General features: G+C 46.1%; 1 protein-coding gene across 3 annotated transcripts; it reads right to left on the reverse strand.

Annotated features, from left to right (window-relative positions):
* Positions 1 to 2,084: 2,084 nt before the first annotated feature.
* Positions 2,085 to 58,961, reverse strand: LOC149433892 (uncharacterized). Of its 3 annotated transcripts, none has more exons than XM_089664326.1 (10): positions 58,881 to 58,961; positions 53,713 to 53,796; positions 52,700 to 52,732; positions 49,306 to 49,389; positions 47,058 to 47,131; positions 44,475 to 44,550; positions 42,327 to 42,369; positions 37,669 to 37,782; positions 3,716 to 3,781; positions 2,085 to 2,551 (listed from the first exon to the last, which is right to left on the reverse strand). In XM_089664326.1, exons 1-9 carry the CDS (start codon positions 58,941 to 58,943, stop codon positions 3,750 to 3,752), a joined length of 603 nt encoding a protein of 200 aa, XP_089520452.1. In that variant the 5' UTR covers positions 58,944 to 58,961; the 3' UTR covers positions 2,085 to 2,551; positions 3,716 to 3,749. The 3 variants fall into 3 exon arrangements, with proteins under 3 accessions (XP_089520452.1, XP_089520451.1, XP_089520453.1); XM_089664325.1 differs by lacking the exon at positions 58,881 to 58,961 and adding an exon at positions 58,134 to 58,320; XM_089664327.1 differs by lacking the exons at positions 49,306 to 49,389; positions 58,881 to 58,961 and adding an exon at positions 58,134 to 58,320.
* Positions 58,962 to 71,806: the final 12,845 nt, after the last annotated feature.

Raw genomic sequence — 71,806 nt, forward strand, 5'->3', positions numbered from 1 at the left:
GAGAGAGAGAGAAAGAAAGAAAGAAAGAAAGAAAGAAAAGGAGAGAGAAAGAAAGAAAGAAAGAAAAAGAAAGAAAGAGAGTTTCTGGGGGAAAAGAGTGAAAAGTAGTGATAATATCAGTGTGTGAAAGAAAGAGAGAAAAAAAGAGAGAGGGGAAGAAAGAGAGAGGGAGAAAGAAAGAGAGAAAAAAGAGAGAGAAGGAGAAAGAAAGAGAGAGAAGGAGAAAGAAAGAGAGATTGAGAAGGAAGGGAGAAAAAGAGAGAGAGAGAGAAAGAAAAAGAAAGAAAGAAAGAAAGAAAGAGAAAGAAAGAAAGAAAGAAAGAAAGAAAGAAAGAGAAAGAAAGAAAAAGAATGGAAGGAAGGGAGAAAGAAAGGGGGAAAAGTAGTGATAATATCAGTGTGTGAGAGAAAGAGAGAAAAAAAGAGAGAGAGAGAGAGAAAGAAAGAGACAGGGAAAGAGAGAGAAAGAAAGAGGGAGAAAGAAAGTAAGAGAGAGGGAGAAAGAAAGAAAGAAAGAAAGAAAGAAAGAAGGAAAGTTCATGGGGAAAAAGGGGGGAAAGTAGTGATAATATCAGTATGTGAAAGAAAGAGAAAGAGAGAAAAAAAGAGAGAGAGAAAGTAAGAAAAAAAAAGAAAAAGAAGAAGGAAGAAGGGAAAGGTAAATAATAAGAATGGGGGGACAGGCAGGAATTTTGATACATAAGAGTCATGCTTTGTTTCCTCTGCATTAAAGTTACTTACCTGCCTGTCCACCACTGTACAGTGAGCTGCACATGCGCAGTGACAGCGGCCAGCAATCAAAGCCCGGAGTCTGGCAGCTCGAAGATGTCAGCGGCAGGGTGGGGAGCAGAGGGACACCACATTGCTGGAACTGAGGTGGGTATAGTTCCGCTTCAAGGTAAGTATTTCATAATGTGCTAGTATGTGCTCCTTGTAGGAGGAACTTTTTTTGTTGTTGAAGATTTACTACTGCTGTAGCCTCCCTGGAGGTATTCCTGAGTGTAGCTCGGGGTAAAGTTTCAGTACCAAAAGTGGTAACCCCGAGCTACGCTCGGGAATACACTGCAGCGCTGCTCCGGCATCTGTTCTTCACTTTCCTTGTCCTGCGCTCCCGCGATGTCCCTCCTGCAGTGTCCCCGGCAATGTAATCCGGCAGATGCCGGAATCTGTCATCTAGGTTCCGTCCCCTGCAAGCGTCGGGACGTACGGGGGACAGAACGGCAGGAAATTTGAAAATGACAAAAAGTGACATTCACTCAATACACTAAAATCACATAGTATAACATTCCTGTATCAAACCATTTCACATACATTTTATCCCGAGTGCTTTGTCCGGCGCCCTGCCTGCATTTTTACTGTTCTTTCTGCCTGGAAACTGAGAAACGTCCATGGCGTCCAAAAAGCGTCCCTTTAGGTCAAAATTGGTTTTAGACCGGCTAGAGAACAGCGATAGTAAATCAGAACCACTTGCAGAATTGAGTGATAATGATTCGTGGGGGAAATTCCTCATCAGACACTGAAAATGATTTTGAGACTTTGCTCAGCGATGTGCGAACTTGGCGCTATATTTCAAATTTCAGTGTTTTTGGTTTGATTATATTATTGAATTAAATTTATTATTATTTTATTATTATTTTTTAAATTATAATTTATGATTTCGTGTTTCAAATTTTATCCTACCCGGGATGTTTACTAGACTCTTGTTCGGACAGATTTCAGTGAGTGATTCCTAAAAATTACAGGCCTACAATAAAAAAACTATATATTTCCATTCAAAAAAATGTACCGCTTTGAGCACAGAAATATGGACATAATCAGACCGCTAGGGAGGTTAATATTTCCCCTCTCCCCTAATTAACATAATAGGGTCAAGTCACAAAGCTTTACCCAAAGATGGGGATTTTTTTAAGGCGCATTATTGTCATTGAAAGTCATTGGACATTGCAATTTTTCTTGTAAAATGGATATTTGTAAATTAAACCTATTTTGTCTAATACAACCACTTTTACACAAAAGCAGTCTTACATTAATCATCACTAACAAGAACAGAACAGCTGTCTGAACAACACACCAGCACACTAATGGTAAAGCAAAGAATTTATTGGAGAAAGTCAAGTACATGTAACGTTTTATAACTTAATAACAGGAAGAGATCTAGAAAGTACAATGCTAAAAATAGTTCATAAAAAGGCACTCAAGAAGGACATTTTCTTTTACTTCCTTGGTAACAAGGTATCTTTAAAAATATATAATCCCCTCAACCTCCTAAGTTATTTTATATTTTCAGACATCAATAGATACACAGGACCACCTGCTTGGGTTCTTGTTGCTAACCTACAAAGATACCCCTCCATGGCAACTCATTTACCAGATACAGCTTTTAATGGAAATACATCATAAAAAAAATACCCTGACTATGGAATTGTAAAGAAAACTTCCCCAATGTTTGGCCATTCTGGAAAGTGTACACAATGAGACCAATGGGGTTGTCATAAAGCTGGACTGTCTTCAGGTGATGAATCTTCACTACACTGGTCAATATGACAGGTACCTGAAAAAAGGATATTATGATTAGCATCACTGCAACGTTGTTGTTTTTTTTTTTTTTCAATAATTATTAACATAATATTGTATAGCCATAGACAGAAGGAAAGAAGGGTGAGAGGAAGGAGGAGGAGAGGAAGGAAGAAAAAAAGAGAAAATGGCAAAGAAACAAAAGAAAGAAAAAGGGAGAGAATGAAGAAAAGAAACCTGAGAGAATGAAGAAGGATGTATGGGGGGGGGAAAAGAGAACAGAAGAAGGCAGAGAAGGAAAGAAGGAAGGAAGGAAGGAAGGGAGGGAGGGAAAGAGAGAAAGAAGAAAGAAAGAAAGAAAGAAAAAAGAAAGAAAGAAAAAAGAAAGTTCATGGGGAAAAGGGGGGAAAAGTAGTGATAATATCAGTGTGTGCAAGAAAGAGAGAGAAAAAAGAGGGAGAAAGAAAGAGGGAGAAATAAAGAAGGAAAGAAAGAGAGAAAGGAAGGAAGGAAGGAATGGAGGGAGGAAGGGAGGGAGGGAGGGAGGAAGGAAGGAAGGAAGGAAGGAAGGAAGGAAGGAAAGAAGGAAGGAAGGAAGGAAGGAAGGAAGGAAGGAAGGAAGGAAGGAAGGAAGGAAGGAAGGAAGGAAAGAAAGAAAGAAAGAAAGAAAGAAAGAAAGAAAGAAAGAAAGAAAGAAAGAAAGAAAGAAAGAAAGAAAGAAAGAAAGAAAGGAGGGAAGGAAGGGAGGGAGGAAAGAAAGAAAGAATATGGTGGATAGTAATGATCAAGAACAAGCAGGAAAGGTAGAGAAAGCACAGTTCCACAGCATCAGGAAGAAGAAGAAGCAGGGAGATCCATGCATTGCAGATTCCCAGGTACAGCTTCCTCTCCCACAAGGAAAACAGGTCCACTTTAAATTCCGCTGGTTGGTTGGTCGGGTGGGTGGTTACAGTCATGGGTGGGAAAGTAGAGAGAAGAAGGCAGGAGTAGGCAGAGAGACCATGAGAAGAAGTAATTTGGAGAGAGAACGGAGGAGACAGTAATGGAGATATAGATGAGAATGAGAAAAATAAAAGAAAGGTGAGCAAGTGAGAAGGGAAAATGAGATGGAAGATAAACAGAAGGGAGAGGGAAAAAGAAGTGGTGATCTTAGGAAACACAGAAAGACTTACACATAGAGAGGTAGATTGTTACAACTCACCATATGGTACTCTTCTGTCTCAGAAATGCGCTGTTTAATTCTCATGTATTATTCCCACCTTTTGAACTGACATGAAGCAGCAATTTACTATTAAAGCTCAATAAAGAAAAAGTTTTGAAATAGCTGTGCCAAGAAATGCAATGTGCTGCTTAAAGGAATGTTTTAACAGTTCAACAAAATGGCGACCATCTGCACACCAACACCGACTCCCTGTTACATGTATGTGAATGAAATTGGTGGAAGATGGCTTCAGACCCTAGACTTTCCTTATCCAGCTGTTCTGGGTGAATTCCTGAGCAGGGGATCCGGTGTCTGCCACATAGATAGTGAAACAGTCCTGGGTGGCAGGCTAATCCAGCTTCCCATTAGAGTGCCTCCTTCCCCTATTTGACCCAGGGGGTGCAGATCAACTCTCGCAGTCCTTCTCCTGTGCTGCTAGTGGGTCGGTGGCTGCTACCAGGCCTTTTAGCTGGGCCGCTCCTTCCCTGCTACACAGGTGGTCCTCGCTCCGGGGACGGTGAAGGTCTGAGCTTTCCTCCTTCCAAGCTCCACTGCCTGTAGGTGAGCCCCTCTCCATCTGGGCCCCCTCCCAGGCTCCTCTCTTCAGCCTCACTTTTTTATCTTCAACTTCCATCCTAACTCTCCTGCTGCTGAGCAGGCTGTTATTCTTAAAGGTTGTCCTGGCCCCTTGCCAAGCCTCCTGTTGGGGATTGACCAGGAACCTCCAAGAGTACAGACTAGCCACTCCTCAAAACCACCCAGGGGCATATTTACCACAAGGCAAACAAGGCACTTGCCTAGGGTGGCATTTTTCAGGGATGCAGCACCTCCCCCCAGAAGAAGGGATGAAAGAAGGGACAAGCACACCATGGGAACCAGGTGGGATCCGAGAGAGGCTGCGGGATGCTTGATGTTGTATGTAGAGCCTGACTCTCATTCCCAGGGATGTCCAGAGCTGTGAAGATGAGTGCCTTTCTCTCTATTGGGGGGGTTTAGTGGATGGCTCTCCCACGTGGGGGGTAGGGGTGTTGTTGGTCAATGTCAGGCTCTCTCCGTGGGAGGGGGAAGGGAGGGTGGTGTTGGTTCGTGTCCGTGGGGGCAGACGATCTTTGTGTTGTCTAGGGCAGCACATAACCTAAATACACCACTGGATCCACCCAGTGCTTCTAGACCTTTCTCCAAAGTTCTGGAGCAGAGGGAAATTCCAGAAGGCTGGTCTGCAGAGCCTCTCATCTCTGACCATAATTTGTCCCCTGCTAGCTATCACAGCCAGGCTTCTGCTCAGCCCTCTTTGCTAACAATTAAAGTCTAGCTCTCCCTAGCTGACTAGGAGGGTACTACAATAGCATGACTGTTAAACAGGAAGCAGTGGCTGTGTTTGTCCCAACTGACAAAAATGGGACTCCCTGCATAGGGATGCTGGCAAACATGGCGCTCACACTGTTGTATTACACCAGTGTGAAGGAGGCCTCATGCCCAAAAAGCAGTGTTGAGCCTAGATTATTTATTTATTATAGGTACTTATATAGCGCCGTCAATTTATGCAGCACTTTACATATTTATTGTACATTCACATCAGTCCCTAACCCTCAAGGGGTGTACAATCTAAGGTCCCTAACTTACAATCATACATACACATACTAGGGACAATTTAGACAGGATCCAATTCACCTACCAGCAGGTCTTTGGTGTGTGGGAGGAAACTGGAGTACCCAGAGGAAACCCACACGGGCACAGGGAGAACATGCAAACTCCAGGCAGGTGGTGCTGTGGCTGGGATTTGAACCAACGACCCAAGTACTGCCAGGTGGAAATGCTAACCATTTAGCCACTGTGCTGCCCCATTATAAAACATGAATGTAATATATAGTTATGGATACAACTTCTGCCAATTTTCTATACCTTTCCTGTCCCATTGACAGGTAGTAGAAGGAAATGGAGATATGAATAGCAATTAAGAAAAAAAAAAAAAAAAAAAACCTGACAGAGGTTCTAACCCTTCTGCACTGTTTCTAGTTGCTATCTAAATTGTGTTAATTTCATATGGATCAAGGAGAGTTCATACAGAACCATCGGTGAGGAAAGTGATTACAGCCTGGAGGTAGACGCAGAGCATAAACTGCATCTAGCACATTATAAATTGAAGACATAAATATTATCCTTGCTCCTGTCAGCCCACGTGCACAATTGACAGTTTTACTTCAGTCTGGGCATTAAGCCAACATCTCTAAAAAATGTTTATAACTCTTTTCCCTTTCAGACGGGTGACCGTGGACCTTCAATTAGTGACGGACGGACCACTAGTAGCCTACGAATCTGATCAACAATAACTGCCACTTATCCTACGGAATACAAAACAGATTGATGCCACCAGATGAGAAAGTCCATAAGGGCAAAACGCGTCATTTTATTTATTTCAGGTACTTATATAGTGCTGTCAATTTACACAGCACTTTACATATATATTGTACATTCACATCAGTCCCTGACCCTCAAGGGGTGTACAATCTAAGGTCCCTAACTCACATTCATACATACACATACTAGGGACAATTTAGACAGGAGCCAATTCACCTACCAGCATGTCTTTGGAGAGTGGGAGGAAACCAGAGTACCCGAAGGAAACCCATGCAGGCACAGGGAGAACATGCAAACTCCAGGCAGGTGGTGCCATGGTTGGGATTCAAACCAACCACCCGAGTACTGCCAGGTGGAAGTGCTAACCATTTAGCCGCCGTGCTTCCCTAATTTGTATGTTGTGGATAAGTGCAAGTATTGTTTGCATGTTGCATGGATTGTTTTTAATGTTTTAAATGCTTTTTAAACCTTCCTACCTGCGCCTTGTGTTTTTCACCTGCATAAGATATACATTGATCATATAGTATCATTTTATTGGTTGCCCTGTATGCAGATACTACAGTAGAGTAAATCACATTCTGGTGGAAGAAGTTTCTGTTCAACCTGAAGTATGTGGCCTGGCATGGCACTGCACAGGTTAATGCATGGCCTCTGTCTGTAGTGTTAGGCCTGAAACTTCCTGTGAAGAAACTACATATCCCACAATCCCTGGGTCTCTCAGCAGTGCCGTCCCTAGGCAGGTGCGGGGGGTGCGCACCGCACGGGGTGACACCTATCGCATGGGATGACACCGGACTCACTCCAAGAAAAGGTAAGTTTTAAAGCAATCAGGCGATCCCCGCAGGATGGATTGGATCTGTGAATTGAGCCTAATGGATTGGACTCCGATCCATTATGCTCCCCAATCCACAGATCCGATCCATCCTGTGGGGATCATTGGCTTGCAACCTATACGGGGTAAACTGATCGCTGCACGAAAAAAGTAAGTTTTAAAGCAAGCCGACGATCCCCGCAGAATGGATCGGATCTGTGGATTGAGCCTAATGGATTGGACTCCGATCCATTATGCTCCCTAATCTGCTGATCCGATCCTTCTTGAGGGGATTGTTGGCTTGCTTTAAAACTTACCTTTTCGTGGAGCTTGTGAAGAGATCAGTTGACCCCGTATAGGTTGCATGCTGACGATCCCCACAGAATGGATCGGATCTGTGGATTGAGCATAATGGATAGGAGTCCGATCCATTATGCTCCCCAATCCACAGATCCGATCCATCTTGCGGGGATCATCGGCTTGCAACCTATACAGGATTAACTGATCTCTCCACGAGCTCCACGAAAAGGTAAGTTTTAAAGCAAGCCGACAATCCCCGCAGGATGGATCGGATCTGTGGATTGGGGAGCATAATGGATCGGACTCCTATCCATTATGCTCAATCCACAGATCCGATCCATCCTGCGGGGATAATTGCTTGCAACCTATACGGGGTTAACTGATCTCTCCACGAGCTCCACGAAAAGGTAAGTTTTAAAGCAAGCCGACGATCCCCGCAGGATGGATCGGATCTGTGGATTGGGGAGCATAATGGATTGGACTCCTATCCATTATGCTCAATCCACAGATCCGATCCATCCTGCGGGGATAATCGGCTTGCAACCTATACGGGGTTAACTGATCTCTCCACAAGCTCCACTAAAAGGTAAGTTTTAAAGCAAGCCAACAATCCCCTCAAGAAGGATCGGAACTGCGGATTGGGGGGCGTAATGGATCGGACTCCGATCCATTATGCTCAGTCCGCAGATCCGATCCATCCTGCGGGGATCGTCGGAGGGGGTGACACCAAGTTTTACCACACCGGATGACACCAACCCTAGGGACGCCCCTGTCTCTCAGTCTAGTGCTGGTGCAGGTAAAAGTTAAACAGTAATTAGGTCTGACACAGACACAAAGAAGTGGAGCATCACTGAGAGATTGCCATGCTGGAAGAGATTTGTTTTCATCGTCATAGGACCTTCATAATGTAACACAGAGGGAATGTCAAGGCATGGATTGGATGCTGCACAAACCGAAACAAGAAGCTGCCTGTCTGTGGGGTAGTGCAGTGTGGTGCAGCAGTAGTGACCACATAGAGGCCCAAAGTGCAGTAACGGATGTATGGAAAAACTTGCACACAGTACAACAGTCCAGCAGGGAGCTCACCCGGTCAGTGTAGAGGAGAGTCAGCAGTAGTAGGTAGTAGAAGACAGCACTTGTCAAAGGAGATGGAATGTGGCTTGGCTGGTACAACCCAAGAGGGAGCTTCCAGTAGTGCAGATGTAGGCCCTAAGCTTTCCCTACTCCTCAAGAACCTATAATGCCATCCCTGACAGGCGGGTACACCCTCCCTTCACTAGCCACTTCACAAATGCACTCCAAAACCCAGGGAGCAGGAACTTAAAAAGACTCTAAGTGACCCAAGATAGCATCCAGGGTCACCTAAATGCAGAGTAGCAAAGCAGAAAGCTGCACCGAGGGGAATATGCTGAAACCAAGTTTCTCTTGACTTCCCCTCCAGTTGCAGTATTGCTCCATTCCAGCGCCACCTACAGTGGAGAAAACAGACTGCCCCTACCTACATGTCCCTTTAGTGAATAGGGACAAACTCGGTAAATGAATACATGGACATAGAGGAATCAACCAGCCATGACTTTACAAACTGCAACCACAACATGTGAGCCCACCAATACAAGGAAGGACAAACAAACAACACAGGGAATAGATCTAAACTAATACTTATTAACAACAACAAAAACATTTGAAAATGTACAGTGCCTTTAATTAACAGTCAGACAGGCTGGTACTAGATTTTTGTTGCATGCATCCACGCTTCAACTGTTATCCCGTGGCACATATTCTGGGCTCTCCATCAAACATCCAAAAAAAAAAGACGCTGTGTATCTCTGCACATTAGTGACTTGCCAGGAGCTCATTTTGACCTCTATTTATACACAATGAGGTCTAATTATCAAGTAAGTCTGAATTGTTATATAAGGTGGAGGACATGGCTTGCAGTCACACAAGGATGCAGTTACATTGTGACATAAGTGCTGCAAGATTTCACAAGATTCATGAATGGATGCATAGATAAATGTATTCTGCAAGCTACTGTGTTTTAAATCCGAGAGCTGGTGGAGCACAAAGTTCTTTCTCTTGATTTACCAGTAGCCTATGGGCTATTTGCTCAACACCAGTGCACACAACTGGTAGGGACAATATAATCAGAGAGAGAGATAATGGCAAGCATGGGTCCCTGTCCAGCTATCCAATGGGTTGTGTAGTTGGGCTTCAGATTCAGATGCAAGTTGAATACAGCATGCTTTTGCTTCTTAGGTGCCCTGACGTGCAATTGATTTGCTCTTAGGGTCTTCATGCTGCTTTGAGTTGCTTTTCCCTTCGGGTTGTCTTGTCTAAAGCAGCTCAGACACAGACGAAAGTCCTTGTTCATGAACCCTAATCAATGAAAACACATGTGTAGCACCTCATCCCATCCCTGAAGGCAACTAGGGATCTCCAAGTGGTCCAGCAGGTCAATATTTCATCTCAAAGTTTGGATTGTTGACTGTTAGTAAGGTGTGAAGAATTGGGGACCAGTCACTTTCGATATGGTTAACACATTTTATCAGAGCTGGAAAAAAAAACTCTAGGGAGGGAGGGCTTAGGGGACAGAATAACCGAAAAGAACAGACATAGACTCTGGACCTTTAAGACGGACCGGTACTCTATATTCTTCTGCCTGCATACAAACCCCCTGGATGAGCAACCAGATTTCCTGCAGTGTTCAAACACTAAGCTGAACACTCAGCTGACAAAGTTCCCCCCTGGTGCTCCTATTCAGGTTTTAGCTTCATTCCTCCCAGATAAATCCTCCACAGGGGCTGACTGACAACTCATGGGGCCCCCGGGCAATAAGGGATCATGGGGCCCCTGTGTCCTTGGCCAAACTCAAAAAAGCCTATGAAAAAGGTACCAGGGGCATCTCATGGGGCCCCCTACTGACCCCGGGCCCTCGGGCAGAGCCCGAGTTTTCAAATGGTCAGTCCGCCCCTGATCCTCCATCTAGGTAGTGCCAGCATTCAGGCCTCAAATCCAGACCATGCTTCTTCAAGTCCATGTGTTCTCCCCAGGGAGCAAGTCTGGAAGGTCCGAGAACAACCACACACACATCCTACCCAGGCAGAGCCTGGTAGGCTTCCAAATGGTCCCCCCTACGCATTTATATCCCTCCCCAGCATGCACCACTGACAAAAATCCCCCAACTAGTAGGCCAGAGATACAAAAATATTCATAACCCAGGTCATTGGATCCTCTTATATTATTGCCAGAGACAGCAAGCAGAAGTAATCAGTGACCTCAGCTTAGGAGAAAACCTACAGAAAGCAGAACTATCAATTCAGGGATAAGCTGACTACAGTCCAGCAGCACTAACTTTAGGGTAGGGACACTCCTGCTTAGGGCAGAGTCCCTACACATGATTTATGGGTCATGTGCCCTGGCTGTTCTTTGTGTCTGAGATGCTTTTGTCCCTCATACAAGTCATTGGTCATACATAAACTGTTCAAAGCAGAATGTTGTGCCTCTAGCAATCTGTCCCTCCATCCTTTATCTATCTATCTATCTATCTATCTATCTATCTATCTATCTATCTATCTATCTATCTATCTATCTGTCTGTCTGTCTATCTATCTATCTATCTTTCTCCATATCCATCCAATACTTTGAATATTTTTAAATCTTTGAATATATATATCAATCTCTCCCTCCATTCTTTAACTATCTATCTATCTATCTATCTATCTCCCTTGGCATCAGAGACACCGCTCTCTCCTGGTTCTCCTCTTACCTATCCCAACGCTCCTTCAGCGTTTCCTACAATGGTGCCACCTCCCCTTCCCTCCCCCTCTCTGTTGGGGTCCCCCAGGGCTCTGTCCTTGGACCCCTTCTCTTCTCCATCTACACCTCCTCCCTTGGCAAACTCATACACTCCCACGGCTTCAACTACCATCTCTATGCTGATGACACTCAAATTTACCTCTCCACCCCTCACCTCACCTCCACTTTCTCCGCCCGCATCACTCACCTCCTAAACGACATCTCTGACTGGATGTCGCTCCATTTCCTCAAACTCAACCTCTCCAAAACCGAGCTTCTCGTCTTCCCTCCTGCCCGCGCCCGCCCCCCCATCCTATCCATCACTACTAACATCACCACCATCAATCCCGCCCCGCAAGCCAAAGTCCTTGGGGTCATTCTGGACTCTAACCTCTCCTTCCAACCTCATGTCAAATCACTGACAAACACATGCAGGCTCCACCTCCGCAATATCGCCAAAATACGCACCTTCCTTACCCCAGACACCGCTAAACTACTTGTGCACTCCCTGATTATCTCACGCCTTGACTACTGCAACTCCCTCCTCACCGGCCTACCCCAGTGCAAACTCTCCCCGCTTCAGACCATCCTGAACTCAGCTGCCAGACTCATCCACCTCACCAGCCGCTCCACCTCTGCCACCCCCCTCTGCCTCTCCCTCTACTGGCTCCCTATTGCCCAACGCATCAAATTCAAACTACTCACTCTGACCTACAAAGCCATTCACAACACTGCCCCTAACTACCTCACCGACCTGATTCCCAAGTACCACCCTACCCGTACCCTTCGCTCTTCACAGGACCTCCTTCTATCTTGCTCCCTGGTCTCCTCCTCACACGCACGTCTGCAAGACTTCTCCAGGTCCTCCCCCATCCTCTGGAACTCACTACCCCAATCCATCAGACTGTCACCTTCCCTCCTCACCTTCAGGCGCTCCCTGAAAACCCACCTCTTCAGGGAAGCCTACCCCACCCTCACCTAACTGCTGCTCTCCTTCATTCCTCCTACCACTCCATCCCCCACAGCCACTTCCTCCTGTACCACTACCCCCTCCCTCCCAGATTGTACGCTCGAAAGAGTAGGGCCCTCTTACCCCTCGTGTGCTGTTCGTAGCTGCTGTAATGTTTCATGTATTGTCCCCCCCTCTATTGTACAGCGCTGAGCAAACCCTTTGGCGCTATATAAACTCAATGTAATGTAATGTAATGTAATATCTATTGAATATATTTAAAGCTTTTAATATCTATCTATCTGTCCCTCCATAATCTATCTATCTATCTATCTATCTATCTATCTATCTATCTCCATATCCATCCAATATTTTTAATATCTTTAAATCTCTATTAATCTGCCCCTCCATTCTTTATCTATCTATATATACATATCTATCTATCTGTAGCACTGCCCCTTGGGACAAGCTGGAATATATTATGGGTCCTGCGCTCAATAGATCCAACCCTAAGCAAACCCAATCCCTCTGGCACAACTGGTAATGAATAGCAAATACCCCGCCAAGAAATTTGCTGACACAGGGTTAAATGAAACAAGAACAATTTTATGGAGAATGAAATGCAGTGTAGAGGGGTGGGGTTCCCCTTTCAACTTCAAAACTTACTTTTCTTCTGTTATGCAATGCAGTAAATTTGGTCTGCCACTAGAGGGCTTCACAGCCAAGAGTCTCCGGATGGCAGAGCCGCACTTTAAGCAGAATACAACTGATATCAATCAAATAAACTTACTTATGCTCCCCAAGCACCCCAAGACCAGGGGCAGTCGCAGGATGCAATCTCCCACTATGTGTCAGTCCCCGGGGCAGACAGTCTCAATTACACTGGTGGTGAGGGGCAAAGCAGGTAGGGGATCTGTGGCTTGCACAGGGCCCCGGATGGGTGAGATCCCAGCAGTGGGGTGCGGATGTCCCAGTCTATATGCAAAGTGTAAATGGTGTGTCTTACTCTCTCCAGTGGGACAGCTCACCAGACTCTGAACACACAGCAGGGTCCCTCTATCCGCGCTGAGTGCTGTAGTGCCTCCTCCTCTGCTTGGACGGGCTCCACATGTCCCTGTCTTTTTTTCCAGCCTCGTGTCTCTCCGTTCTCCCCTTCACTTCCTGCTTCCCTCCCTTTCCCAGCGTTCTTTGCTGTGTAGTGGATGAGTCATGAACTTGGCAGAATGCCCAGGTTTTACAAATAGGGGAGAGAGAGGAAGGACTGACTTCTGAATCCTCTTGTACAAGGAGCCTGCTACACACTCCCCCCACCAGAGAAGCTTTGGTCCTCCAAAGACAGCAGTAAAAGCAACCTGTTACATGCTTTTTATATACACGCGGAGAAAAAGCAAAGTTAGTACACACAGGAAATTTAATTATTCACACTTGCATAAGAATCTGGCAGAGGAACCTCCCACCATGTAGCAGAGTGAGGGTTGTCCTGCCCATAGGCCACACTAATGGGAATGGCCCAACCAGATGTGCCAGGGGGTGAGTTGGGGCTGTTCTCTACCGAAACTGCTGTAGGAGAACCAGGCGTCACGAGATTCCTTTGAGAAGCATGTACTACTTCCTCAGAGTTTTCACCCAACACATCATATGTCAGTCTCTTTGGGGGTTGAATAACTCTATGCTCTCTCTGTTCTCTGGGCTCTAGCAATGGTTCTGGCGTTGCTTCCGATGTTGGTTCTGACACTACTGACTCATCAACCCTCGCTTCTTGCTCGACGCACTCTGTCTCTCCCAGTTCAGCTTCCTCCACATCTTTTCCCTTGGTCTGAGTGGATACGTTGTGGTAGTCCGTAATGCACAAAGAACCTTTCTACTAAAATCTTTGCCACAGTTGATGCTAACTGATCTCTAGCAGGAAAAGCCTGGGCATACCTGTTAAAATGGTCAGTCACTACCAGGATATTTCCCTGTCCACTCTGATCCGACTCCAGGCACAGGAATTCAAGCTTGTGGGTGGGCTAGTTCTTCTCAGCGGACGCCAAACCCCGGCTCACATAGGCGACAGGTCGCAAGCATCCATTCTGTTCTTGATAGAGGACTCCCCCTAACCCATCTCTACTTGCATCCACATGTAATTCGTATGGCTTGGCTGGGTCTGCATAGGCCAGGATTGGGACGGTGGTTAAACTCTTTTTCAGCCGTTCAAAGGCCTCTTCACACTGGGTTGTCCATTGTCCTTGAATAGATTCCCTAGGCCTCCTGGGTCCCACTGCTGGCTTCGCAGGTCTAGAAAGATCTGCATCATCATTGTCTTCTTCGTTTCTGAGCAGTTCATTGAGTGGGCGGGCTATCTGAGCAAAGCCCTGGACGAATCTGCGATAATAGGAGCAAAACCCCAGGAAAGATCTGAGCTCTGTGACATTTGTGGGCCTCGGCCATGAGGTGACAGCTTCCAGCTTCTTGGGGTCAGTGGCCACTCCATCGGCAGATACGATATGACCCAGGTAATTGACCGAGGGTTGGTAAAACTGGTACTTCTCCAAAGACAACTTCAGTCCCTCATCATGAAGTCTCTTGAACACCTTCTCCAATCTCTCCTCGTGTTCCTCTAGGGCAGTGGTGGGCAACCTTTTTTTTCAACTGAGCCAAATCTCGCCAAAACCACGATTGAAATTTATTTTGAGAGCCACATTTTTAAAACTGAAAATACATCTCCCATATAGTAATTCATCCCCCATAGTAATTCATCCCCCATAGAGTAATTCATCCCCCATAGAGTAATTCATCCCCCATATAGTAATTCATCCCCCATATAGTAATTCATCCCCCATAGTAATTCATCCCCCATATAGCAATTCATCCCCCATATAGCAATTCATCCCCCATAGCAATTCATCCCCCATATAGTAATTCATCCCCATAGTAATTCATCCCCCATATAGTAATTCATCCCCCATATTAATTCATCCCCCATATTAATTCATCCCCCATAGTAATTCATCCCCCATATAGTAATTCATCCCCCCATAGTAATTCATCCCCCATAGTAATTCATCCCCCATATAGTAATTCATCCCCCCCATAGTAATTCATCCCCCATATAGTAATTCATCCCCCATAGTAATTCATCCCCCATATAGTAATTCATCCCCCATAGTAATTCATCCTCCATATAGTAATTCATCCCCCATATAGTAATTCATCCCCCATAGTAATTCATCCCCCATATAGTAATTCATCTCCCATATAGTAATTCATCCCCCATATAGTAAGTCCCCCCCATATAGTAAGTCCCCCCCCATATAGTAAGTCCCCCATATAGTAATTCATCCCCCATATAGTAAGTCCCCCCCCCATATAGTAAGTCCCCCCCATATAGTAAGTCCCCCATATAGTAATTCATCCCCCATATAGTAAGTCCCCCCTGTGTCAATTCACTTACCTTTGCTCCGCGCGTTCCTCTCGCCTTGCTTCCCGCGCCGTTCTGGTCTTCAGGGCGGACTGTGAGAGGAGAGGAGTTCGTCGCGCTGCCCCGCCTACATCCTGGCTGCCCCGCCTACATCCTGACAGCTGCAGAGTCCTGACTTTTGGGGCGGCCGCCCGAGAGGAGGGAGGGGAGGGGAGGTGAGGGGGCGGCCGCCCGGCACACGCCTGTCCGAGAGGAGGGAGGGGAGGGAGAGGAGGGAGGGGAGCGGGCGCCCGGCACACAGAAGAGCCGCATTTAAGCTTGTAAAGAGCCGCATGTGGCTCGCGAGCCGCGGCTTGCCGACCACTGCTCTAGGGTCTTCCCGAACACAATGATGTCGTTCAAGTATACCAGTACTTCAATTAAATTCATGTCACCCACCGTCTTCTCCATCAGCCTTTGAAAGGTGGCTGGAGAGTTGCACAAACCTTGAGGCACCGGTCAAATTCAAAGAACCCTATTGGGGTTATGAACGCGGTCTTTTCTCGGTCTTCCGGGTGCATGGGGATCTGGTAATACCCATTCTTCAGGTCCAGCACACTGAACCACTTTGCCCCTGATAGGCTTTGCAAAGCATCCTCTATCCTGGGGGTGGTATACTGATCAGGAACAGTTCTTCGGTTTAGCGTCCGGTAGTCGATGCACAATCTTAAAGATCCGTTCTTCTTCCGGACCACCATTATCGGAGAGGCGTATGGGCTTCGGGACTCTCTGATGATGCCTGTCCTCTTCAACTCTGCCAATTGCTCACGCAGGTCTTCCAAATCTCCCAATGGAACTCGTCGAACCCTTTCCCTGAATGGGGCGTCTTCTCGAAGCCGAATCCGATGATGGGCACTCTCTGCACACCCCACATCGAACTCACTTCTGGAGAATGCAGCCCGCCACCTTAGGAGTTGATTCTTCGCTCTCTCTCTCCATTCCGGGGAAAGGGGGGTGTTCCTTGGGTAAAACGCATCGACAGGGATTTCTTTCTCTCTTCCGTCCCCTAGCTCAGTGGGCAAGATTGGGGTTGCAGGATCCACATGTCCTAACAGCACCCGAGCTGGGATTTTCACTGGGGCAGCAGTTGGGTTATGAACACTGACCGAAACCTTTCCGTGGCTCCTCCGTAGCACTTTTGTTGACACTACCTCCGGCAGAATCTCCACTCCTGTGTTCTCTTCACAGCCACCAGCCTCAAGGACAATGAAGGGGCCTGGCTGCTTCCAGGTCAATTTGACTGATGCTTGTAAACACGCCACCTCTCCGGGTTGTAGCACCTTCTCATGTTGATCCAGGCACCATATCTTCCCTATTCTTTCCGCTGGGGCTCTCCTCTCTTGTACCAGGCGCTGATATGCTTGCCTCAGCATGGGATGTACAGAAGTGGGTTGATCATTGGGCTCTTCGACCAATGGTGCCAACAGCCTTCTGACAAGATTGGTGTTGGTCCCTATGATTAGGGGACTCCTATTGGCCCCAGGCGGCCGGGGACAGATGACAGCTAAGGCTTCGAAAGTCTCAGCCTTCCCTGTCATGGAAGGATCAAAAGTTAGTCTGACCGATAGGTAACCATCATAGGGAAACTTCTGGGTTCCTATGCCCCATATTTCCAGATCTTCCAGCTTCTGCAAGGGCAAATGCTTCAGATGCTTGTCATAGAAGTCTCGGTACAGAAGGGTTACTTGGGCTCCAATGTCCAGAAGAGCCCTGGTATAAATCCCTTCTACCTGAATCGGGATGACAGGGGAGGGTCCCGCTAAATTCTCAGGGAGTGGTGAACAGGTAGTCGTCTTCTTCTGTTCTGCAGTTCTTATCCTTACTCCCCTTCTGGGGGAGTTTTGGCTCGGCCTAAGCCGTGGTTGACTCCCAGGTTTGAGGTGTGCACTGACTCCCTGAGGTGAAGTGGCATTTTCCCTAGGCTGTTTGTAAGGGATGGTGGGGTCCTTCTGGATAGGACCAGATTTTCTCCTCGCCCCCCTTTTACTTGGTTGAGTGGAGCTAGCTGCGGTGGTGGGGTCCCTGGGTTGCTCCTTCACCAGGGCCCTCTGAAGTTTTCCGCCGGTTTTTGGCGCTTAGCTTCAGGCTTCCTGGGGCTCGGACAGACTCTCCTGACATGTCCGGTCCCTCCACAATTAAAGCAGGTCATTTGAATGGTGGGACTAGTTGCTTGCGTTGGGGCAACTCCTGACAGGTTTTCAGAAACTGCTCTCGTCTCTCTCGCTAAACCCGACGGTCCCGCCATTAGTATGGTCACCATCTCCATTAGTTGGGACACCTGAGTCTTAAGGAGTTCAACTTCAGGGGTGTCACCTCCCACATTGACTACCCGGACCCCTACAACAGAGTCTGACTGTCTCTATTTGTCATCCAACATGGCTTCCTCCTCTCTCACAGTCCGGATCAAGTCTGGATAGTTCAGGAGGCCACCATCTCGCCGAGTTTGTAATAGAATAGCAATGGGGTCTAGGGGCCTGGCTCCCCGTAGGACTTGTTGAGCCCGAACCTCATCTACTCTTTCAGGGCCTATTCCCCTTTTTAGCAGAATTTGGTATATTATCTTGTCTAGACGTCCCATGTAACTGGAGAGTTTCTCCCCTTCATTTTGGTAGGTATGCTCTAGCTGATAGATGAGGTCTGAAGCCTTTTCAGTATGCCCAAATACATCTTGTAAAATATCTAGATAGTCCTGAGCAGTGCAATCCTGTTTGCTAAGTTTTAGGTTGCGAATGGCCTCCAATGCAGGGCCCCTTAGGCTCTCCGTAATCCTCTGTTTCTTGTGGGCCTCAGGAATGTCCCATTCACTTAGTGCTTGCATGGCTTGGTCTAGCCACTCTTCAAAGCCATCCTCCCCGGTAGGTATTGGTTGCCTACCCGAGAAGAATCGGAGCTTCCGATACATCCCTGTGTATGGAGAGGGGTCTTTGCGGCATTTTAACATGAAGTCCCCCAATGCAGTGAGGAATTCCGGGCCTATGGTGGCTAGAGGTGTCTGGGACAGGGGTTCTTCCCTCTCAGGTTTTGCACAACTAGGCCCGGGGGTGTTCAACTGAAGTAACTGGAGCCTTGTCCCATCCTCTATTTGGATATTGGCTCCTTGGAAACTGTCAGGGATCCCCTTCTTCCACTCTAGCAAGGCATATGCCAGGGTGGTGTCTGAGGCGGGTATCACATCTATCACCCACGTTTTCTTTCCCTCTGTGGGTAGTGCATTCACTATCTTGGTAATCTGTTCTTCGGTCCCCATTTCTCTGGGGAACTCGACCACTACACTCTGTTCTGGGCAAGCATTTTCCCTGCTGCACCACTTGGTCGCGGCTGCGACGTCCATCTTAGGAGTTGGTATAGGGCACTGCTTGAGTGGTTGTTGGGTAATTGAGCAGCAAGAATCCCAGACGAGCCCCCACGTGTAGCACTGCCCCTTGGGACAAGCTGGAATATATTATGGGTCCTGCGCTCAATAGATCCAACCCTAAGCAAACCCAATCCCTCTGGCACAACTGGTAATGAATAGCAAATACCCCGCCAAGAAATTTGCTGACACAGGGCTAAACGAAACAAGAACAATTTTATGGAGAATGAAATGCAGTGTAGAGGGGTGGGGTTCCCCTTTCAACTTCCAAACTTACTTTTCTTCTTTTATGCAATGCAGTAAATTTGGTCTGCCACTAGAGGGCTTCACAGCCAAAAATCTCCGGATGGCAGAGCCGCACTTTAAGCAGAATACAACTGATATCAAACAAATAAACTTACTTATGCTCTATCAATGAAATGTATTACCCACACCGGTGTATGATTCTGCTTCTGAGGGGCGTTAGCCAAAAATCACCTCAGAGTCAGAACAGAATGCAATAAAGAGGTACCTCTAATAAGGCTACTAAGCCAGATTCCCCCACTTCAGTCCTTGTAACGGTGGAGCTCTAGTTGGTGCACGTTTAGTCCTTACAATGAAGTAAATAGCAGCTGAAGGCTTCTTTGGAGTTTCAGCTGGTGTGGGTTACATCAGATTTCACTAGGTTTCTGGGCTGAGAGGGTCCAACCTCAGTGTCTAAATGCAACACAAAGCACCCCAAAACCAGGGGCAGTCGCAGGATGCAATCTCCCAGTATGTGTCAGTCCCCGGGGCAGACAGTCTCAATTACACTGGTGGTGAGGGGCAAAGCAGGCAGAGGGATCTGTGGCTTGCACAGGGCCCCGGATGGGTGGGATCCCAGCAGTGGGGTGCGGATGTCCCAGTCTATATGCAAAGTGTAAATGGTGTGTCTTACTCTCTCCAGGGGGACAGCTCACCAGACTCTGAACACACAGCAGGGTCCCTCTATCGCGCTGGGTGCTGTAGTGCCTCCTCCTCTGCTTGGACGGGCTCCACGTGTCCCTGTCTTTTCTCCAGCCTCATGTCTCTCCGTTCTCCCCTTCACTTTCTGCTTCCCTCCCTTTCCCAGCGTTCTTTGCTGTGTAGTGGATGATCCATGAACTTGGCAGAATGCCCAGGTTTTACAAATAGGGGAGAGAGAGGAAGGACTGACTTCTGAATCCTCTTGTACAAGGAGCCTGCTACATATCTATATATTCATATCTATCTATCTATCTATCTATCTATCTATCTATCTATCTATCTATCTATCTATTCATATCTATCTATCTATCTATCTATCTATCTATCTATCTATCTATCTATCTATCTATCTATCTATTCATATCTTTCTATCTATATATCTATTGTCTGTCTGTCTGTCTGTCTGTCTGTCTGTCTGTCTGTCTGTCTGTCTGTCTGTCTGTCTGTCTGTCTGTCTGTCTGTCTGTCTGTCTGTCTGTCTGTCTGTCTGTCTGTCTGTCTGTCTATATCTATCTATCTATCTATCTATCTATCTAATTAAACATCCATCCCTCCCTCCATCTCTTCATAATGACTCTGAGTCTATATTTTTTTTATTGCAGACATATTGAATTGGGTTTGGTTGCAGCTCATGTTCTATAGAGCCCAGTGAGTTGCGGAGAGGCTGCTTCAGGTGCTCCTGAGGGTGAGCGAATTTTTGTCGATCGCTGTGGGAAGGGAGCAGGAGCTGTTATAAATGTACATTCCTCAATAATGAGCAGGAGTTCTGAGACACCCTGAGCTGCCCAGCTCCTTCATATTGAATAATAATAAAGTCACATTTTCGGCACCATCACATCCATGTTAATGTTTGTCTCCTCACTAGTGTGAAAGAACTGCTACCAAAACTGTGCTTTACTGCAGAAGGAAGGCTCGGCTACAACACTGGGGTGTCTTCCAGTCTGATAAGATCATAGTAGTGCCCAACCTTTAGAAGATAGTCCCATTTTTTTCATTCTTGCACATACGTAATAATGACTGTGAGAGGCATGGTGGAACCGATTTTTCGCCCTTTTGCGCATGCTGTCCTGCATCGTGCTCGGCAGTAAAGAGCGATTTGTGATCCGTTATGTCTAAGAGAGTTACTAAGTTCCAAATGTTCCTATATTTGAGACATCACACAACACTTTTGTTTAGATTTTCATAATTTCTCAGCTGATTATACCCTAATTATATGGGCTTTGCTATATTATTTTGCACTTATTATTGCAAACAGTCTGTGATGATGTCGTTCATTTCATTTGTCTTTATCAATTTGATAACTTGCCAAATGTCTATGTAATACTGTACATTCCTTCTGTGCAGGGGCGGACTGACAACTCATGGGGCCCCCGGGCAATAGGGGATCATGGGGCCCCTGTGTCCTTGCCCAAACTCAAAAAAGCCTATGAAAAAGGTACCAGGGGCATCTCATGGGGCCCCCTACTGACCCCAGGCCCTCGGGCAGTGCCCGAGTTTCCAAATGGTCAGTCCGCCCCTGCTTCTGTGTATGGAATACTGCAGAGATCCGTTCCTTGGCTGATTATGTACACTATAGATGCATGTCCTTGTTGTCACTGTGGGGTTGATTTACTAAAATTGGAGGATGAAAAATCTGGTGCAGCTGTGCATGGCAGCCAATCAGCTTCTAACTTCAGCTTGTTCAATTAAGCTTTGACAAAAAAAACCTGGAAGCTGATTGGTTTCTATGCAGAGCTGCATCAGATTTTGCACTCTCCAGTTTTAGTAAATCAACCCCTTTATGTCCATTTCAGTGCTAATAAATACTCTGTTAGATAACAAAAAGAGAGTCCCATACTGAGGTTTTGAGTAGTTCTCAGCAGTATTTATGACATGAGTTTTTAAATAATTGCTGCAACAATGGTAATCATTGGAGGCTCCAAACTATGGCCTGCAGGCCACATCGAGTCCGCAACAGGATTTACCCAGCACACAGCAACTCTGATGTGTTGAAGCCTTCTGATGGTAAAGGGGGACTCTGATGGAAAGGGAGGAGGGCTCTTATGTGATGAGGGATGGGGGGGGGGGGCTTCTGCTGATGTGATATGGGGACTGTGATATGAATGGGGGCACTGATGTGATGTCATAGGGGAATCTAATGGCAGTATGGGGGTCTTCTGATGTGAAAGGGGAATTCTGATGCTAAAAGGGGATTCTGATGTGGAAGGGGGATGTTGATGTGAAAAGGAGACTTCAATGTGAAGGGGAGCTCTGATGTAAAGGGGGGGGGGGCTCTGATGTGAAGGAGACTCCGATGTGAAGGGGAGCTCTGATGTGAAGGGGGGCACTGATGTGAAGTCATGAGAGGATCTAATGGGAGAATGGGGGTCTTCTGATTTGAAAGGGGGACGTTGATGTGAAAAAGAGACTCCTATGTGAAGGGGGGCTCTGATGTGAAGGTGGGGGGGCTCTGATGTGAAAGGGGAATGTTGATGTGAAAAGGAGACTCTGATGTGAAGGGGGGCACTGCTGTGATGTCATAAGGGGATCTAATGGGAGGATGGGGGTCTTCTGATGTGAGAGGGATGTAGATGTGAAAAAGAGACTCCTATGTGAAGGGAGGCTCTGGGGGGCTCTGATGTGAAGGGGGCTCTAATGTAAAGCGGGGGTCTCTGATGTGAAAGGGGGATGTTGATGTGAAAAGGAGACTCTGATGTGAAGGGTGGCTCTGATGGGAATTGGAGGCTCTGATGTGAGAGGGGGTTCTGATGTGTTGGAGGGAGACTTCTGATGTGAAAGGGGGTAATGATTTGATGTGATGGGGGGGAGATGTAATGGGAGGATGGGGGACTTCTGATGGGAAAAGGAGATTGTGATGTGACGAGGGGCTTTTGATGTTAAAGGGGGACATTTGATGTGAAAAGGAGACTCTGATGTGAAGGGGCACTGATGTGATGTCATAGGGGGATCTAATTAGAGGATGGGGGTCTTCTGATGTGAAAAAGAAACTCCTTTGTGAAGGGGGGCTCTGATGTGAAGGGGGGCTCTGATGTGAAGGGGGGCTCTAATGTGATGGGGGTATGTTGATATGAAAAGGAGGCTCTTATGTGAAGGGAGCACAGATGTGAAGGGGGGTGGGCTCTGATGTGAAGGGGAAGGCTCTGATGTGAAGGGGGTGCTCTGATGTGAAGAGGGGGCTCTGACGTGAAGGGGGGGCTCTGATATGAAAGGGGAATGTTGATGTGAAAAGGAGACTCCGATGTGAAGGGGGGCTCTGATGGGAATTGGAGGCTCTGATGTGATAAGGTGTTCTGATGTGTTGGAGGGAGACATCTGATGTGAAAGGGGGGCAGTGATTTGATGTGATGGGGGGATCTAATGGGAGGATGGGGGACATCTGATGGGAAAAGGAGATTTTGATGTGATGGGGGCTTTTGATGTTAAAGGGGGACATTTGATGTGAAAAGGAGACTCTGATGTGAAAGGGGGCTCTTATGTGAACTGGGGGCTCTGATGGGGGGGGGGGACTCTCATGTGATGGAGAGATTCCTGATGTGAAAGGGGGGACTCTGATATGATGTGAAAGTGCAACGCTAATGTTAACGGGGGGGGGGGGACTCTAAGGTGATGTGGGGGTTTGTGATGAAAAAAGGGGACTCTGATGAAGGGGGAGACTCTGATGTAATGGGGGGCTCCTGCTGTGAAAGGGGGAACTTCTGACGCTATTTATTCATTCATTTAAATTTGAATCATTTATTTATAAAACTGATTTTTTTTCCCCCGCGTGGGAATATCTGTACAGAATAGAGTGTGGCCCCTGCACTGAACAGGCTGGGGACCCCTGTCCTGGAGTAAAGAACAGAAGAGAGCGCTCAGATCTGGCTCAGCATCAAATATACTCTGTATTCTGGTAAACGTAACACGCTGCACCAGGGGCGGACTGACAACTCATGGGGCCCCCGGGCAATAGGGGATCATGGGGCCCCTGCGTCCTTGCCCAACTCAAAAACGCCTATGAAAAAAGGTACCAGGGGCATCTCATGGGGCCCCCTACTGACCCCGGGCCCTCAGGCAGTGCCCGAGTTTCCAAATGGTCAGTCCGCCCCTGCGCAGCACTTACATTTAGCAGCTAGAAAACAACCTGCGACTTTTCTATGAACACGTCCAATATGGCGGCAGATGAGCGCTCTGACTTCCATCCAGGATCACTCGGCATCCCTGCGCTGTCACTGAGAGCGCTGCCACTGAGAGCGCTGCCACTGAGAGCGCTGCCACTGAGAGCGCTGCAAGACGTGTTGGCTCTCGATGAGAAGCCTTTCAATTCTATTCTTGTTAGAGTGCGGAACTGACGAGTCTTTACCATTGGCCACATTCACTGAACACAGTGCTGACACCTGAATGTATCACCCAGCGCCCACGTTGGCGGTCACGGACAGCGAATGTACTTTATAACCGCGCCAAATCCATCACTTGCTGCTTTACAAGTACGACACTCATTTTTAAAAGCAATTTTTCCAGATATGTCCTAGAAATATTGATAGTTTTATGTAAGCAGTGCTTAGCAGAGTCCTCAATCAAAATCTGTATAAAGCGTTTGTTTCTTTTTTAACCCCTCGCCTATCGAGCACTTCTACCGCCTTCCTGCCCAGGAAAATGTTCAGCTTTCAGCGCTGTCGCACTTTGAATGACAATTGCGCGGTCATGCAACATTGCAGCCATATGACATTTTTATCATTTTTTTTTTCCACACAAATAGAGCTTTCTTTTGGTGGTATTTAATCACAACTGGGTGTTTTATTTTTTGCACTATAAACAAAAAAAAAGCAAAAAAAATCTGAAAAATAAAAGTTTCTGTTTCCATTATAACATTTTGCAAACAGATAATTTTTCTGCTTCACTGATGTGCGTTGATGAGGCTGCACTGATAGGCTGCACTGATGAGGAGGCACTGATGGGCGGCACTACTGCTCTGTGACAGCTGCTGGTTATGAGCATTCTTTATTGAATGACAATTGTGCGGTCATGCAACACTGTACCCATTTGAAATGTTTATCATTTTTTTCACACAAATAGAGCGTTCTTTTGGTGGTATATAATCACTGCTGGGGTTTTTATTTTTTGCACTATAAACAAAAAAAGAGCAAAAATTCTGAAAAAAAAAAAAAAGGTTTTCTTTGTTTCTATTATAAAATTGTGCAAACAGGTACTTTTTCTCCTTCACTGATGTGCGTTGATGAGGCTGCACTGATAGGCAGCACTAATGAGGCTGCACTGATAGGCAGCACTGATGAGGTGGCACTGGTAGAAATTGATGATGAGGCACTGATGATGCTGTACAGATATGCGGCACTGATAGGCTGCACTGATAGGCAGCACTGATGAAGTGGCACTGGTGGGTATTGATGAGGAGGCACTGATGATGCTGTACAGATATGCGGCACTGATAGGCTGCACTGATAGGCAACACTGATGAGGTGGCACTGGTGGAAATTGATGAGGAGGCACTGATGATGCTGCATAGATATGCGGCACTGATGGGCACTGATAGGCTGCACTGATGGGCACTAATAGGTAGCACTGAAGGGCACTAATGGGCAACACTGTTGAGCACTGATGGGCAGCACTGTTGGGCACTGATGAGCACTTTTGGGACTGCAATGATAATCAGTGCCCTGACAGCACTGACTGACAGCACTGACAGGTGGCACTGACTGGCACCACTGACAGGCACTGATGGGCAGCACTGCTGGGCACTGATGAGCAACACTGTTGGGCACTGATGGGCACTTTTGGGACTGCAATGATCAGTGCCCTGATTATAGGTGCAAATGTCTCCTTTGACAGTTGCCGGATATTGGCAGTACTTTCCTTACACTGTGACAGCCTAACGAAAGTATTGCCAATAACCAGCAAGTGTATTTACATGGTGATCAGTTGTGATGGGACACAGGTGATCATGTGGTAAAAAGGCCGCTGTAATTGGACACAGCTGATCACGTGGTAAAAAGGCCGCTGTAATTGGACACAGCTGATCACGTGGTAAAAAGGCCGCTGTGATTGGACACAGCTGATCACGTGGTAAAAAGGCCGCTGTGAAGGGACACAGCTGATCACGTGGTAAAAAGGCCGCTGTGATTGGACACAGCTGATGACGTGGTAAAAAGGCTGCTGTGATTGGACACAGCTGATCATGTGGTAAAAAGGCCGCTGTGATGGGACACAGTTGATCACGTGGTAAAAGCTGCTATGAAGGGACACAGCTGATCACGTGGTAAAAAGGTCGCTGTGATGGGACACAGCTGATCATGTGGTAAAAGCCTCTGTGATTGGACTTTTACTATGTCTCCAAAGGACACAACGATCACAGACAGCGCCGGGTTGCACGCCGCTGGGGGTGCGCAGGGGGAGCGTTCTGGGAGGACATTATATGATGTCTCCCAGAACTGGATGACCGCACTGTAGTCGTCATTCGGCTATAGCGCGGTAAGGAAGTGGTTAGAGGTGGGTTAAACCCAACATTAGATTAGTTTTTATTTTCATTCTGTGTCCGATTGGGGAGATTTCCCTTCATTTCCTGCCCTCTAGACACGCTAGGAAATAAAAGGAAATCTCTACAAGGTGGGGAAGATGCCCTCGTCACTGGAACAGGTGTCCCCATTGGACGATTTCCAATCTATTTCTTTTCCGGTGGCAACTCAAAATTAAAGTTCAACTCCAGGGGCGGACTGATAACTCATGGGGTCCCCGGGCAACAGGGGATCATGGGGCCCCTGTGTCCTCACCCACACTCAAACCACACCTAAAAAAGCCTATGAAAGGTACTAGGGGCATCTCATGGGGCCCCCTACTGACCCCGGGCCCTCGGGCATTGCCCGAGTACCCATATGGTCAGTCCGCCCCTGTTCAACTCATAACTTAAGGCATTGATAAAAATATACAAATAAAAGTGATTGCAAAGGCAAAAAAGTTATTTATTAAAAAATAACAAACATGTCATACCTCCCCCCCTCTTTCCTCACTGGCTGTGATTAACAGCAGCACAAGCCATTGTCTTTCTGCCCAATACGAAAAGAATAAAAAGAGAGAGAGAGCCGAGAGCTGCTGCTCTCATGCACATTACTGGATCGAGATCAGGCTCAGGTAAGTATAAAGGAGGCTGGGGGGCTGCATACAAGTAGTGTAAGTACCAGAATTTGACCTGGTATCAGCCTCTTGCAGGCCCTGTACAGCAGGGCTGGCGTGTGAGAGGAAAAAGGAGCAAAAAAGAAGCCAATCAGTTCATGCACTGACAAGAAGCATGCTGATAGGAGAAGAGAGCAGAGTGACAGAGAAATTATGTCATCAATGCACTGCTTCTTCTTTCACTGTCCAAGCCCAGGCTGAGGCAGGTTCAATACAGATTAGCACTTCCGCCTGGCAGCACTAGGGTCATTGGTTCAAATCCCACCCACGGCACTACCTGTGCCTGCGTGGGTCTCCTCCGGGTACTTCGGTTTCCTCCCACACTCCAAAGACATGCTGGTAGGTGAATTGTCTCCTGTCTAAATTGTCCCTAGTATGTGTATGTATGAATGTGAGTTAGGGACCTTAGATTGTACACCCCTTGAGGGTTAGGGACCTTAGATTGTACACCCCTTGAGGGTTAGGGACCTTAGATTGTACGCCCCTTGAGGGTTAGGGACCTTAGATTGTACGCCCCTTGAGGGCAGGTCTCTAACTCACATTCATACATACACATACATGCTGCAGCTATTTTTGGGGTATTCCGAACTCTTCCCAGACGTACAATATATTTTCCGGCGTATAAGACGACTTTTTACCCCTTGAAAATCTTCTCAAAAGTCGGGGGTCGTCTTATACGCCGGTAACGGCATGCTGAAACTTTTTAGGGGGGCGTCGCGGTGCTGCCGCCCCCCCCCCTTCCAACAGAAGGGAAACTAAGTACAGGGGTGGGCAGGGGCTGCTGTCTCTTACCTGGCTCCGGTCCCACGACGATCCGGTCCAGGAAGCGCGGCTGCTCCTTCCTTCGGTTCGTCCACTGGATGTTCGCACGGCTGCTCGGCTCCACCTCCTCACCGGTGATTGGCCGCCAGAACTGTAGCTCAGGAAAGGCACACAGGCGGCCAATCACCGGCGAGGAGGCGGAGCTGAGCGGCCCCGCGAAAATCGAGTGGAGATGCAGGTAAGTGTGCCGTGCTTAGGTGCTGCTGCAACCACATATGCTGGCTGCAGCAGCACCGTACTGGAGCAGGGGTCAGCAAGTGTCAGTGGGAGGAATAGTGCCCCATCGTTGGTGTCACTGATATCAATGATGGGGCATTATTCCTCCCACTGACACCAACGATGGGGCACTTTTCCTCCCCCCCACTGACACCAACGATGGGGCACTATTCCCCCCCCCCACTGACACCAATGATGGGGCACTATTCCACCCCCCACTGACACCAATGATGGGGCACTATTCCACCCCCCACTGACACCAATGATGGGGCACTATTCCACCCCCCACTGACACCAATGATGGGATACTATTACTCCCCCCCCACTGACACCAACGATGGGGCACTATTCCCCCCCCCCCACTGACACCAAAGATGGGGCACTATTCCACTGACACCAATGATGGGGTGCTATTCCCCCCAATGATACTAATAATGGGGCACTATTCCTTCCACTGACACCAATGATGGGGCGCTATTCCTGCCACTGACACTAATGATGGGGTGCTATTCCTCCCACTGACACCAATGATGGGGCACTATTCCTCCCACTGATACCAATGATGGGGCACTATTCCTTCCACTGACACCAATGATGGGGCGCTATTCCTGCCACTGACACTAATGATGGGGTGCTATTCCTCCCACTGACACCAATGATGGGGCACTATTCCTCCCACTGACACCAATGATGGGGCACTATTCCTGCCACTGATACCAATGATGGGGAACTATTCCTCCCACTGATACCAATGATGGGGCACTATTCCTCCCACTAATACCAATGATGGGGCACTATTCCTCCCACTGACACCAATGATGGGGCACTATTCCTCCCACTGACACCAATGATGGGGCACTATTCCTCCCACTGACACCAATGATGGGGCACTATTCCTCCCACTGACACAAATGATGGGGCACTATTCCTGCCACTGATACTAATGATGGGGCACTATTCCTCCCACTGATACCAATGATGGGGCACTATTCCTGCCACTGATACCAATGATGGGACACTATTCCTCCCACTGATACCAATGATGGGACACTATTCCTCCCACTGACACCAATGATGGGGCACTATTCCTACCACTGACACCAATGAATGGGCACTATTCCTCCCACTGACACCAATGATGGGGCACGATTCTTCCCACTGGTGTGCACTGGAAGAGGGGTAGTCTTATACGGCGAGTATAGCCCAAACACTACATTTTAAACAGGAAAAGTAGGGGGTCGTCTTATACGCCGGAAAATACGGTATATGTGTAAAGCACTGCGTGAATTGATGGCGCTATAAAAGTACCTGAAATAAATAATAATAATAAATAAATATGACCTGGGCTCAGAGAAAGTAGATCAAATGATGCCGGCCATTAGATTGAGGACATCTATTGGCAAAAAAAAATTACTGCGTGTAAAAAGTTCTCAATTGAAAGATGAAAATTACAGCAGGAGCTGGTTTCATTCCATTTTCCAACACAGAGAGAGTGACGCTCCTTAATAGGGACAGAGCTGGAAATACAAGCCTGGCAGATGTTCTCACCCCTCTTCACTCCAAAATAAAAAAATGTTGCGTTAGATATACTTAAAGCGCTGTTTGTTGTGATTGCGGCGGTTCCTGCGTGGAAGGTGTGCGTGCGTGTTGCGCGGCACTGATTGAAGTAGGAGAGAAGGCCTGCAGGGGAGCTCACAACGGCTGCCAACACTCCGATTCATCAAACGCCAGACAGGATGGTCTGCAGGAAGCATCGCAGGCGAAACGCACACGCTACACAGGAAAAAGACGGCGGTGTCTCTCTCCGTTCTATGTGTATCTATTGCACTTCTATCACTATAGTATTCCTGTCTTTGCTTTGTTCTCTATGTATAATTCTGAATCCCAAGAGAACACTTTTGTCATTTATTATCATGTTATTCATTTCTGTGGGAATAGTACATAGGGGTCACATACTGAGCGATCAGTCCGCACGTCCCGTCCCCCAACACATGCTGAATATAGTTCTTGGGTATTCCGAACTCTTCCCAGACCATCCAGAGATATACACTGTATGTAGGACCAGGGGCAGACTGACAACTCATGGGGCCCCCGGGCAATAGGGGATCATGGGGCCCCTGTGTCCTTGCCCAAACTCAAAAAAGCCTATGAAAAAGGTACCAGGGGCATATCATGGGGCCCCCTACTGACACTGGGCCCTCGGGCAGTGCCCGAGTTTCCAAATGGTCAGTCCACCCCTGTGTAGGACTCACCCCTGAAGGGGCCCACTGATTGGTCCCAAGGTTCCTTCCCCCAAATAGGTGCACTGGCGGCAGGGGCGTCCCTAGGGTTTGTGTCACCCGGTGCGGTAACACTTGGTGACACCCCCTCCGACGATCCCCGCAGAATGGATCGGATCTGTGGATTGAGCATCATGGATCTGCTCCCCAATCTGCAGATCCTATCCATCCTGCGGGGATCGTCGGCATGCAACCTATACGGGGTGACACCGGACATTTCCACGAAAAGGTAAGTTGTAAAGAAAGCCGACGATCCCCGCAGGATGGATCCGATCCATTATGCTCCCAATCCGCAGATCCCATCCATTCTGCCGGGATTGTCTGCTTGCTTCACAACTTACCTTTTTGTGGAGCGGGTCCAGTGCTACCCCATGCGGTCGGTGTCACCCGGTGCGGCGCGCACCCCCCCGCACCTGCCTCAGGAAGCCACTGACTGGCAGCCAAGCACACACTCTTCTGGCTCAATGAGTTGTCAAGGGCAGGGGCTGACTGACCATTTGGAAACTCGGGCACTGCCCAAGGGCCTGGGGTCAGTAGGGGGCCCCATAAGATGCCCCTGGTACCTTTTTCATAGGCTTTTTTGAGTTTAGGCAAGGACACAGGGGCCCCATGATCCCCTATTGCCCGGGGGCCCCATGAGTTGTCAGTCCGCCCCTGGTCAAGGGGTATCCTTTTCTGATGCTTTATTGGAAACCTGGCCTTGTATGGGTACAGGGAATCCTTGGGACACTCCAGCAATATTAAAGAAGCGGTTTGCGTTACGTCCAGGGGCGAACTGACAACTCATGGGGCCCCCGGGCAATCGGGGATCATGGGGCCCGTGTCCTCACCCACACTCAAACCACACCCAATAAAGCCTATGAAAAGGTACCAGGGGCATCTCATGGGGCCCCCTACTGACCCTGGACCCTCGGGCAGTGCCTGATTGGTCAGTCCGCCCCCTGGTTACGGCACTGCGTTACCTTAACTGACAATTGCGCGGTCATGCAACTCTGCACCCAAATGAAATTTACTTCCTTTTTTCCCCATGAATAGAGCTTTCTTTTGGTGGTATTTGATCACCTGTGCGTTTTTGTTATTTTTTGCGCTATAAAAAAAAAAAAAGACTGACAATTTTGAGAAAAAAAAACAATATTTTGGACTTTTTGCTATTAAATATATCCAGTAAAAAAATTTCAAAAATGTCAAATTTCGTCATAAATTTCAGCCAAAATGTATTCTGCTCCGTGTCTTTGTTAAAAAAAAATCCCAATACGTGTAAATTAATTGGTTTACATGAAAGTTATAGCATTTACATATGGCGTTATAGATACTGGACATTTTTTTTTGTTAATACTAGTAATGGCGTCGATCAGCGACTTATAGCGGGACTGCGGCGGGCATTCTGACACTGGGGGGGACTGACTGTGTCACTGACATCCCCAGTGACACCAATACGATGATCAATGCTAACATAAGCGCTGACACTGTACTAATGCAACTGGGCAGGAAGGGGTTAATATGTGGGGTGATCAAAGGGTTAACTGTGTGATGGGAGTGTTTTACTAGGGGCGGGGGGGGGGTGCTTCACTGTAAGCACACTGATCAGTATGGCTCTGCTCAGCCATCCCAAGCAGTGTGCCCAAACTGACAGGGAGGAGGGCTGTAGGAAAACAATGCAGCCCTTCTCCATGTCGGTGGTCACCGGTAATCACCAGGCACCAGCTGGTAATCATTGGCCGGGACCCGGTGATTTACACCCGGGGCCACAACCAACAGCGCAGGTAGGGCAGTTGTGCGCCTCGTGCGCGCCCCCTACCCGGAAATGCAGAATCATGTGTATATATATATATATATATGTGATTTTGTGCACAGGGGCCACCCTGCAGCAGTAAATCCACTGTGGGCGGTCCTTATGCGATTAAATTGATTCTAAAGGCTTATTTTTTTTTTTAAGAAAAAATAACAAACATGCCTATACTTATCTGCTGTGCGGTGGTTTTGCAGAGAGCAACCCGGATCCTCCTCTTCTCGGGTCCCCCGCAGGCTCTCCTGGCCCCTCCCTCCTGTTGAGTTCCCACACAGCAAGCAGCTTGCTATGGGGGCACCAGCTGCTCTGTGTGTCCATTCACACGTGGAGCCGCGACTCGGCCCCACCCCATTTTTCTTCTCATTGGCTCACTGGCTGTGATTGACAGATGTGAGAGCCAATGGCACCCGCTTCTGTCCCAGACAATGAGAAGAGGGAGTCCCGGGAAAGCCGAGTCTCCAGTGCACATGGCTGGATCAAGAGGGGCTTAGGTGAGTATTGGGAAGGTTTTTTATCTTCATACATAGAACCTGGGAGCCAGGGTTTTCAGTAGACTCTGCCTGACCCAAGATGGACACCAGATTCACATGGGGGGGAAGCATCCAACTGGATAGCTTCCCCAGTGACCCAGGAAACCATAGAGCAGCAGTCACTAAATGGCGGACCGCGGTTCACAAACGGCCCCAGCAGCGCTGCCGCCTGGACCGCCAGCCCGCAATGACAGATCCGCCGCTGAGCAGGGCAGTTGTCATGGCAACATGACATCACGTGTGCACCTCACCTCTTTCAGCCCACTGTTTCTCCGACTCCCACTCCCTGCCTGTACATAAGCATCCAGCAAGGATCCCGGCACAGCTCCTGTATGCCCTCAAGGTAGGGTGTAGTCTTAATATAAATGAGCCCATCAGAGTGCCCCTTAACATAGAATGTGGCCCTCAGAGTGCCCCTTAATATAAATGTATCCATCAGAGTGCCCCTTAATATAAATCTGCCCATCAGAGTGCCCCTTAATATAAATCTGCCCATCAGAGTGCCCCTTAATATAACATGTATCCATCAGAGTGCCCCTTAATATAACATGTATCCATCAGACTGCCCCTTAATATAACATGTATCCATCAGAGTGCCCCTTAATATAAATGTATCCATCAGAGTGCCCCTTAATATAACATGTATCCATCAGAGTGCCCCTTAATATAAATGTGCCCATCAGAGTGCCCCTTAATATAAATGTATCCATCAGAGTGCCCCTTAATATAACATGATTCCATCAGAGTGCCCCTTAATATAACATGATTCCATCAGAGTGCCCCTTAATATAAATGTATCCATCAGAGTGCCCCTTATTTTATGTTAAGGGGGCACAAATGGGCACATACTGTGGAATGGGGCATTCTGATGAGCACATGTGATGGAAAGGGGTACTCTGATGGGGAATATGATGTAAAGAGGCACTCTGATGGGGAAATATGATAGAAAGGGGTACTTTGAGTGTAAGGGGGCACTCTGACGGGAATACCTGATGTAAGGTAGCAATGTGATGGGGATACCTGATGTGATGGGGATACCTGATGCAAAGGGGCACTCTGATGGGGACATCTGATGTAAAGGGGCACTCTGATGGGGACAACTGATGTAAAGGATCTCTCTGATGGACACACCTGATGTGATAGGAATACATGATGTAAAGTTTCACTCTGATGGCGACACCTAATGTAAGGGGGCACACTGATCGGCACACCCTTGGCCATAAGAAAATGTTAGTGACCTGACCCCCTTGAATTTTAATTCAATACCCCTGCCATAGAGGAACCATGTTCATTCTGACTTCCTCTCTCTCTGCAATGACACTGTGGTTGAGCGCCACCTGCAGTGGAGAAAGTAGACTGCACCAGGCAACAATTTGGTACATTGTCCACGCACCTGCAGTCTCTGACCCAATCTGCCGTCTTTTCTCCATCACTTGGGTCTCTAAACCCCTTTTTAATCAGAGTCTCCCCATGTCCCTCAATCATTCCAAGGAGACCATCACAAATACACAACTCTTGATCTTTATTTCTGCGCTCAGCAGAGAACTGATGGGCTTGGTCATGACTGGTAACACCTCTATTTTTCTTTTCTGTTAGCTTGTGAAAATAAGTTTCTAATATTTACGAGCTGAAATAAAATTGCAAATACAAGGTAATTATTGAGAGTGATGTGCAGGGGCGGACTGACAACTCATGGGGCCGCCGGGCAATAGGGGATCATGGGGCCCCTGTATCCTTGCCCAAACTCAAAAAAGCCTATGAAAAAGGTACCAGGGGCATCTCATGGGGCCCCCTACTGACCCCGGGCCCTCGGGCAGTGCCTGAGTTTCCAAATGCTCAGTCCGCCCCTGGTGATGTGTTTATGGGTGTCTAATCAGTGTTTATCTTAGAGCGTGAACACCCTATAAATTGCCTTTATAAAGCAATATTACACCGGGTGACATCTGTTGAAGATGGGAAAAGATTGGAAGGGGATCAGGTCTGCTCTCTGTTAATAGGTTAATAAGTGTCAGGCCTTCAATGAGTTCAATAAGAAATGCACCGGACAAGCCATCTATTAAAGTGAAAGTGGAGCGCTTCTAATTTTTTTTTTTTTTTTTGCAGCATGGTCTGCAGCCTCCTTGGGTCTCTTTACATCTTACTTTACTTTTGGAAGCTACTTGGAGACAATATACTCATTCATCCCAATTCAGTGCCCTTAACCCAACCTCCAACAGTACCCTCTAATGGAGGCTTCCTCCACTAATGACCATATCTCCATAAGGCAGGTCACTGAAACAGGAATTAATGGTCTAGTTACACTCAACCATGGCCTCCTTGGAGGTACAATTAGCAGCCAAGAGCTCACAACCCAGTAAATCAGGGATATGTAGAAGAGGGATTTGTTTGCTCCCCATAGAAACCTAGAATTCAAGCTTGGATTTTCAAACATTTTTATTATTGGTTATATATTAAAGTATAACTAAAAGCAAAACCTTTTTTAGTGGAAAGGGATCAGAATGCTTGTCAATTGTTATTGCTGTCTGTGCCCCCCTTTAGGGAGATTCACCCTCTCTATTAGTCCTGCTTACCATTATCATTGAATGAGAAAGTAAAAGAAAAGCCCAAATTTTGGATGGTCCCCAGAAATTTAATAGATGGGAAATCTTCCAACGGCGACACTATTTCTTGAATCTAGTAATCCACTAACAGTCTCTGCCCCTGCAATTTGATGACAATTCTCATCTTCAGGCATTTAATTCTGACAACTAAACAAGGTAGCATAGTGGCTAAGTAGTTAGCACTTCTACCTAGCAGCACTAGGGTCATGGGTTCGGATCTCAACCAAGGTACCACCTGCCTGTAGTTTGCATGCTCTCCCTGTGCCTGCATGGGTTTAATCTGGGTGCTCTGGTTCCTCCTACACTCCAAAGACATGCTGGTAGGTAGATTGGCCCTAGTATGTGTATGAATGTGAGTTAGGGACCTTAGATTGTACACCCCTTGAGGGCTAGGGACTGATATCAGTCTTAGACTTCATGACACCATGGGATGGGACTGTGTAAAACGCATAGGGTGATGTTGCAATTTCTCCACCTCCCATCATGTTCTTGGACAGTCAACATTTGCCTTGACACCTTACATGTGATAGAGTGAGTGGATTAGGATGAATGATTTGCAAGTCCAGATGCCTGTAGCCATCAACTGCTACATATTGTTCAAGAAAGGCCACAAACCAAACCAACAGTCCCCCACCATAATTTTGTGGTGAGGAGGCAGTAAACACGCAGAGTCCAGTTGCAGTAACAGAACTGTATTGAAGTTAAAGTTCAAACAGGCAGATCTATCCAGTGGAGAGACAACCCGATCGGGTGCACTCACAAAATGTTGTAACAAAGCATAAAATAGAAGGCATTGGGAGCACCTCTATCTCAAAGGGTGGAATGTGTCCTGGCCAGTCCATACCAAATCGGGAAGGCTTCCAGGAAGCATGGTGTGTCCCTGCACTTTCCCTACTCATCAGGAACCCTCACCCTGCTGCTAATTACTGTCCCTACACTACCCACATGCAAAATTCGCACCAAACACGGGAGCCAGGTTTTTCAATTGACTCTGCTTAACCCAAGATGGCCACCAGAGTCACATGGGGTGGAAGCATCCAACTGGATAGCTTCCCCGGTGACTCAGGAAACCATAGAGGAGCCATGTTCCTTCTGAAAATTTTAGTGACCTGACCTCCTTGAATTTTAATTTAATACCCCTGCCATAGAGGAACCATGTTCATTCTGACTTCCTCTCCCTCTGCAATGACACTGTGGTTGAGCGCCACTTGCAGTGGAGAAAGTAGACTGCACCAGGCAACAATTTGGTACATTGTCCACGCACCTGCAGTCTCTGACCCAATCTACTGTCTTTTTTCCATCACTTGGGTTTCTAAACCCCTTTTTAATCAGAGTATCCCCATGTCCCTCAATCATTCCAAGGAGACCATCACAAATACACAACTCTTGATCTTTATTTCTGCGCTCAGCAGAGAACTGATGGGTTTGGTAACACCTCTATTTTTCTTTTATGTTAGCTTGTGAAAATAAGTCCCTAATATTTACGAGCTGAAATAAAATTGCAAATACAAGATAATTATTGAGAGTGATGTGTTTATGGGTGTCTAAGTCAGTGTTTATCTTAGAACGTGAACACCCTATAAATTGCCTTTATAAAGCAATATTACACCGGGTGACATGTGTTGAAGATGGGAAAATATTGGAAGGGGATCAGGTTTGCTCTCTGTTAATAGGTTTATAAGTGTCAGGCCTTCAATGAGTTCAATAAGAAATGCACCGGACAAGCCATCTGTTAAAGTGAAAGTGGAGTGCTTCTAATTTTTTTTTTTTTTTTTTGCAGCATGGTCTGCAGCCTCCTTGGATCTCTGTACATCTTACTTTATTTATGAAAGATACTTGGAGACAATATACTGATTCATCCCAATCCAGTGCCCTTAACCCATCCTCCAATAGTACCCTCTTATGGAGGCTTCCTCCACTAATGACCATATCTCCATGAGGCTGCAGGTCGCTGATCCAGGAATGAACGGTCTAGTTACACTCAACCATGGCCTCCTTGGAGGTACAATTAGCAGCCAAGAACTCACAACCCAGTAAATCAGGGATATGTAGAAGAGGGATTTGTTTGCTCCCCATAGAAACCTAGAATTCAAGCTTGCATTTTCAAACATTTTTTTATTGGTTATATATTAAAGTATAACTAAAGGCAAAACTTTTTTTAGTGGAAAGGGATCAGAATGCTTGTCAATTGTTATTGCTGTCTGTGCCCCCCTTTAGGGAGATCCATCCTCTCTATTTGTCCTGTTTACCATTATCATTGAAAGAGAAAGTAAAAGAAAAGTCCACATTTTGGATGGTCCCCAGAAATGTAATAGAGGGGAAATCTTCCAACGGGGACACTAGTTCTGGTGACCCTGGGGTCTCCAAGGAATTCCCTTTAGGTTGCAGGTATTTCCCCTCACTTACTGTTTGGCTATGGAATAGGATGAGAAGGGAAATATTCACAAAGGGACATAGCAAAAAAAATCTGACAGAGGTGATAACCCTCCCTTACACTATTCAAAATTAAACCAAAAGTGTTGCCTATAGTTCTACTTTAAGGTTCATACCAGCTGTCTTCACACTTACCTTTGTCTTGACTTCTTTGTGATACCACCTTCTTCACCTGAGATTGCCTGTTAAATGTGATTCCACTGAAGGTCTGGTCAATGAAAGAGTCCAGGTCCCCGAGCTCATCTGCACCTAGAACCATAATTGGTTGCACCGTCACTCGCAAGTAACATAATTCTCTTACTGTGGAGCATAAAGGGTTAGTCCACCCAACCTCTAATATTCTGGTTATGCTGGGAGTTAAATCATCTAATAGCTTCCCATATTAACAGATGTAACAATGAATGTGATATACATAATGTTGGTTGACCTGAGAGCACAGTTTAGCAGTACACTTACTTCAACTAAATCTAAAAATGTGGCTTTGTAATGCATATGGGACACAGTCTACCAGCCCAGAACTTCTCTTCTCTTCAATGCCGTAGCACACTGGGCCTTCTCATGTAGTACAGTTGCCTAAACCCTTAACCCTTGGGAACACCATCTACTCTGTTAACTTGGGTTCCTAAGAACAATGGAGTTTGTTTACTAATGCCCCATACACATGATAAGAAAATCATACGAAAAATTTTGCGGAACCACTGATCGAACGATTTTCTCTTCGTTGCTGAGCGGGATGTTTTAACCGATAACGATATTGTGAATGAAAAAATCCGGTTGAGCAACAGTGAAAAATTTTGTCATTTTGCATATGAACGACCAATTTTCTATGCATTGGTAGACTGGCCTAATGAGATAATGAAACCAGTATTCTGCAGATTATATTTTATTTATCACTATTTATGTATATAGGTCATGCAATAAACGATGGAAAAGAACAAACAAGGGCGCACTCTCATCGTGCATCACCGTGGTATAACACGTATTTATTAAATGAAAAGAGGATATATACTCACAAACCAACGTGATAAAAGTGGTCCACAAAGACAGTCACAATGCATCTGTATCTAATGATGCAGATAGGCTAACGCGTTTCGGGAGCTAAACCCCCTTCCTCAGAGCTCATGTAATAAACAATATTATACTCATTGCTGGTAATTGTGTATATCGCTCGTTCTGGCCGGATGGGCGTGGCTACAAGGTCACATGCACACCGCATCACTTCCACTTGTACGGAAGACGTCAACACTATGCATTGGCCGACCAACAATTTTTTTAGATTGGTTAATGTGGGCCACCATTTCGACCAACAAACGAACGCCTCTCAGTCGTCGGATGACCGATCGGTTGATTTTCTAAACGTGTATTCCCACCTTAAGGATGGTTCACTCAGAATCTGGTACACCTGTGCTTGGCAGCCAATCAGCTTCTAACCTCAGCTTGTTCAGTTAAGCTTCAGCAATAAAACCCGGAAGCTGATTGGTTTCTATGTAAAAGTGCACAAGATTCTGAGTGAACCAGCTTTCGTAAATAAACCCCAATGTCTCCTTTATCTCTTAACTTGGGGTTCTGTGAATGCAATTAACACTGTTATCTTGGGGTTCTAATCTATTAATATTAGGGTTCAGAGAACACCATCTCCTCTGTCTGTTATTTTGAGGTTCTGAGAACATCAACTTATCAGTCTTTTAGCTTGGCATTCGGAGAACACCATCTACTGTATCTGTAAACGTGGGGCTTTGGGAACGCCAGCTCTTCTGTCTGTTTTCTTAAGCTTAGTACACACCATCAGAAAATCGTATCAAAAATACCGCTTTTGAAGTGATCGTATGATAATCTGATTGTTAGCACACGGCTTTTGTCCAAAATTATTCGAAGGGACCAGCACCAAAATTTTTCTTGTATGATTTTTGTTTAATTAGTAGTTTGAGGCCGAAAATACAATACAAATACAATAGAATTCATTACATCACTTCCGAATTTTTATTCTGTTGTTCAAGAATTTTCCTAACTTTAGTAACCTCTTCACTTTCGATATGAGACTAGCATGCAAAAAAACCCCCCAAAAAACAGACGATCATTCGCCTGATATTCTCATCTCTCTGTACAGGGCTTTAGTTTTCTAGAAACACCACCGCCTTTGCTTACATCTCAGTGTACATGCTCATGGAAATCAGAATCCAACTCAAGCAATCAATAAGCTATTATATTTATATAGCAATATTACACAGGGTTTATGGGGTACATAGAAATATTCACATCAGCCCCTCTCCTGAGCTAGAGAACTACGGAATGTCCCAATCAAAGCCATACAAGTATATACATACACTGTAGGGTCAGTTTCGAAAAGACTTCAGTTAATCCACCAGTGATTTTTTTGGGGGCACTATTCATCTCAATGATACCAACAATGGGCCCACTGGTACCAACAATGGGGCTCTATTCCTCCCACTAACACCAATGATGGGGCACTATTCCTCCCACTGATACCAATGATGGGGCACTATTCCTCCCATTGATACCAATGATGGAGCACTATTCCTTCCACTGACAACAATATTGGGGCATACAGTAATTTTTCCATCCGCTCACACCTATGATGGGGCGCCACTCCTTCCACTGATACCAACAAAGTGGCACTAATCCATCCACTCACATCAGTGATGGGGCACTATTCCTCCCACTTACAACATTGATGGGGCACTATTCCACCCACTGGCACCAACAATGGGGCACTATTCATCTTAATATCAAGAATGGGTCCACTGATTCCAACAATGGGGCACTATACCTCCCACTGATACCAATGATGGGGCACTATTCCTCCCACTGATATCAATGATGGGGCACTTTTCCTCCACTGATACCAATGATGGGACACTATTCCTCCCACTGATACCAATGATGGGACACTATTCCTCCCACTGACACCAATGATGGGGCACTATTCCCCCCACTGATACCAATGATGGGGCACTATTCCTCCCACTGATACCAATGATGGGGCACTATTCCTCCCACTGATACCAATGATGGGGCATTATTCCTCCCACTGATACCAATGATGGGACACTATTCCTCCCACTGATACCATTGATGGGGCACTATTCCTCCCACTGATACTAATGATGGGGCACTATTCCTCCCACTGATACCAATGATGGGGCACTATTCCTCCCACTGATACCAATGATGGGGCACTATTCCTTCCACTGATACCAATGATGGGGCACTATTCCTCCCACTGATAACAACAATGGGGAACTATTCCTCCCACTGATACCAATGATGGGGAACTATTCCTCCCACTGATACCAATGATGAGGCACTATACCTCCCACTGATACCAATGATGGGGCACTATACCTCCAACTGATACCAATGATGGGGCACTATTCCTCCCACTGATACCAATGATGTGGCACTATTCCTCCCACTGATACCAATGATGGGACACTATTCCTCCCACTGATACCAGAGATGGGGCACTATTCCTCCCACTGATACCAGAGATGGGGCACTATTCCTCCCACTGATACCAATGATGGGGAACTATTCCTCCCACTGATACCAATGATGGGACACTATTCCTTCCACTGATACCAGTGATGGGGAACTATTCCTCCCACTGATACCAATGATGGGGCACTATTCCTCCCACTGATACCAATGATGGGGCACTATTCCTCCCACTGATACTAATGATGGGGCACTATTCCTCCCACTGATACCAATGATGGGGCACTATTCCTCCCACTGATACCAATGATGGGGCACTATTCCTCCCACTGATACCAATGATGGGGCACTATTCCTCCCACTGATACTAATGATGGGGCACTATTCCTCCCACTGATACCAATGATGGGGCACTATTCCTTCCACTGATACCAATGATGGGGAACTATTCCTCCCACTGATACCAATGATGGGGCACTATTCCTCCCACTGACACCAATGATGGGGCACTATTCCTCCCACTGATACCAATGATGGGGAACTATTCCTTCCACTGATACCAATGATGGGGAACTATTCCTCCCACTGATACCAATGATGGAGCACTATTCCTCCCACTGATACCAATGATGAGGCATTGTTTACTCCCACTGACACCAATGATGGAGCACTATTCCTCCCACTGATACCAATGATGAAGCATTGTTTACTCCCACTGACATTGGGGCATTTGCTGCCCCCACTGGCCAAAGTCTAGCCCTCTAAAGTCTGAAGGACAGTAAACTGGCCCCCTTTCTTTGGAAAGTTTGAAGAGCCCTGGTCTAGAAGGCAATAATGAGTTTCTCAAGTGTCTGGAGATACGGATAGGATTAATGTACTGCCTGCCATTATTACCACTAGAAGTGGGATCAAAGCAGACTCTGGAGCTTGGGCCACTCATTCAAAGATGGCTGATATTCATAGCCCCTCTTTATCTACCTGTCCACCTATCATTACCTATCCCTAACAAACCCGGCTATGGAGAAGGTAGAAGGGGCCTTACAAAAGGACCATACTATAAAGAGACTGTAGGAAATAGAGGGATTATGATAACTAAGCCCAAAACTTCGGTTTTCCCCCTAATGTTAGCTTCAGAAGCAGCTTGACAAGTGTTTTGCTAGTACGAGGGAATTTTGAGCTCTCGGCTTTGAACGTCTCTCTCAGTTTTTCGTCACAGATTACTGCCCACTGTGACACAAAACCATTTTGCTACCAGCGTGCGGCTTCTGCACTATAAATCTCCGGAAATAGAAATAGCGCTGAAGCATGTAAATCCACTGATGGATCATTCGTTTTACCTTCGCTGCAGTCCAGTCCCCGGGTGTCGCCGACAGGGTCAGACTGTAGAGGAGAAGTTTGGAAACAAAAAAAAATAAAGTTACTGTAAAGATAAAACAAAACCTATAAGACATTGCAGACTGCTAGCTCTGCTTAAAGTGGACCTCTGCCCACAATTTGGAGTGTTTTTTTTTTCTTTTTACATTTATACATATTCCTAAGAAGTAGTAAAAATTAACTCTAAAGGCATATTCCACCTATTGGAAACAACTAATAAATGTACCCCCGTCGATAAATAAAAACTTTAATTCAGTAATTTTTTGCACTGGAGCCTACAAACCATTTCAGCCACAATCATTGGATCATAGGTGCAACGCACAAGTTCCTGCAGACTATTCCACCAGCTATAGGTCATTCCCAATGTATGGATCTTCAGTTCCAGAGCTGGAGGAAGTTATCAATGGACTACAACTGCAGTGAGATCTACAAGATCTACAAGTCCCTCTGCTGCAGTGGTAGATGGCACTTGTCATCTCCCCATTCACAGATCTCTGTGCCAAAATAAAACAAAGTCTGGATCCTGCAGGGAGAAGAACCCCACATTAAGTAAGGGGTATAGGGGGGCCCACATGGAAGAAAAATATATTTAAAATTCTTCCTAAATATATTGCTATATATTTGAAATGCTACAATTTTAGCCATATTGAATATATTTCAAAATATATTTCAATCAATCAATAAATATATATATATATATATATATATATATATATATATATATATATATTATACATACTGCATGTTGAAATGCATTTATTACAAAATATATAAAAATTAAAAAAAAAAAATACATTTCAAATATACTGTATGTCTTTAAAAATACTAATCTACATTTTTGGAATGCATTTATATGTAAAAATAGATGTTAAAATTACTTTTTTATATGTTAAAAAAAATCTGAAGAATATATTTTAAAAAAATATTTTTAAAAATATATATTTTTAAATATATTCCTCAGATTTTTTTAACATATAAAAAAGTCATTTTAACATATATTTTTACATATATTTGTAAATGCATTCCAAAAATGTAGATTTGTCCTTTTAAAGACATACAGTATATTTGAAATATATTTAAAAAAAAATATTTTTCAGATATTTTGTAATAAAAACTAATTTCAACATACAGTATGTATATATATTGAAATATATTAAATATGGCCAAAATTGAAGCAGTTCATATATATGGCAATATATTTGGGAAGAACATTTGTAAAATATAATTCAAATATATTTTTCTTCCATATGGGGGGAGGGGTGGTTTGGGGGCATGGAGATGCAGACTGTGACCATGTTTTATGTGACACCGTAAATATGGGTGCAACATGAATCATGGTCAGAAAGTTAGACTTTAATACAAGCCATCCCTTACCTCTGTAGTTGCAGGCGCTGTGGTAAATTCATCCTCAAAGTTCACAGAGATCCTGACAGCTTGCAGCACTTGTTGTTTATTTACTGTAGGATGACAGGCTGTTAAGTCCCTGCAGCCAGCTAAAGCAAGGGAAGTGGTGTGGCAGTTTCAGTGCCTCCGTTTTGGACTTTGAAGATGAAATTTTCCATATTATCTGCAGCTACAGAAGTAAGTGAGCTTGTTTTAAAGCTTGGTTGCTGCTTGTTAAAATATATAAACGCTTGAATGTCCATAGCCTGGCCACAGTTCTACTGTAAATTCTATTATTTTAATGGATGCTAATTTAATCTACAGTGGTCAAATTCAGGAGGCTTTTCACAGTGTATCCAGGCAAGACTGCAGCCTTTAGTTATGTGATCCTGTGTGGTAACAGGGAGGTCTTAGCACTGTGAAATATTTGAATATTTAGAGTGTTATGGCGATCTAAGAGAACCAGGAATGGCTGATTCTCTAATAGCAGAGTGAAGGTGCAATTTCCCTGACACTTTTATTTGTTGCAATTCTTGCAGTCTTGATTGACTTGCCATTGCACTGAGATTAAAGACAGCAAAAAGTGAAGTTCTCTGGGCTTGCAACATTTGTAACATCTATGCTACTCATAGCAAATCTGGAGGTAACAATGGGAATTTATATACCAAAATACATGGCAAGAAAGTGTCTCTCTCACAGAGATTGGGTAACAGCTCAGTTATCCATACCTTCTTCATCCAATCACAGATCCCCCGATTGACATCCGCTACTTTCTCCCGCACCACAGGGGTGTCCGATGTCCGCCTGGCAAAAAGATTAATAGAGTTATTGACAATATTCCAAGCAGGCCTGTCCACACCAGCCAGATTGTACCTTTTGTGTTTCTATTCCAGTACAGGAGAATGAAAGGGAGAACCTGATTAGTTGATTTGAGAATCATAGACATTTTTCATTTCTGCAGGTTTCATTAAAATAATGCCAGGTGATCCTGCCATGAATGTCTGGCACTTCCTGTTATAGGGTGACAACTGTCTCCCTGTTGTGCTACTGCGTTGTTATTATTATTATTATACAGGATTTATATGGCGCCAACAGTTTGCTCAGTGCTTTACAATATAAGGGAGACAATACAGCAACAATACAGTTCAATACAAGAGGGATAGGAGGGCCCTGATCCTCGGAGCTTACAATCTAAGAGGGGCTAGTGGTACAAAAGGTAATAACTGTGGGGGATGGATTGGTAGGAGGAACAGAAGATTCCATTATTAGCTGAAAGCGGAATAGACTTCCCTGAAGAGATAGGTTTTCAGGGATCGCCTAAAAGTGAGCAGAGTAGGCGATAGTCTGATAAATTGGGGTAGAGAGTTCCAGAGGACGGGGGAAGCTCTGGAGAAGTCCTGGAGATGAGCATGGGAGGAGGAGACAAGGAAGCTAGAGAGCAGGAGGTTGTGTGAGGAGCGGAGAGGATGGTTTAGGTGTTATAAATGTCTTTATATGTTATTGTGAATGTTTTGAATTTTATCCATTGGGAAATAGGAAGCCAGTGGAGGGATTGGCAGAGAGGGATGAAGGACACTGAGTGGAGGCCAGTGGAGGGATTGGCAGAGAGGGATGGAGGCCAGTGGAGGGATTGGCAGAGAGGGATAGAGGACACTGAGTGGAGGCCAGTGGATGGATTGGCAGAGAGGGATGGAGGACACTGAGTAGCGGCCAGTGGAGGGATTGGCAGAGAGAAATGAAGGACACTGAGTGGAGGCCAGTGGAGGGATTGACAGAGATGGGTGGAGGACACTGACTGGTGGCCAGTGGAGGGATTGGCAAAGAGGGATGGAGGACACTGAGTGGATGCCAGTGGAGGGATTGACAGAGATGGGTGGAGGACACTGACTGGGGGCCAGTGGAGGGATTGGCAGAGAGGGATGGAGGACACTGACTGGGGGCCAGTGGAGGGATTGGCAGAGAGGGATGGAGGACATTGGGTGGAAGCCAGTGGAGGGATTGGCAAAGAGGGATGGAGGACACTGAGTGGAGTCCAGTGGAGGGATTGGCAGAGAGGGATGGAGGACACTGAATGGAGGCCAGTGGAGGGATTGGCAGAGAGGGATGGAGGACACTGAGTAGCAGCCACTGGAGGGATTGGCAGAGAGGGATGGAGGACACTGAGTGGAGGCCAGTGGAGGGATTGGCAGAGAGGGATGGAGGACACTGAGTGGATGCCAGTGGAGGGATTGACAGAGATGGGTGGAGGACACTGACTGGGGGCCAGTGGAGGGATTGGCAGAGAGGGATGGAGGACACTGAGTGGAGGCCAGTGGAGGGATTGGCAGAGAGGGATGAAGGACACTGACTGGGGGCCAGTGGAAAGATTGGCAGAGAGGGATGGAGGACATTGGGTGGAAGCCAGTGGAGGGATTGGCAGAGAGGGATGGAGGACACTGAGTGGATGCCAGTGGAGGGATTGGCAGAGAGGGATGGAGGACATTGGGTGGAAGCCAGTGGAGGGATTGGCAGAGAGGGAAGGAGGACACTGACTGGGGTCCAGTGGAGGGATTGGCAGAGAGGGGTGGAGGACACTGAATGGAGGCCAGTGGAGGGATTGGCAGAGAGGGAAGGAGGACACTGACTGGGGTCCAGTGGAGGGATTGGCAGAGAGGGGTGGAGGACACTGAATGGAAGCCAGTGGAAGGATTGGCAGAGAAGGATGGAGGACACTGAGTGGATGCCAGTGGAAGGATTGGCAGAGAGGGGTGGCAGATACAGGACGGTTAGTAAGGTGGATGAGTCTGGCAGCAGCATTCATGATAGACTGAAGAGGGGATAGCCTGCGATGAGGTCAGCCAATGAAGAGGGAGTTACAATAGTCAAGGCGAGAGATAACCAGGGAGGGAATAAGTTGCTTAGTAGTTTCAGAGGTTAGGAACGGCCGTATCTGGGAGATGTTGCGGACATGCTCTCCTGGTTGAGGCTAAAAGCGGCTATGCCAACACACATTGCGAAGGCATGGCCCATTGTTGCCATTATTGGGAAGCCACATTGGGGCAAATATGTGCAGCAGGCGTTAGAGCAAATGCTTGTAGACAGGAAGTGGCTGAAAGAAGCATTAGGGGATCAGCAACACCGAAACAGAAAAGAAGAATGAAAAGAGGGTGAAAACAATATTTTAAGGGAAATAAATAGCAATTGTTTAGGATAGCCAATGCTTTATCAACTAAATGCCATGCAGTTAGGGTATACATCTACTCTTCAGGATTATAAAGTGCTGGAGGAGTTTAGGGGGGAGGAAATATGTGGACATCAAAGTCATAGATTACCTTTTCCTAATCGTTGCCATTTTCTGCTGTAATACCTTCATCCACTTCCCCCGCTCTATGTTACTGTCTGCAGCCTGGAAAGATAACGGAAAACCAATATACGGAGCTGAAAATGCAAGCACATTGGATAAAAACAGCAAAAATATCTGTAATACAGCCTGCGGCTTGATCACACCTTTTCAATGAACAGAAAAGGACAACCTGACTATACAATACATCATTAGTAATGTGGGCAGCACAATGGCTAAATGGTTAGAACTTCCACCTGGCAGTACTAGAGTCATTGGTTCAAATCCCAACCACGGCACCACCTGCCTGGAGTTTGCATGTTCTCCCTGTGCCTGCGTGGGTTTCCTCTGGGTACTCCAGTTTCCTCCCACACTCCAAAGACATGCTGGTAGGCAAATTGTCTCCTGTCTAAATTGTCCCTAGTATGTGTATGTATGAATGTGAGTTAGGGACCTTAGATTGTACACCCCTTGAGGGTTAGGGACTGATGTGAATGTACAATATATATGTAAAGTGCTGTGTAAATTGACAGCACTATATTATTATTATTATTACATCGAGTTTATATAGCGCCAAAGGGTTTGCTCAGCGCTGTACAATAGAGGGGGGGGGACAATACATGAAACAGTACAGCAACAACAAACAGCACACGAGGGGTTAGAGGGCCCTACTCTTTCGAGCTTACAATCTACGAGATAAGTATCTGAAATAAATAAATAATGATACTGTTCACACCAAGGTTCCTAACTCTTATCTCTTTCGTAACCAGGCCCTTTTCTTTTTGGTCTGGTGCTATAAAAAAAAAAAAAAGAAAAAAAGAAATCAACCTCCAAAACGACTAGAATCGTACCCCTTTGTCCTCTATTAACTTTGATTCCTTCAAGGGTTCCTTCATGGACCTATCCACATATGTTTCATCTCTTGTACCTGATGTGCTGTGTATAGACATCCTTCAAGGTTTACAAGGTGCAGTGGTTGTCAAATTGCAAGGTAAATAGGAACTCAAATGTGGCCCCTAATTTTTCCAAATAGTATTTACTACATGCAATGCTACAGGCTGAAGGCTTCCTACAGGAACTGGTCAGAGATTGTCCTTCAGGAGTGGTTGGAGAATAAAGTCATGCTATAGGAGACAGTTAGAGACTAGAGACATGTTGGATAAAAGCACTAGACTTACTATCTTTACAAATCAATATTCCCTCTACTGACTGCTGGAGCCCAAGGGTTACACTTAAAACATCAAAGGGCCACATGTGGCCCTCAAGGCGCAGGTTGGTCATGAGGGATGTAGTGTCTATTCCACAATCAAGAATGGTGGCTTGTACCCCAATATTGGTTCTGCAATGCATTCTCAAAATCTTCTTCACAACGGCCTAGATGTGCTATACATTGATGTCCTTCAACTGTGAATAGGCCAGTAAGGTGTCCAACACACACTGCAGACCAGGGGCGGACTGACAACTCATGGGGCCCCCAGGCAATAGGGGATCACGGGGCCCCTGTGTCCTTGCCCTAACTCAAAAAAGCCTATGAAAAAGGTACCAGGGGCATCTCACGGGGCCTCCTACTGACCCCGGGCTCTCGGGCATTGCCCGAGTTTCCAAATGGTCATTCTGCCCCTGCTGCAGACCCCTAAATAATGTCCCAAAAACCTAACCACAAAGAGCGTATTAAGACCAATAGTTTCACACCCATAAGTCTTTTGCACCATAGAACATGGTAACCATCTACTAGGAACCAACTGCCTTTCATTGCTGTCAGTTGTGGGCAGGGCTGCTGTTAAAAACCATGGGGGTCCATACAGCCAACCTGACAGCCCCCCCCCCACCCCCAAAAAAAGACAGTTTACTATGCTGTTATGAATAAACTCAGTGAGTGATCCAATAACTCATTGTGTTCATTCAGGAAAGAAAGGGATTGGTAAATTTGGGGAAACGTAAGTAGCACAAGAAAGGGTGATGGGTTTGGGAGGGGGTGGCAATTACTGGAACTGATCCCCTGTATGGCTCTCCAGTAATTGCCCCCCCCACATCCAAATCACCCAGCTGCATGGGTCTCCCTGCTGGCCTGGGCCCCATACAGGAGGACTGGTTGGTGGTACCCCCTTATCCTCGGCTCTGGTTGTGGGCCTCTGTGCCAGGAGAGCATTAAAGAGTCAGGAGCACAGGGCTTTGGTCGGGCTTCTCTCATACAATCACCAACATTCACTACACCGGAGAACATAAACTGGTCAACTTACCAATAAGATTACTTTCCCATTCCTCAGTGTCACCTCCATGGGGTACCGGGAACCCATGATATCCACACTAACCAATGAGATCACCTGATCAAAGAAGGAACACAACACAATCATTGTTGTATCTGTGAAGGTTTTCATTTATCCAGCTCATGGTATACCTGGATGTAAAATATAAAATAAATAGACTTATGCCACCTAGAGATAAATATAATAGATCTGATGTAATGAAGACTGCTGCTAGCACCTAGCTGTGTAATACATCGCAGCAGGGGTGGACTGACCATTTGGATACGAGGGCCTGGGGTCAGTAGGGGGCCCCATGAGATGCCCCTGGTACCTTTTTCATAGGCTTTTTTGAGTTTGGACAAGGACACGGGGGCCCCATGATCCCCTATTGCCCGGGGGCCCCATGAGTTGCCAGTCCGCCCCTGCATCGCAGTACGATTTTCTTATCGGAACTGATACCACAACCCAGTGCTGGAGATCTTATTGTTAGACAATAATGAAACTAGCTGTGTATACCATAATCCAGTGCCACAATTATGATTCCACTAAAATATCATAAAGTGCATAGTGACATTTCAAATAAACTCATTTATATAAATAATTTTATATATATCTCAAAAGTACATAATAAATATGCGAAAAATCAAAAACAATAACAAAATTACATACATAATACATATGTCAAAAATCAAAAACAATGACAAAAGTACATAATAAATACATGAAAAATCAAAAACAATAAAAAAGAGCATAATAAATATGTGAAAACTCAAAAACAATAAAAAAGTGGATAATAAATATGTGAAAAATCAAAAACAATAACGAAATCACATACATAATACATATGTGAAAAATCAAAAACAATAACAAAAAGTACATAAAAATATGTGAAAAATCAAAACCAATAACGAAATGACATAATAAATATGTACAAAAATCAAAAACAACAACAATAACAGTCGTTGCTTGACATTTATCAAACAAACATACTTTCCATTTCTTTTGGGTTCTAAATTTTTTTAACTTAAAGTATTACTAAACCCAGGCCAGGACCCTGCATTCACTATATCTGGTCTCCCTGGACCCCGCATTCATTATATCTGGTCTACCCGGCCCCTGCATTCAGTATATCTGGTCTCCCCGGACCCTGCATTCAGTATATCTGGTCTCCCCGGACCCTGCATTCAATATATATGGTCTCCCAGGACCCCGCATTCACTATATCTGGTCTCCCCGGACCCTGCATTCAGTATATCTGGTCTCCCAGGACCCTGCATTCAATATATATGGTCTCCCAGGACCCTGCATTCACTATATCTGGTCTCCCAGGACCCTGCATTTACTATATCTGGTCTCCCCGGCCCCCAAATTCATTATATCTGGTCTCCCCGAACCCTGCATTCACTATATCTGGTCTCCCAGGACCCTGCATTCATTATATCTGGTCTCCCAGGACCCTGCATTCACTATATCTGGTCTCCCCGGATCCTGCATTCACTATATCCGCACTCCCCGGACCCTGCATTCACTATATCTGGTCTCCCCGGACCCTGCATTCACTATATCTGGTCTCCCCGGACCCTGCATTCACTATATCTGGTCTCCCCGGACCCTGCATTTACTATATCTGGTCTCCCCAGACCCTGCATTCACTATATCCGCTCTCCCCGAACCCTGCATTCACTATATCCAGTCTCCCCGGACCCTGCATTCACTATATCTGCTCTCCCGGACCCTGCATTCACTATATCTGGTCTCCGCAGACCCCGCATTCACTATATCCGCTCTCCCCGGACCCTGCATTCACTATATCCGGTCTTCCCGGACCCTGCATTCACTATATCTGCCCTCCCGGACCCTGCATTCACTATATCTGGTCTCCACAGACCCCGCATTCACTATATCCGCTCTCCCCGGACCCTTCATTCACTATATCCGCTCTTCCAGGACCCTGCATTCACTATATTTGGTCTCCCCAGACCCAGCATTCACTATATCTGGTCTCCTAGGACCCTGCATTCACTATATCTGGTCTCCCAGGACCTTGCATTCACTATATCTGATCTCCCCGGACCCTGCATTCACTATATCTGATCCCCTAGACCCTGCATTCACTATATCTGATCCCCCGGACCCTGCATTCACTATATCTGGTCTCCCCGGACCCTGCATTCACTATATCTGATCCCCCGGACCCTGCATTCACTATATCTGGTCTCCCAGGACCCTGCATTCACTATATCTGGTCCCCTACAGTACACAGAACATGGAAATGCAATTATTTTAGTAAATATAAACTGCTAAATACCTTTTATCATCAGCAGTATATAGCAGTCTTGTGACTTCTATCAGTGTCCAGCTGAGCACTTGTTAAAGCTTTTAGGAGGAGTTATCATTCACCTTTGACTGTCCTATGAGGCTGCACAACCCCTGACCCTCTGTCTGGACAGTGATGATTGGCCCTGTGCTGATCATGTGAACTCTCCCAAGAAAAAGAAAAAACTCTCTAGCAATACACCCCAAACTGAGCATGTGCAGAGTGTCCCCATGTTCTATCAGGAGATGAAATGGGGAACGGGGAAGAAGGGGAGGATCAGAGAAGACAGGCGCAAACATCCTTTTTACACAATGCAGAGGATTAACCCCTTAGGTCCCACAGTGAGTATAACAAGCATGCTTTGCTGCATCTACAGACTGATTGTACTGTTGGGGGTTTAGTAACACTTTAAGCGTGTTTTTATATTAAACAATTGTATTCCTTTTTTTTACCAGTTCTACCAAAATTGTGTATTTTTAATAAAGCACAATAGAAAGCAACTGAAAGATCAAAGATGAAGGTAACTGCGAGTGTGCATTGATGTATTCCACTAATGGACTTGTGTTTTGTAAGCAATATTCAACTTGAACATTTTGTTAAGGGCCAAACACATATCCTAGACCAGGGTAAGGGTACGTCCAAACAGGCCCATGCAGGAGCATTTGTTCCACTTTTGATAAATAAGTATGAAATGTGAATATTTTATATTTTATATTTCCTGCCATTAACTAGTATTCTACGCTTCTTTTGTTTACCGGGCTAACCTTAACTGCTTTGCTGAGAACTGAATAGCTGATGCTCAGAATAAACACCCAGCTCCATAAGTCTGCCTGCTGTGTTCAGATGGAACGGCACAGAGTTTCAATAGGAAGGAGATCATCTGTGCTGTCTTTTTAATAAATTCAGAATGCCTTGAAAACCATTGTCACAGGTACAGTCGATATTAAATGTCAATGTTTTTTATATACAGTAATTAATAAAACCACATAATGTATAACAGTTAAAAATCTTGTGAATGAAAAAAAAGCACAGTAATATTAATATTCTTGTGTATGGACCGTGAACACTTACATCGTGTAAATCTATGGAACCCCATTGCTCCCCCTGGAAGAGAAAGAGAGCAATACACAATCAGAGGACATGTAGTATAAACATGTACTTAGTAAAGGTTTGAGCCGCGGCAAACTGAGCCGGAAGTGGGAGCGGGTACCTGTTAAAAACAGGTACCTGCTCCCCCCCCCCCCCAAAAGATGCCAGATAAGGCAGTGGATGGAGGGGGAGGGGGGAAGGCAAATAAGCAAAACTTCGCTTTATCGAATCGATCAAAAACAAAACATAACTATTTTTTTTCATTCTGTACATAACAAACCAGGGGTTAGCAAGGCAAACAAGGCATTTGCCTAGGGCGCCATTTGTGAGGGGGGGGGGCACTGCCCCTTGGAAGAAAGAACTGAAGAAGGGACACACGCAGCATGGGGACCTGGTGGGTTCCGAGAGATGCTGCGGTTTTCATGACGGTGTATGCACAGCCCGACTCTCATTCCTGGGAATGTCCGGAGCTGTGAAGGTGAGTGTCTTTTTCTCTTTCGCCATGTGGGATGGTGGTTGGTGTATGGGGGGCGTGATGGTAGTGGAAGCAGTGGTGTATTTAGGTTTTCTGCTGCCCTAGGCAACACAAAAGGGGCACCCCCCATAGAGAGATCCTGATATTGACCAACAACACCCCTGCTCAGTGATGTGCGAACTTGGTGCTATACACACGCGGCATGGGGACCTGGGGGGTTCTGAGAGATGCTGCGGGTTTCATGACGGTGTATGCACAGCCCAACTCTCGTTCCCGGGGATGTCTGGAGCTGTGAAGGTGAGTGTCTTTCTCTCTCGCCATGGGAGATGGTGGCTGGTTTATGGGGGGCAGTGGTAGTGGAAGGCTCTCTCGGGTGGGAAGGCAGGGGTGTTTTTGGTCAATGTCAGGCTTTCTCTGCGGGGGGCAACGATTTTTTTTGTTGCCTAGGGCAGCACAAAACCTAAATACACCACTGATCACAGGTATAGTAAAACATAAATCAATCCTACAGTCATGGTACCTCTTTGTCATTGCTCCCGTGCCTTTTGAAATAGGAGAGGTTCATCCCCTTGAGAGTGAACTGGTATGTCCTCCAATGGAATTTCTGCATAAACAATAATAATGAATTACCTCCTGATGAATGGTATGTTCCAGTACTGGAAGAACTATAGCCCACCTTAACCTCCCTGGCGGTATGATTTTTTCAGATTTTTGGTGCTGAAAGCGGTACATTTTTTTGCATGGAAATATGTATTTTTTTTATTGTAGGCCTGTAATTTAGGAATAACTCACTGAAATCTGTCCGAACAAGAGTCTAGTAAACATCCCGGGTAGGATAAAACTTGAAACACGAAATCATAAATTATAATTTAATAAATACTCATAAAAAATAATAATATAATAATAAATGTAATTCAATAATATAATCAAACCAAAAACACTGAAATTTGAAATATAGCGCCAAGTTCGCACATCGCTGAGCAAAGTCGCAGAATCGTTTTCAGTGTCTGATGAGGAATTTCCCCCACGAATCATTATCACTCAATTCTGCAAGTGGTTCTGATTTACTATCGCTGTTCTCTAGCCGGTCTAAAACCGATTTTGACCTAAAGGGACGCTTTTTGGACGCCATGGACGTTTCTCAGTTTCCAGGCAGAAAGAACAGTAAAAATGCAGGCAGGGCGCCGGACAAAGCACTCGGGACAACATGTATGTGAAATGGTTTGATACAGGAATGTTTTTCTATGAAATAATCGTTTTAAAAAAAATTTTGTTTTGTTTTAAATTTTAAATTTGCTGCCGGTTACGGCGCCCGTACGTCCCGACGTCACAGGGACTGGAACACAGAAGCCGGATGCCGGCACCGGCCGGGGACGCTGCAGGGGACACATCGCGGGACCGAAGGACAAGGTAAGCGCTGTAGGGAATCCCTGAGCAACGCCGCATGGTAAGCCCGAGTGTAGCTCGGGGTTACCACTTTTGGTACTGAAACTTTAACCCGAGCTACACTCAGGAATACCGCCAGGGGGGTTAATCTGATTTGTCCATAGCAATACAATGGCAAAAATTATTTTCTCCTTTCCTTTGTGCGGGACAAGACACCATTCAGCTAAAACCTGATACTACATAAATGTATGGATCATCTTGGCCTCAGCTAAAGTTTTACCTATGTTGTTCCATGTTTCGGTGGGGTGAGAGAGCACCTGCACAAACCCAGAAGGAGCATGCATTCCCCAGGGCCTCAGTACTGCGAGGCCACGGTGTTAATCAATAAGGCTGGCCATATATTATACAATTTTCTTGAGATTTTTGGTTTAGATTTACCAAAAATCATATAATAGGAGGTGAAACCTAACAACACTTTCAATTGTATCCTATTAGGCGGGCTCTTCCACTACAGGGTTGAAGGTAAATCTAAAGGAAATTGGGCAGAAATTGGACAGAAAATTGTATAGTGTATGGCCAGCCTTAGACACTAGGCTGGCTGACATTGATAATGTTTGCAATTAATGTGATTCTGGATCAGATACGAAAGTTTCCAGAGCCCAATGAGTCTGAATGGCGCGGGAGACTGAATGGCGCAGAGTGAACTAGAGGTGCTAAGATCCAGCTTTCGTAATGTCTCCTACACTTAGGACATTCGCATGGAACGCAAACACACCACGTGGCTGAACCTCAAAAAATACAATTTATTGAGGTCCCATTTTAAAGTGCATGATTGTAAATTACAAATAAAAAACATAAAACATGGATGAAGGAACCTCATAAAATTGCATTTTTGGGCTTCGCCAAAGCGGTGTTGCTGTCTTTCCATGTAATAAGGTATTAAATGGTACGAGGCGAGAAATATATGGAGCTGGGTGGATTTGACTGATCCTAGTTATGGTATGGATGACAGACAGCCCTGGTCTGATGGCACTAGACAGGCCTCTGTGTGGAGGGTATAGAAGAGATCACTTTCAATGGGTTGTTACCCAAATATGGGTGGATATATAAAAAAAAAAACTCTGTTGATATCTGGGACTGCTACCCTTCTGGTAGAGTGATAGGGCCCTTTCAGCAGGATACACTTGGATAAGTAAAAGGCGTACAGTGTTAAAAAAAAACATCTCAGTGGTTTGTTAAGAGTATTCAAGCAGAGCAAAGCAGAGCCAGCACGGCTCTACTTGTGTACTTTTATCTCCAATAAACAATTTTAACAAACCATACAGTGAGATGTTTTTGGGACGCTGGGTGCTCCCTCTTACTTACCCAAGTGATCCTACATATAGGAGACTGAGCTGAGCATAATACCACCAAGTGGGAATTCATAGTGCAGTGAAATGCTTCTATGCAGGATGTGGACAGAAGGTGATAAAGATGGACAGAAGGGTTCAGATCTCAGCAACAGCTGGTTTCAGCAGAAAGTAGTGTGGAAAGTATGAGCTGAAGCTGGCTAAAGTGGAATACATGGCATGGTAGGTAGAGTGGACAGAAGGCAGCATGGACAATATGGGCAAAAGTTGGCTAAGATATGATGGAGGTGGAGTAGGCAGAGTGGACAGAAGATAGAGTGGAAGGCGGTCAGAAGGGTTCAGATCTGAGCAATAGTTAGTCCTAGCAAAAAGTAGTGTGGACAGAATGAACAGAGGATCATATAGTGGAATAAATGGTGAGGTAGGTAGAGTGGACAGAAGGAAGTAAAAACAAAATGAGCAAAACGTGACTAAAGTTGGATGAAAGTGGACAGAAGATAGAGTGGACAGAAGATAGAGTGGACAGAAGATAGAGTGGACAGAAGATAGAGTGGACAGAAGATAGAGAAGAGAGAAGGGTAGCGTGGACAAAATGAGCAAAAGATGGTTAAAGTGGTATGCAGTAAACAGAGCAAGCAGAAGATAGAGGAGACAGAGGCAGAGAGGTTAGAGTGGACAAAGTGGGAAGAAGATGGTATGGACAAAGTGAGTAGATAATGGCCAAAGTAGACAGAAGATTGCTTAGCAAAAGTGGACAGAAGGTGGTGTAGACAGCGAGGACAGAATTCAAAGTGGACAAAAGGTGGTGTAGACAGCGAGGACAGAATTCAAAGTGGACAAAAGGTGGTGTAGACAGCAAGGACAGAATTCAAAGTGGACAGAAGGTGGTGTAGACAACAAGGACAGAATTCAAAGTGGACAGAAGGTGGTGTAGACAGCAAGGATAGAATTCAAAGTGGTCAGAAGGTGGTGTAGACAGCGAGGACAGAATTCAAAGTGGACAGAAGGTGGTGTAGACAGTGAGGATAGAATTCAAAGTGGTCAGAAGGTGGTGTAGATAGCGAGGAGGGAATTCAAAGTGGACAGAAGGTGGTGTAGACAGCGAGGACAAAATTCAAAGTGGACAGAAGGTGGTGTAGACAGCGAGGATAGAATTCAAAGTGGACAGAAGGTGGTGTAGACAGTGAGGATAGAATTCAAAGTGGACAGAAGGTGGTGTAGACAGCGAGGACAGAATTCAAACTGGTCAGAAGGTGGTGTAGATAGCGAGGACAGAATTCAAAGTGGTCAGAAAGTGGTGTAGACAGCGAGGATGGAATTCAAAGTAGACAGCGAGGACAGAATTCAAAGTGTACAGAAGGTGGTGTAGACAGCGAGGATGGAATTCAAAGTGGACAGAAGTTGGCAAAAGCTTTTTTGGACAAAGTGTATAGAGGAAAATTGGGCATATGATTTATTAGAAAAAGTGGGCAGAAGGTGGTGTGGACAGAATGGGAAAAAGATAGAATGCACAAAGTGGAAGGAAGATGTTATGTCCAAAGTTGACAAAATGGGAAGAACGTAGGGTGGGCAAAGTAGGCCAAAGGTAGTGAAGAGAAGATAGGCCAACACCGGTATGGACAAAGTAAACAAAAGGTTTCAGGTTTGGACAAATTCCAGATTATGGTTATCAAAGTTAAATTTTTTTTTCTTGTTCAGTTTATAGCAGTAATGACTTTTACATTTTAGAATTTAGTAGTTTTATGCTCATTTTACATCATTCTATATCAGGTAAAGCAACAGCCGTGCACTCTCTTCCTAGCAGTTCACCTTTTCTTTTATCTACCGCTTCTCTCTATACCCCATGTAGGCTCTCCATTGGTTTTAATAGAGTCGACACCATGTGGCGACAAAGTGCCAATTACTCCAGTGTGGTCACATGCGAAAAGGGGAGGTAATGTGCCCCTCTATCCCTAGGCATACCCGGTATTTATATGCTCCTTGCTTAATGGAGAGGTGAAGGAGTGGAGGAACATTGAAGATATTTGGCTGGGTGGTGGAGATGGGTAAAAGCAAACCTGTTGCCTTACCCTGCATGGGCAAAGCACTGGGATTGCAGTAAGTGCAGGCCACAGACAGGTACAGAAACTTTTTCCAAGAAAAGAAGGTCCAAACACCAGCAATGATCTCAGAGTCAGTAATGTTCCCAGTTATGGTAATCACTCACCAAATTTTGCCTTCTCTTCTCCAAGATGCCAGAGAATTCAGTCTCATGTTTTTCCTCTTCCATCACTTGGCACAGCCCACCCTCCCTCGTCCAGTTCCCTTATCCTTGTCAGTGCCCCACTTGGCACAGCCTTGGTTTGCGTATACTGGCTGTGGATATACCAGCCTCCGTTGGCTCCAGAACCCGGAAAACCTTCATACACTACTCTGTGGACTTTGCTATCTTTTACGAGTTATTGCTTCTGTCAAAGTTCAGCCTGATTATTCCTTTTACCTGGCATGGGAATTCAACAGTGTTATACACAGGTCAACATGATCCGGTTACATAATTGCAGATTATCTACTGGTCTCTTAAGATGAATCATTGATGATCATCATTGCCTCCACTGGAAAGCTGCTTATAAATGAATAATCGGGCTTGTATTAAGGGATCTGGTGACTTAAAATGAAAGTTGATTAGAAGAACTTCAGGCAAAACAAAAATGTAATAATAAGCCATGGGATTACCTGCGTACCGTTCCTGCATTCTGTACTCAGCGGAAGGTCTGAGATAGATTGGCCTACTAAAATTGGGAACACAAAGCTTTATCTTTGTGTTCAGGATCGCAGCGGCTATTGCAGACTCTGAGATCTGAGCCAAACTTAGGCCTACCTAAAGTCAATCCAATTTTGGCACAGTTACCCAAACCTGGTTAAAACCAAAGTTAGGCAGATACAAAAGACACAAATGAATGCATCAATCACTCACCAAATTTTGCCTTCTCTTCTCCAAGATGCCAGAGATTTCAGGCTCATGTTTTTCCTCTTCCATCACTAAACAAACATTAAAAAAAAAGCCATGGGATTGCCTGCGTACCCTTTCCTTCATTCTGTACTCAGCGGAAGGTCTGACATAGAGGAGATATTGGCCTACTAAAATTGGGAACACAAAGCCTTCTCTTTGTGTTCAGGATCACACCGGCTATTGCAGACTCTGAAATCTGAGTCAAACTTAGGCCTACCTAAAGTCAATCCAATTTTGGCACAGTTGCCCAAACCTGGTTAAAACCAAAGTTAGGCAGATACAAAAGACACAAATGAATGCATCAATCACTCACCAAATTTTGCCTTCTTTTCTCCAAGATGCCAGAGATTTCAGGCTCATGTTTTTCCTCTTCCATCTCTAAACAAAAATTAAAAAAAAAGCCATGGGATTGCCTGCGTACCCGTTCCTGCATTCTGTACTCAGCGGAAGGTCTGACACAGAGGAGATATTGGCCTACTAAAATTGGGAACACAAAGCTTTCTCTTTGTGTTCAGGATCACACCGGCTATTGCAGACTCTGAAATCTGAGCCAAACTTAGGCCTACCTAAAGTCAATCCAATTTTGGCACAGTTGCCCAAACCTGGTTAAAACCAAAGTCAGGCAGATACAAAAGACACAAATGAATGCAGCATGGTGGCCTAGCATTTAGTGCTTCTGCCATACAGCACTGGGGTCCCTGACTCAATCTTTAAAATGTGCGTAAGCCTCATTCTTACCTGAGAAATCAAACCCTTTACATGACAACGCTTAACATCAAGAAGTCATTCTTTTCTATTGTGGCCGTTCACATAGTAGACCCGTCACTAACTCTTAACTGAAGACCTGTAAACGGTTTTATAGCGTTTTCTATGCAGGACTTGGGTACCAATGTTTGATGCTGTTTCAAAGGCACCCACAATTTTAAGGCTTGAAATTCTTTCTGTTTCAACAGTAACCAGAAACTGGCACTCAAACCTCTCTCGCTGCACTCAGAATGGAATAGTGCACTGGCTGAGGTGCCACCCTTGATAGATCGGGGAATCTTGATACTAGCAGAAAAAAAACAAAACAGGGCGCACGCTCCTCGTGCATTAACGCAAAAACCATAAATGTATTAAAAAGATGCAAAAACATACTCACAAGCCATGAAGGTCATAAAAACAGAGACAAGAAATCAAAGGTGCCAATCGTGGACAGCATGGGGTTTATTTACTAAAGCTGGAGAGTCCAAAATCAGACTCCCTTCTGCATAGAAACCAATCAGCTTCCAGGTTTCATTGCCAAAGCTTCATTGAACAAGCTGAGGTTAGAAGCTGATTGGTTTCTATGCAGAAGGGAGTCTGATTTTGGACTCTCCAGCTTTAGTAAATAAACCCCCATGCGTCGTCGGATAAAGTGCTAACTGTCCACGCATGCTGTCCATGCATGTTTCATTTCTTTTCAGTTTATGTTCCTGAACTCACAGTGTTGGCAGTTTTTAGTTTACTTATCTAAGCGCAATGTTTTTTTTCCCTTTCACACACAAACGTTTTGCCTTTCATTTCTATTTTAAACTGAATGGGTGGTTTTACAAGGTGAGGGTTCGCACACATCAAGACCACCTAATGGTAAATGTACGTTTTGGTTTTGAAGTGGTTTATCGGGGTTGTGGCTGCAGCTGGATGCCATAACTCCGCTATTCACATTTTCCTCAACTGGCGCTGTGTTTCTGAAAGTTGCTGGATGACTTTTAGAAGTGGCGGGAGGGGTCGCTTTTCACTGGATCTTGGGCTTCCCTTTCTCATTGGGAAGTCAGGGAACCAGTCTGATGCTTGGCTAAAGAGATGGACAAAGAAAAGATGGCTTCCATCAGCTCTATGATGTAGGACAGGAGTGTCAAACTGGCGGCCCTCCAGCTGTTGCGAAACTACAAGTCCCATCATGCCTCTGACTCCGGGAGTCATGCTTGTAACTGTCAATCTTGCAATGTCTCATGGGAATTGTAGTTTGGCAACAGCTGGAGGGCCGCCAGTTTGAAACCTGTGATCTAGGAGGCCGGGAGCAACAGCATGATGTCACTTCCTGTTTACAGCCAATGTACACAATGCCTTTTTTTTTTTGGGGGGGGGAGTATTAGATCAATTTTTGTTTATCTGATGTTTTCCATTGTAGAGGAGAGATGTGCGGTCTTATAGACCCCAGGTCTCTCCATAAAGGAGACCTGTCATGCTGCCTGTTTGCAAATTTTGAAATGCAGGATTCATTCAGCTTTAAGATTTTATAAGCACAGAATTTTAACTTTGTAAACTGAAAATGGATGCAGAGGGAAGAGCTGACCTCTCCAGCAGCAGCAGATGAGACTGTAGGAGTATCTGAGCTTGAGTGTTAAAGTGTTACTAACCCCCAGCAGTACAATCAGTCTGTAGATGCAGTAAAGCATGCCTGTTATACTCACTGTGAGACCTAAGGGGTTAATCCTCTGCATTGTGTAAAAAGGCTGTTTGATCCTGTCTTCTCTGATCCTCCCCTTCTTCCAGTGCCCCTCTTATCATCTGTTAAGACATATCGTGGGGAGTCACTCAACACATGCTCTGTTTGGTGTGTGTTGCTAGAGAGTTGTTTTTTTTTTTCCTGCATCCTCCTAGAGCAGAATGAAAACTCCTACAAGCTTTAACCAGTGCTTCGCTGGACACTGCTGATGAGAAAAGTTATTTAACAGTTTCTATTTACTAAAATAATTGCGTTTCCATGTTGTGTGTACTGTGGGAGATCAGATATAGTGAATGCAGGGTCCGGGGAGAGCGGATATAGTGAATGCAGGGTCTGGGGAGACCAGACATAGTGAATGCAGGGTCCGGGGAGACCAGATATAGTGAATGCAGGGTCCGGGGAGACCAGATATAGTGAATGCGGTGTCCGGAGAGACCGGATATAGTGAATGCAGGGTCCGGGGAGACCGGATATAGTGAATGCAGGGTCCGGGGAGACCGGATATAGTGAATGCAGGGTCCGGGGAGACCGGATATAGTGAATGCAGGGTCCGGGGAGACCGGATATAGAGAATGCAGGGTCCGGGGAGAGCGGATATAGTGAATGCAGGGTCCGGGGACACCGGATATAGAGAATGCAGGGTCCGGGAAGACCGGATATAGTGAATGCAGGGTCCGGGGAGACCGGATATAGTGAATGCAGGGGCCGGGGAGACCGGATATAGTGAATACAGGGTCCGGGGAGACCGGATATAGTGAATGCAGGGTCCGGGGAGACCGGATATAGTGACTGCAGGGTCCGGGGAGAGCGGATATAGTGAATGCAGGGTCTAGGGAGACCAGATATAGTGAATGCAGGGTCTAGGGAGACCAGATATAGTGAATGCAGGGTCTAGGGAGACCAGATATAGTGAATGCAGGGTCTAGGGAGACCGGATATAGTGAATGCAGGGGCCGGGGAGACCGGATATAGTGAATACAGGGTCCGGGGAGACCGGATATAGTGAATGCAGGGTCCGGGGAGACCAGATATAGTGAATGCAGGGTCCGGGGAGACCGGATATAGTGAATGCAGGGTCTAGGGAGACCAGATATAGTGAATGCAGGGTCTAGGGAGACCAGATATAGTGAATGCAGGGTCTAGGGAGACCAGATATAGTGAATGCAGGGTCTAGGGAGACCGGATATAGTGAATGCAGGGTCCGGGGTTTAGTAACACTTTAATAAAGCTCTACTTTGTATCCGTAATTAATACATTCTTTGTAGCTATGTGTTTTTCTCGTTCTAATTAGAAAACGATGTTGTCGCTGCAGTTATCTGAAATGTTTTCCAATGTGTTTAACTTGTTGAAGATAGTTTGCCAAGAAAATGTAAGTGTGAAGATTTCCGCAGCTTGCCCACACATGGATCGCCCACATATATGCAGACAATAAACAAACAGCCAGAAAGATGAGATATGAAACTGCTGGCTACATGGTGACTGGGAACCAGAGGAAACCTGCAGCTTCTAATCCACCGGTGACCTTTGGTTCCATGGAAGGCCATTTGGCACCTTATCGTCTAGCAGGGACATGGGGCACAACCAAGAATCACAGGGCTCCATTGCAAAGTCTCTCCCCAGTTCTCTGTAGTAGGTGGTAGTGTCAATTGTGACATGATGGTGTCTATGTATACAACATCTGCACAATCAGGGCAAAAATTGCTGTGCTTCCTCCATTATGTGTGATTCCCACATCGTCAGCCCCATCTAGTGCCCATTATGTGTTTATTTTTCCCCACAAATACCTCAATCAGGTTAAAAAGAAAAAAAAAAAAGAGTATTTTGGTCCCTACATGGCGGGGGCGGAATAGGAATTACACACAATAGAGGAAGTAAGGCAATTTTCACCCTGATTGTGCAAATGTCACATCCACAAACATTTCATACAGGTGTCATTGATCTTCACATAAAGTATACCTGAATCTGGCCATACACTAGTCAATTTTTGAGCAACATTTATACTATAATTTCTCAGAACATTCAGTGATTTGACAAATGTAGTTCAAAAGAACTTCAACATTTGTTTATAACAGGAGTCTCTAAGCTTTCTGAATAAACGGCCAGTTTACTGCCCTTGAGGCTTTAGGGGGGGACCAGACTGGGGCCAGTGGGATTAGAAAGTGCCCTGGTGTCAGTGAGAGTAAATAGTGCCCCATCATCTGTGTCAGTGGGAGGAATAGTGCCCCATCATTGGTGTCAGTGGGAGGAATAGTGCCCCATCATTGGTGTCAGTGGGAGGAATAGTGCCCCACCATTGGTATCAGTGGGAGGAATAGTGCCCCACCATTGGTATCAGTGGGAGGAATAGTGCCCCATCATTGGTGTCAGTGGGAGGAATAGTGCCCCACCATTGGTATCAGTGGGAGGTATAGTGCCCCATCATTGGTATCAGTGGGAGGTATAGTGCCCCATCATTGGTGTCAGTGGGAGGAATAGTGCCCCATCATCGGTGTCAGTGAGAGGAATAGTGCCCCATCATTGGTATCAGTGGGAGGAATAGTGCCCCATCATCTGTGTCAGTGGGAGGAAAAGTGCCCCATCATCGGTGTCAGTGGGAGGAATAGTGCCCCATCATCGGTGTCAGTGGGAGGAATAGTGCCCCATCATTGGTATCAGTGGGAGGAATAGTGCCCCATCATCTGTGTCAGTGGGAGGAATAGTGCCCCATCATCGGTGTCAGTGGGAGGAATAGTGCCCCATCATCAGTGTCAGTGGGAGGAATAGTGCCCCATCATTGGTATCAGTGGGAGGAATAGCGCCCCATCGTTGGTATCAGTGGGAGGAATAGTGCCCCATCATTGGTATCAGTGGGAGGAATAGCGCCCCATCGTTGGTATCAGTGGGAGGAATAGTGCCCCATCATTGGTATCAGTGGAAGGAATAGTGGTCCATCACTGGTATCAGTGGGAGGAATAGTGGTCCATCATTGGTATCAGTGGGAGAAATAGTGGTCCATTGTTAGTATTAGGCGGAGGAATAGTGCCCCATCATTGGTATCAGTGGCAGGAATAGTGCCCCATCATTGGTATCAGTGGGAGGAATAGCGCCCCATCGTTGGTATCAGTGGGAGGAATAGTGCCCCATCATTGGTATCAGTGGAAGGAATAGTGGTCCATCACTGGTATCAGTGGGAGGAATAGTGCCCCATCATTGGTATCAGTGGGAGAAATAGTGGTCCATTGTTAGTATTAGGCGGAGGAATAGTGCCCCATCATTGGTATCAGTGGGAGGAATAGTGTCCCATCATTGGTATCAGTGGGAGGAATAGTGCCCCATCATTGGTATCAGTGGGAGGAATAGTGGTCCATTGTTAGTATTAGTGGGAGGAATAGTGCCCCATCATTGGTATCAGTGGGACGAATAGTGGTCCATTGTTAGTATTAGTGGGAGGAATAGTGTCCCATCATTGGTGTCAGTGGGAGGAATAGTGTCCCATCATTGGTGTCAGTGGGAGGAATAGTGCCCCATCATTGGTATCAGTGGGAGGAATAGTGGTCCATCATTGGTATCAGTGGGAGAAATAGTGGTCTATTGTTAGTATTAGTGGGAGGAATAGTGTCCCATCATTGGTGTCAGTGGGAGGAATAGTGCCCCATCATTGGTATCAGTGGGAGGAATAGTGGTCCATCATTGGTATCAGTGGGAGGAATAGTGGTCCATCATTGGTATCAGTGGGAGAAATAGTGGTCCATTGTTAGTATTAGTGGGAGGAATAGTGCCCCATCATTGGTATCAGTGGGAGGAATAGTGTCCCATCATTGGTATCAGTGGGAGGAATAGTCCCCCATCATTGGTATCAGTGGGAGGAATAGTCCCCCATAATTGGTATCAGTGGGAGGAATAGTCCCCCATCATTGGTATCAGTGGGAGGAATAGCGCCCCATCATTGGTATCAGTGGGAGGAATAGTCCCCCATCATTGGTATCAGTGGGAGGAATAGTGCCCCATCATTGGTATCAGTGGGAGGAATAGTGTCCCATCATTGGTATCAGTGGGAGGAATAGTCCCCCATCCTTGGTATCAGTGGGAGGAATAGTGCCCCATCATTGGTATCAGTGGGAGGAATAGTGTCCCATCATTGGTATCAGTGGGAGGAATAGTGTCCCATCATTGGTATCAGTGGGAGGAATAGTGTCCCATCATTGGTATCAGTGGGAGGAATAGTCCCCCATCCTTGGTATCAGTGGGAGGAATAGTGCCCCATCCTTGGTATCAGTGGGAGGAATAGTGTCCCATCATTGGTATCAGTGGGAGGAATAGTGTCCCATCATTGGTATCAGTGGGAGGAATAGTCCCCCATCATTGGTATCAGTGGGAGGAATAGTCCCCCATCATTGGTATCAGTGGGAGGAATAGTCCCCCATCATTGGTATCAGTGGGAGGAATAGTCCCCCACCATTGGTATCAGTGGGAGGAACAGTGCCCCATCATTGGTATCAGTGGGAGGAACAGTGTCCCATCATTGGTATCAGTGGGAGGAACAGTGTCCCATCATTGGTATCAGTGGGAGGAACAGTGTCCCATCATTGGTATCAGTGGGAGGAACAGTCCCCCATCATTGGCATCAGTGGGAGGAACAGTCCCCCATCATTGGCATCAGTGGGAGGAATAGTGCCCCATCATTGGTATCAGTGGAAGGAATAGTGGTCCATCACTGGTATCAGTGGGAGGAATAGTGGTCCATCATTGGTATCAGTGGGAGAAATAGTGGTCCATTGTTAGTATTAGGCGGAGGAATAGTGCCCCATCATTGGTATCAGTGGGAGGAATAGTGTCCCATCATTGGTATCAGTGGGAGGAATAGTGCCCCATCATTGGTATCAGTGGGAGGAATAGTGGTCCATTGTTAGTATTAGTGGGAGGAATAGTGCCCCATCATTGGTATCAGTGGGACGAATAGTGGTCCATTGTTAGTATTAGTGGGAGGAATAGTGTCCCATCATTGGTGTCAGTGGGAGGAATAGTGTCCCATCATTGGTGTCAGTGGGAGGAATAGTGCCCCATCATTGGTATCAGTGGGAGGAATAGTGGTCCATCATTGGTATCAGTGGGAGAAATAGTGGTCTATTGTTAGTATTAGTGGGAGGAATAGTGTCCCATCATTGGTGTCAGTGGGAGGAATAGTGCCCCATCATTGGTATCAGTGGGAGGAATAGTGGTCCATCATTGGTATCAGTGGGAGGAATAGTGCCCCATCATTGGTATCAGTGGGAGAAATAGTGGTCCATTGTTAGTATTAGTGGGAGGAATAGTGCCCCATCATTGGTATCAGTGGGAGGAATAGTGTCCCATCATTGGTATCAGTGGGAGGAATAGTCCCCCATCATTGGTATCAGTGGGAGGAATAGTCCCCCATAATTGGTATCAGTGGGAGGAATAGTCCCCCATCATTGGTATCAGTGGGAGGAATAGCGCCCCATCATTGGTATCAGTGGGAGGAATAGTCCCCCATCATTGGTATCAGTGGGAGGAATAGTGCCCCATCATTGGTATCAGTGGGAGGAACAGTGTCCCATCATTGGTATCAGTGGGAGGAACAGTGTCCCATCATTGGTATCAGTGGGAGGAACAGTGTCCCATCATTGGTATCAGTGGGAGGAACAGTCCCCCATCATTGGCATCAGTGGGAGGAACAGTCCCCCATCATTGGCATCAGTGGGAGGAATAGTGTCCCATCATTGGTATCAGTGGAAGGAATAGTGGTCCATCACTGGTATCAGTGGGAGGAATAGTGGTCCATCATTGGTATCAGTGGGAGAAATAGTGGTCCATTGTTAGTATTAGGCGGAGGAATAGTGCCCCATCATTGGTATCAGTGGGAGGAATAGTGTCCCATCATTGGTATCAGTGGGAGGAATAGTGCCCCATCATTGGTATCAGTGGGAGGAATAGTGGTCCATTGTTAGTATTAGTGGGAGGAATAGTGCCCCATCATTGGTATCAGTGGGACGAATAGTGGTCCATTGTTAGTATTAGTGGGAGGAATAGTGTCCCATCATTGGTGTCAGTGGGAGGAATAGTGTCCCATCATTGGTGTCAGTGGGAGGAATAGTGCCCCATCATTGGTATCAGTGGGAGGAATAGTGGTCCATCATTGGTATCAGTGGGAGAAATAGTGGTCTATTGTTAGTATTAGTGGGAGGAATAGTGTCCCATCATTGGTGTCAGTGGGAGGAATAGTGCCCCATCATTGGTATCAGTGGGAGGAATAGTGGTCCATCATTGGTATCAGTGGGAGGAATAGTGGCCCATCATTGGTATCAGTGGGAGAAATAGTGGTCCATTGTTAGTATTAGTGGGAGGAATAGTGCCCCATCATTGGTATCAGTGGGAGGAATAGTGTCCCATCATTGGTATCAGTGGGAGGAATAGTCCCCCATCATTGGTATCAGTGGGAGGAATAGTCCCCCATAATTGGTATCAGTGGGAGGAATAGTCCCCCATCATTGGTATCAGTGGGAGGAATAGCGCCCCATCATTGGTATCAGTGGGAGGAATAGTCCCCCATCATTGGTATCAGTGGGAGGAATAGTGCCCCATCATTGGTATCAGTGGGAGGAATAGTGTCCCATCATTGGTATCAGTGGGAGGAATAGTCCCCCATCCTTGGTATCAGTGGGAGGAATAGTGCCCCATCATTGGTATCAGTGGGAGGAATAGTGTCCCATCATTGGTATCAGTGGGAGGAATAGTGTCCCATCATTGGTATCAGTGGGAGGAATAGTGTCCCATCATTGGTATCAGTGGGAGGAATAGTCCCCCATCCTTGGTATCAGTGGGAGGAATAGTGCCCCATCCTTGGTATCAGTGGGAGGAATAGTGTCCCATCATTGGTATCAGTGGGAGGAATAGTGTCCCATCATTGGTATCAGTGGGAGGAATAGTCCCCCATCATTGGTATCAGTGGGAGGAATAGTCCCCCATCATTGGTATCAGTGGGAGGAATAGTCCCCCATCATTGGTATCAGTGGGAGGAATAGTCCCCCACCATTGGTATCAGTGGGAGGAACAGTGCCCCATCATTGGTATCAGTGGGAGGAACAGTGTCCCATCATTGGTATCAGTGGGAGGAACAGTGTCCCATCATTGGTATCAGTGGGAGGAACAGTGTCCCATCATTGGTATCAGTGGGAGGAACAGTCCCCCATCATTGGCATCAGTGGGAGGAACAGTCCCCCATCATTGGCATCAGTGGGAGGAACAGTCCCCCATCATTGGCATCAGTGGGAGGAACAGTGCCCCATCATTGGTATCAGTGGGAGGAACAGTCCCCCATCATTGGCATCAGTGGGAGGACCAGTCCCCCATCATTGGCATCAGTGGGAGGAATAGTGCCCCATCATTGGCATCAGTGGGAGGAACAGTGCCCCATCATTGGTATCAGTGGGAGGAACAGTGTCCCATCATTGGTATCAGGGGGAGGAATAGTGCCCCATCATTGGTGTCAGTGGGAGGAATAGTGCTCCATCATTGGAATTAGTGGGAGGAATAGTTCCCCGTCATTGGTATCAGTGGGAGGAATAGTGCCCCGTCATTGGTGTCAGTGGGAGGAATAGTGTCCCATCATTGGTATCAGTGGGAGGAATAGTGGTCCATTGTTAGTATTATTGGGAGGAATAGTGCCCCATCATTGGTATCAGTGGGAGGAATAGTGGTCCATTGTTAGTATTATTGGGAGGAATAGTGTCCCATCATTGGTGTCAGTGGGCGACATGGTGTCCCAAGGGACAGATAAAGGCAAGCAAAGGTCCATATCCATCCTGAAGGTTGCAGTTTGGGGACCACAGGCTTATAACAATAGATTTTGGAATGAATGGACTCTCCCAAACGGAAACCACATTCACATTAAAAATTTGCTCTTCTGAGAATCAAATTTCCATCCCGTGCCTTCGAATTCTTCCATCACTGCAGTTGAAAATGAACGCCAATTTGATCCCACTGGGGATTAGAAAATTGAATGAACATTCTACTAGTGTATGGCCATCTTAACTCTAGTACAGGTAGGAGGAGACCTGTTTGCACAGTTACTCTATGACAAGGGAGCACAACTTTGGACAAATGCGATAGTTGTAGCAAAAATAAAAAGAACCATAATAATATTTTAGAATATGATAAAACGATTCCTGTCCCTGCACACTATCACTCATACAATTAAACTTGAATTTCTGTAAACATTGTTGTAGAACCCGGAACCTCAGCCGTCCTAGAAGGTTTATGGAGGAGAACCTCTGGGATTTATGATGGCATTAGACATACAGGGACAATTTCAGGCTATAGCAGAAGTTCACAGGACAATAAATCTACACAGCAAAGACAGCGAAGCCATTACTTCTTACTGCGCAGGATACTATGGTGACTGGGACATTCCCGAGGTCTGGTTTCATCTCTTCTTCCGCCATCTACTCAAATACTTTGCATTGCTGAAGGACTCTGCTCCTTCCTTGGACGTTCCACTCCAGAAATACTCTGCACTGCTGGAGGACTCTGATCCTTGATTTAACTCTCTTCTTCTGAAATACTGTTTAACTGGAGGGGCTATGTTCCATCCTCTGACTCTCCTCTCCTGAGATACTCTGCACTGCAGGAAGAATCTGCTCATTCCTCTCTCTTCTCCTGAAGTACTCTGCACTGCTGGAGGACTCAACTCCTACCTAGAGCTCTCCTCTCCTAAAACACACTGCCCTGCCGGAGCAGTCAGCTCCTTCCTCTAAATAGCTCTCCTCTCCTGAAATACTTTGTGCTATTCTGGAGGACTCTGCTCCTTTTCCTATTTAACTTTCCTCTTCCGAAAAATTCTTGCCAGGAGGAATATGCTCCTAAATTATAAATCTCCGGAAGTGATTTAAACTGATGGAGGACTCTGCTTCTTATATATAACTCTCCTCTCCTGAAATGCTATGAACTGCTAAAAGGAGTCTGTCCTTTCCTTAATGCCATGCTATTCTGAAGGACTCTGCACCTTCTATCTACCTCTCCTTTCCTGAAATACTCTGCACTGCTGGAGGACTCTTCTCCTTCCTCTATTACTCTCCTCTTCTGAAATACTCTGCTAATCTGGAAGAGACTGCTCTTCTCTCTAACTCTCCTCTTCAAAAATAATCCTGACATTCTTGGGGACTCTGCTCCAGCCTCTCTCTTTTCCTGAAATGCACTTGCAACTGCGGGAGGAGTCTTCTCCTTCCTCCAACTCTTCACTCCCGAAATACACTGTGCCATTCCGGAGGGCTCTGTACTTCTCCTTTCTACTTCTGTCCTGAAATTTTGTATATTGCTGGAAGACTCTGTGCCTTCCTCTAACTCTCCTCTCCTGAAATACTCTGTGCTGTTCTGGAAGATTCTACTCTTTCATCTAACTTTCCTCTCCTGAAAAACATTGTGCTATTCTGGAGGACTCTTCTCCTTCCTCTATAACTCTCCTCTCCTGAAATACTCTGCCCTGCTGGAGGACTCCGCTCCTTCCTCTATAACTCTCCTCTCCTGAAATACTCTGCACTGCTGGAGGACTCCGCTCCTTCCTCTATAACTCTCCTCTCCTGAAATACTCTGCACTGCTGGAGGACTCCGCTCCTTCCTCTATAACTCCTCTCCTGAAATACTCTGCGCTGCTGGAGGACTCCGCTCCTTCCTCTATAACTCTCCTCTCCTGAAATACTCTGTGCTGTTCTGGAAGATTCTACTCTTTCATCTAACTCTCCTCTCCTGAAATACTCTGCTCTGCCGGAGGACTCCGCTCCTTCCTCTAACTCCCCTCTCCTGAAATACTCTGCTCTGCCAGAGGACTCCGCTCCTTCTTCTATAACTCTCCTCTCCTGAAATACTCTGCACCATTGGAGGACTCCGCTCCTTCCTCTATGACTCTCCTCTCCTGAAATACTCTGCACTGCTGGAGGACTCCGCTCCTTCCTCTATAACTCCTCTCCTGAAATACTCTGCACTGCTGGAGGACGCCGCCTCTTCCTCTATAACTCTCCTCTCCCGAAATACTCTGCTCTGCTGGAGGACGCCGCCTCTTCCTCTATAACTCTCCTCTCCTGAAATACTCTGGTCTGCTGGAGGACTCGGCTCCTTCCTCTCCTGAAATACTCTGCACTGCTGGAGGACTCCGCCCCTTCCTCTATAACTCCTCTCCTGAAATACTCTGCGCTGCCGGAGGACTCCGCCTCTTCCTCTATAACTCCTCTCCTGAAATACTCTGCGCTGCCGGAGGACTCCGCCTCTTCCTCTATAACTCTCCTCTCCCGAAATACTCTGCTCTGCTGGAGGACGCCGCCTCTTCCTCTATAACTCTCCTCTCCTGAAATACTCTGGTCTGCTGGAGGACTCGGCTCCTTCCTCTCCTGAAATACTCTGCACTGCTGGAGGACTCCGCCCCTTCCTCTAT

This window comes from Staurois parvus, unplaced genomic scaffold, assembly GCF_062004578.1.
Source record: "Staurois parvus isolate SC_StPar_1 unplaced genomic scaffold, SC_StPar_1.0 ptg001882l, whole genome shotgun sequence".
Lineage (NCBI taxonomy): Eukaryota > Metazoa > Chordata > Amphibia > Anura > Ranidae > Staurois > Staurois parvus.

Bases quoted from the DNA above. Each gene is read 5' to 3' on its own strand.
- LOC149433892 (XM_089664326.1), bottom strand. From the start codon at position 58,943: ATGGAAGAGGAAAAACATGAGCCTGAAATCTCTGGCATCTTGGAGAAG. The intron at 52,733-53,712 runs GTACCATGACTG...TTTCTCTTCCAG, and splicing joins ACGGGAGCAATGACAAAGAG to GGGGAGCAATGGGGTTCCAT. The intron at 44,551-47,057 runs GTAATCTATGAC...TCTTTTTGCCAG, and splicing joins ATGGCAACGATTAGGAAAAG to GCGGACATCGGACACCCCTG.